The following is a 72089-nucleotide window of genomic DNA, read 5'->3' as shown; positions in this document are numbered from 1 at the left end:
TCTCCTCTATCATATAGCCAAATTTTCCGCTTAAAAGTTTTTTGACGACATTTTGGAAAGTTCAAAAGACTAATTATAGGGCAGTGAAAGCGTATTTGGTCTAATAAAGGTGGCCCGACTCCACAGTAAGTTATTATGTGAGCATCGTTTGTTATAAAAAGGTCTAACAATGATGACGACGATTCAGTAAAGTGAGTAGGTTCATCTATCAATTGAGTAAGACTAAATTGGCTTAACAAAGGTGTAATTTTTGAATTAACAGGGGCTAGTTGGTTATCGTTAAAATCGCCTGTGGCCATTATGTAATTAATAGTATTATCATTAGACGCCATATCAAGAGAATATTCAATTTTTTCCCAGATATCTGGTCCACTATTGGGAGGTATATAAAAGGTTCCGAGCAAAGCCTTTTTATCTTTAAATTTAATTTCTAACCATATTGCTTCCAAGCTTTCGCTTTCGAGGTCAATTCGACGTTGAGCATGTATATCATTTTTTACATACACAATTACCCCCCCTCCAACCTTGTGTGGACCTCTGTCGCGACGGAAGGGGTGCTGGTAATTTATGATTTCAATTGATTCGTCTGTATGATTATTGTTTAACCAGGTTTCACTAAACGCTAAAATGTCGAAATCAGAATATTCAGCTTGAATCAGATCTATTTTCGGGGCTAGACTTTGTACGTTTAAGTGAAGAATTGAGACTGATTTTGAAAAAAGTTCACCGAAATCCGACATGTCAGTTGAGTTGATTGAACTTTGAGAAGAATCGATATCGTCACTGGGACCTGGATTTACCTCTATTCCTGCTAAGATTAGCAAAATTTGAATAACAAATAGTAAAAATAAAATAATAAATAGTCTAAGATTAACATTTACACTTGTTATTTTTTGTACATTTGAGTCTACATGTTTCATCTCTAAAGGTTTAAGGCACACGCCTAGTTGATGCGTCAACGTGAAGATTAAAATTGATAACACCAGTGCCTGCGAGACACTTTTACAAGCGAGAAATAAGTTGATACAGATAAAATCAATATAATTTAGTCTATGTTTGATGTTTTTGCCTGGTGAGTATTGGCCAACTCTCATACGATATAACTCAATTCCTACTCCCATGAGTTATGTTACATCTGGCTGAAATTGGTCAAACTGAGAGCGGCCGTATACAAAGATAAATAACCCATAGCATTTCATCTGTTCTGTGAAAAAAGTGTAAGTAAAAAATATGAAAAAATTGTGAGAACAAAAATTGGATAACAGTATGTTGTATGCATGAAGCATAAGAAAAAGTATGCACATGTACATGGATGTAACAAGTAGTTTGGAGGATTGGTTTGGAGGATTGATTATACACATGACATTGTATAAATGATTGGTGAATGATACAACTTTATATATACGTAGTTATTCAGTACAACTGTTAATACCAGCCGTGTCAAGTCATCTCGATTTTGTTTTGATTACCTAATTGATTATTTGATCGCTGAATTGACAAGATCTGTCCATACAATTTACATCTTTTAAAAAAAAAATGTTTTAGAAGCTTGAAATTAGCCATGAAAATGTCCTTACCGTGGAATTTAACATCATGTAAAACAACCGTTATAGTTTTACCATTTTCACACATGAGTAATTGATTTTACTATGAGAGTTTGTGTTGTGAACATCAATACGTTAAAGTTTATCACGTGACAAATCAGCGATCAAGGTAAGTATTCCCGTGTAATTAACAGGACAAATTAGATGCATTATGTACAACTATTGTGTAGCATGTAATTATAATAAAATAAACAAATACATAAACAACAGAAACAAAATAGGCAAAAAGTCAATTGCAGATTATTTGACGGATTTTACATCACTATAATTAGTCAGTGTACAGTTGTTTTTGCGAAATTTTGAAACAATACTGTCAATAGTCTAAATACATGTAGAAATATGTACATAAAAAAAAAAACCATGTAAGGGTTTACCTCAAAAGATCAATTAGTACTAATACATGCGGTGTTCTAGGTATTTATATCTGTAATAAGACTGGACAATTACCATTAGTATTTTTTACACTACGCAAATTTATGCGAGATCAGCAAAACATGAAATGAGTCTGAACTAAAAACGGAAACAGGTTGTATATATACACTTCTTAATCATGTTGTATAGATGTACCAAATAAAACTGTTGTTGTAGTCGTACGGTTCAACGTAGTTGCGGATAACAGTATGAAGGTGCTATTATACGCGTATATCACCTTACAATAACGTGGCAATATGGTGTATAAAAAAAAGATATCTATCATGATGGAATTGACAATTTTTGAGATAGACATATTAAATAATCGCTGTACAAGAGATGGGACTTTGTATAATTAATAACTGATGAGATAAGAGACCGTAATAGTAGTAAGAAGGAAATAGTTAACGTACATCCGCATGGTATTAATACTGAGACTATGACTTTTAAAAGTAAAACATGTAAAAGTTAACTATATAAGATACAAATATAAATCATAAAGAACACATGAGTTAAGATTGGCCATTGGCGCCGGAATTTTTTGCGGCTTCAGATTCGGCATATGTTATAAGTTTGTCTTTTGGAGCTTGTCGAGATTCTATTTCAAGCCGCCTATCTCTAGCCTGGAGCTCAAGTCTCCCAAGAAAGTCCATAGTCCCTGGATAGCAGTACAGAGAGCAGAACTCCATAAATGCGGTCATAGTATTGACAACGTGTACTTGATCTTGATTGTCTTTGACTAGAATTTTCCCGTCGACTGACCACGTATCTTTGATCATGCGTTCGATTTTGATTTGCCTGGCTTTATAAGCAATATTATTGCGAGCTTTTGTTAGATCTTCGTTCATATGGATTTTTTGGGTTTCACGCTTTTCCTTCAGATGCCGTTTACATTTGAGTATCCGTTTCTTTATTGCTGGGTCCCTTAATCTGACTATAATTTGTCTTGGTACTGTGTTTTTATTGTTCCATGGATTACTTCGTGGGGTGCCTATTCTATGCGACCGAATTATGTCTCCATCTCGATAGTTACTATCAATTGACCTCACTAGTTCCGTGACAAGCTCAGTAGTCTTCTCTGATGTTTCATCATTGCCACCGTCCGACATACCGTTAATGCGTAGAAGATCCCGGCGACTATACTGTTCTACTGCATCTAAGTCGTCACGCAGTTTTTGGTTTTCTTTTGTAAGATTATCAATTTCTTGTTTGTATTGATTGATTGTAGCCTTGATAGTGTAGTCAATCTCTCCGTGAAGCATATCTTTCAACTGCATCGCAATATGTGTAATGTCTTGTTGCGACAGTGAACATGTGAACGTCTGGGATGTTTCTGATATGGATTGGTGTTCCAGAGAGCTTAAACCGGCTGGCACGGGAGAATGCTGGATTACTGACGGATCAATACGGACAGGTGACGTACATGTGTCGTTGTCTTTTGTTGATGACATAATGTAAATTTTGTTGTGTTCTTGTTGAGGTGGTGTTGGTCTACTGTCTCTTCGTAGTCGTTTTGATTGTTCAGGGGTCTGCATTGACCTGATGTTAATACACCTAATTGTAACTATTGTTGTTGTTGTTGTTTTTGTTATTGTTTATATATCATACACAGGTGTGGGAGATATGTCAGGTGATTATATTGAGTTGGTACAATGTGTTCTTAAACTGAATAGAACTCACATGAAAGAAATATAAGTGTCCAATACACTGAATTCCAACTGTTTATATCATTTTTTAGATATCACTCATCACTAGAATGTCATACTGAGTTCCTAGAAGACTAAAACAGAATCCTCCAATTCAAAGATAAAGTTTACAGTATCATATTTTCATTTTTTTTGCAGGAGCAAAAAAAACCACACTTATTTGATTAGATTTGCTTCCAAAACCAATTGAGAAATTTGTAAGATGTTACCAAAAACAATTTGAATTTAAGCAATGGTCTTAACACTGCTTATTTACATACAATACTACTAAGAAGTAAAATTTAAAAAAAAATACTGAACTCCGAGGAAAATTCAAATCAGAAAGTCCGTTATCAAATGGTTATCAAATGGTATAATCAAATGATAAAACACACCAAACGAATGGATAACAACTGCCATATTTCTGACTCGGTACTGTCATTTTCAAATTTTGAAAATGGTGGATTGAACCTGGTTTTATAGCACTTCACCTCTCACGTGTATGACAGTCTCATCAAATTCTGTCATATTTACAACGATGCGTGAACAAAACAGACATAATAGGTAAAATTGTCAAAATATGAGTACAACAGTCTAATATTAATACTAATCGGTACTAATATTGATATAACAAAAACACCGCTATGATATTTTAAAAGTATCGCATTGTTTATTTATGTATATAAGAAAAACACATCACTTCAAATTTTACACTGACATAAACGTAAGCTTCTAACTAACTTCTGCATGTATATTTGGACTCAATTGTTGTTTATATTTGAACAATAAGTTTTAAAATTAGTATTTTCTTAATTTTTCGTTGCCGAAAACAACATTTTCCGCATGGAATATCTGCATATTTACAATTGATATTAGACAATATCGCTATGTGATATAAGAAAAGTTTTTATCGATACGCTGCTTCCATAGACTGATAAGTACATGTAAATAGAAATCAATAAAATTTTAACACATGGTTTATAACTACTAAAGGAAGGTTAGGATTGATTCTGGGGGTTTTGGTCACAACAGTTTAGGAATTACAGGCCAAAAAGGGGCACAAATAAGCATTTTTCTTGGTTTTCGCACAATAACTGTAGTATAAGTGAATAGGAATCTATGAACTTTAAACACAAGGATTATGACCACAAATGGAAGGTTAGGATTGATTTTGGGAGTTTTGGTCCCAACAGTTTAGTAATTAAGGGCCAAAATGGTCCAAAATTAAACTTTGTTTGATTTCATCAAAAATTGAACTATTGGGTACAAATGTACTTAAATTTTTGAATATTGGCCTAGTTTTCAAGTTGGTCCAAATTGGGGTCCTTAATTAAACTTTGTTTGATTTCAACAAAAAATGAATATATGTGGTTCTTTGATATGCTGAATATAACCATGTACAAATGTATTTAGATTTTTTATATTTGGGCCCCTTTATTAGATTGGTTCACATTGAGTTCTAAGGGGTCCAAAATTGAACTTTATTTGATGGCTCACGCTACCAGGCGACTTGGGCGAAGAAGTCGCTTTCACAACCGTCACTTCGCTTTCCCCGAGCCCCAAAAGCGAAAACAAGTCTCTCTGTTCTTTGTTATACTCGCTTTCAGTCGCTTCCGTCATCGGACATTTTTCAATATTTACCAAGTTGATAAAACATAAATTTTTATACGACCGCAAAAATTTTAATTTTTCGTCGTATATTGCTATCACGTTGGCGTCTCCGTCCTCCTGCGTCGTCGTCGTCCGAATACTTTTAGTTTTCGCACTCTAACTTTAGTAAAAGTGAATAGAAATCTATGAAATTTTAACACAAGGTTTATAACCACAAAAGAAAGGTTTGGGTTGATTTTGGGAGTTTTGGTCCCAAAATTTTAGGAATTAGGGGCCAAAAAGGACCCAAATAAGCATTTTCTTGGTTTTCGCACTATAACTTTAGTTTAAGTAAATAGAAATCTATGAAATTTTGACACAAGGTTTATGACCACAAAAGGAAGGTTAGGATTGATTTTTGGGAGTTTTAGTTCAAACAGTTTAGGAATTAGGGGCCAAATAAGGGCCCAAATAAGCATTATTCTTGGTTTTCGCACAATAACTTTAGTATAAATAAATAGAAATCAACGAAATTTAAACACAAGGATTATGACCACAAAAGGAAGGTTGGGATTAATTTTGGGAGTTGAGGTCTGAACAGTTTAGGGATTAGGGTCCAAAAAGGGGCCCAATTAAGCATTATTCTTGGTTTTCGCACCATAACTTTAGTATAAGTAAGTAGAAATCTTTGAAATTTAAACACAAGGTTTATGACCATAAAAGAAAGGTTGGGTTTGATTTTGGGAGTTTTGGTCACAACAGGTTTTTAGGAATAAGGCCAAAGGGTCCAAAATTGAACTTTGTTTGATTTCATCAAAAATTGAATAATTGGGGTTCTTTGATATGCTGGATCTAACTGTGTATGTAGATTCTTAATTTTTGGTCCCGTTTTCCAATTGGTCTACATTAAGGTCCAAAGGGTCCAAAATTGAACTTAGTTTGATTTTAACAAAAATTGAATCCTTGGGGTTCTTTGATATGCTGAATCTAAAAATGTACTTAGATTTTTGATTATTGGCCCAGTTTTCAAGTTGGTCCAAATCGGGGTCCAAAATTAAACTTTGTTTGATTTCATCCAAAATTGAATAATTGGGGTTCTTTGATATGCCAAATCTAACTGTGTATGTAGATTCTTAATTTTTAGTCCCGTTTTCAAATTGGTCTACATTAAATACCAAAGGGTCCAAAATTAAGCTAAGTTTGATTTTAATAAAAATTGAATTCTTTGGCTTTTTTGATATGCTGAATTTAATCATGTACTTAGATTTTTGATTATGGGCCCAGTTTTCAAGTTGGTTCAAATCAGGATCCAAAATTATTATATTAAGTATTGTGCAATAGCAAGAAATTTTCAATTGCACAGTATTCAGCAATAGCAAGAAATCTTCAATTGCACAGTATTGTGCAATTGCAAAACATGTTCAATTGCACAGTATTGTGCAATAGCAAGAAATCTTCAATTGCACAGTATTGTGCATTAGCAAATATTTTCAATTGCACAGTATTGCGCAATAGCAAGAAATATCTAATTGCACAATATTGTGCAATAGCAAGAAATTTACAATTGATTGGAGTTATCTTTCTTCGTCCAGAAAAGTAGTTGAATCAACTTAAATCATTGTTTTATACAATGCACAATGTATATTCACTTTTACTACCAACTGATAAATTAAAACACTCTTTACCATTCAGTGATAACAAGCACTTTTTGTTACATTTTAATATTTTATGATGTATTTAAATGAGTAGTTATTGTTGCAAACTCCATTAGAAATTTGAATTGAGATCAGTTTTGAAAAAAGGGAAAGGGGGATGTGAAAAAAAAATGGTGGGGGGGGGGTTAATTTTTTTATTTTAGATTTCATAAATAAAAAGAAAATTTCTTCAAACATTTTTTTGAGAGGATTAATATTCAACAGCATAATGCTTGCTCAAAGACAAAAAAAATATTTTAAGTTCATTAAACCACATTCATTCTGTGTCCAAAACCTATGCTGTGTCAACTATTTAATCACAATCCAAATTTAGAGCTGAATCCAGCTTGAATGTTGTGTCCATACTTGCCCCAACCGTTCAGGGTTCAACCTATGCGATCGTATAAAGCTGCGCCCTGTGGAGCATCTGGTTTATTGATAATTAAAGAAATTAGGACATAAACGGTTCATTATCTTAAGAAAAGAGATTGAAGCATTGTCTGTGCAGTGTGTAGCAGGTTATTTACTAAAAATACAACTTATTATCACTTAGTTCACTTCCGCAAGTTCCAGTGCTTGTTACTCGAAAACGTACATCAACCGAACTTTCGGCTGCAAAATAAGTTTGTTACTTCATTTACACATGATAAAAGTTGCCTCCAGTAAATGTTTAATCCATTTATTGCATTAAAAACGTCATGTTCCTTTCCAAATAACTTGTCAAACATCGTTTATTTTTGTAAATTTTCTTGCATTCATCCGCCGTTGACCGATTTCTAATCTACGGATCGAAACTGGACCAGCAAGAGGTGTCAGACCACCAATTAAAAATCCCTATCTGTTCAACCAAATTTTGCAATTTTCACAGCTTTCTAAATATTTTACCTTAAGTTTAACTTCAAGGAAACCAGGTATATCCTGAATTGTACATGTATCACCTTCCTACATGCCAATTTTCAACCAATGTTTAAAGTCTTGTAACAAATTTCTGATTTTGAAAAGACAAGTACTACCAAAATAACTCCCGGTTTTCTGGAAATCTTAAATTAGTGTACTATGTAGCGCATTAATCCTGAATTTTTAATGCAAACTCATAGACAAGTGAATTTTGGCTCAAAATGGTCTAAATATATTTCCCTTTCACCAAAAGTTTCATTTCTGCAAATTTGTTGGTTAGTTTAAGTAAACAATGACATCCAAAGCACTAAATTGGAGGGAGTAATTGGTGGTCTGACACCTTATGATGACCGAAATCCGTATTTTTACAATAATTACTACGGACGCATGGATGGAACAGCTGACAGAAGAATATTGATCCCAAAAGGAAAAATTACGCATTCCACACGCATTAACATACTTTTGGTTACATCTAATTGATTGGTGTATATAATTCCCTTTAATTTATATGGATTGTTTCAAACTATTGATTAAAGTTGCTTATAAACTCTGAGACTATTATACTAATATCAATATATTATGGCCCAGCTTAACTTTATATATCTTTTGATGAGAAACACTGAATTTCATACACAAGATTGTTTTTAATTAAAGTGTAATTGATATTATAATTTCTTTAACTTTTTTAAAATATATTTTTTTTTAGTGCTAGATATTTAGTTGGTTGTTTCTCACAAGAACCTTAGTAAAACTTAAACAACTTTTAATTTGAAATGTTACTTTAATTGTATACTCAGATATGAATTGAACAATATAAAAAGAACATTATTTACATACGACCCTTTATACTATATAGTAAAATCAAAACATTGTAGCGCACCGCGCACATGAGCACTTCTCTTTCAAATCTCACAACTTCTCCCTAGATCAGTTTCAAAAAGAGAAGTCACTTCTCCATATAATTCTGAAGTAGTGTGAGCCCTGGATTTCATAAAAAATTGAACTTTATTTGATTTCAACAAAAGTTGAATTCTTGGGGTTCTTTGATATACAAACACACAAAACAAATATTTTATTTGCCAATCACAGCGCCCAAAATGAGCAAAATAATTACAATATAATTTTCAAACATAATGTTGTGTCCATACTTGCCCCAACTGTTCCGGGTTCGACCTCTGCGGTCGTATCAAGCTGTGCCCTGCGGAGCATCTGGTTGTTGTTTGCATTTAAGATGAAAAATATTTCAGATAAAAAAAGCCAGAAGGGATTAATGAAAATAGCTATTTAGCATGTTTATATACCATGTATACAGAGTCATGTCTAAATGAAAGCATACAATACATTGTAGATACATTTTGTACATGTACCAGAGATTCTGTTAATTTATGAAATGGAAGCTGATTTAGGTAAGTTATGTTTTTTTAATTGATCAATTAATGTACATTTTTGATCCAATCCACCTTATACTGTGGATTCATTAATATTCGTTGGATACCAATTTTTGTGGATTTTGTTGGTACAGGGAAACCAAAAATCTAAATGTACAATGAATTGCAAATTTTCTAAAGGAACGTATGCAGACTTTGCCAAAACCATGAAATTAAATATCCAGGAATATGCAAGTTTTCCTCAAACCACGAAAATTGGTATCCACGAAAAAAAAAAATGAATCCACAGTACATGTACAGAAAGACCAACATGTGCAATTCAAAGTTTTGCCCGGGTAACACGAATGACTGAATAACACTGTTATTATCCGAATAACACATGTAATGACCGAATAACACTTCAAATATCAATATTAACACATTTGAGTGACTTTTAAACATATATGTTATCATATTATTGAATAAAATTATAATAGAAGTGTATTTTATAACCTAAAAATGATTTACAAGTTGCAGGTAAGTTAATATTGATCATTATAAATTTATGGCTATCGGTGTGTACTTCCAAGATGGTGACCAAAGAAATCGTATAGAATGAATAAAAGAAAGATTGCATACGATCCCTCAACGTGTTCATCTTAGACCACCAAAGTGGAGCCCTCACGCCACGTCAAGGCAATGAACAATGTGAGGGTGGGCCTTTTTAAAATAAAATATGGAATAGTAAACTGTTTAAATTCGTTTTTTTAGTAGTTTAGTGGGGCATGTGTGTACTATGGACACATTCTTCTTATTCATTTCCATTAGTTATCTTTACTTTAAGTATTATCAACTCTACAATTTTAATATTTACGACCGCCAAAATTTTTTGCTTTGTATATTGGTATCACATGATCGGTATCGTCATTGTCAGCATCCTCTTCTTACGAAGACACTTTTTTCTGAACAATAACTTTAGTTTAAGTGAATGGATATCTTTGAAATTTAAATACAAGGGTTGAAACCACCAAAGGAAGGTTGGGATTGATTTTTTGGGATAATGGTCCTGACAATTTAGGCCCAGAAGGGGTCAAAATAAGTATTTTTCTAGCTTCCAGACAATAACTTGTGTGTGTAAACCCCATAGAAAATATCAATGGAATTCCAGTGGAATACCAGTTGATTCCACTGGAATTCCACTGGTTTTCAGTGACTCATTTGAATTCCACTGGTAAATCATTTAAAACTAAAAATTCCAGTGGAATTTGATTGGTGATTCCACTGGAATGCCATTTGAAAATTTTACCACTGTAATTCCACTGGAATAATGACATTTGAAAATTTTACCACTGTAATTCTACTGGAATACATTGTTGGGCTGCATGATTTATCATTTAGATACTGATGGCCATTTTTTTTTTGGTAGAAAAAGTACTTATATTATATTCTAATGACTATTCTCAGTACAATTCATTTGTACCTAGTCAAAATAATTATGATGTCTTGAAAGGCAATTTAACTGTTGCTTTGACAACTTCTGCAGCAACGTGCAAAGAAAAAAAAGTAAATTGCCATTCTGTTCAAAAATGTTTTAATGCATCACCCTTATTTGTTTCTGATACATTGAAATTTATCTGAATACAGCCTCTCCCACCATACCGGCCAAATTAAGAAGACCCAGCAGATTTGCATTATATTAAATGGTTATTCCTTGAAATCGGATACCAACCGGTATTGTTGTATTTAAATTATTATATCATTATAACTCATTCTCGAAAAATGGGCCTTGTCATCTGAAATGATTTAAAATTACTAATCCGTACGTTTCATTTGTATAACTGTAACCTACAAATTGTACGGTCAATAAAAATCAATCAGGTCACCTAATAGTCCGAGGCTGTAATATCTGTTCACTTGTCAATTTTGTTTCATAACTCTCCTTTTTTATTGCGTTATGACAAGGTGTAACATTTATAACTTACAGCACACGTGTGAATGTGTGAATGAGTATTGTAGGTACGGTTTCGATCCGTCAGAGTAGAACATTTTACAGAGATGTATCAATTTTGAATGTTGTGTCCATACTGGCCCCAATTGTTCAGGTGTGACCAGGTATCAAGCTGTGACTTGCTGAGCATTTTATTACATGGTAAAATGAAAGGAATTAAAGTAAAGAAGCATCATAAATTCAAATTTTTGTTTCACCTTGACAGACAAACAAACAAGACAAATCTGTGTCTAGAACTTAAAAAAACTGGTGCTGACAGAAGATATCTGTCTTGGATGATCATATTGTACAAGCAGTCAAGGGTTCTTCAGTACAAGTAATTTTTATTTGCTTGAAGAAGTAAATATTAATATACTTCTATAAGTACATTTGTAAGATACTTATACATGTTATAGAAGTGTTACATACTTTGTTTTTTTGTATGTAGGTAAATTATTTTGATAGCTAAGTTTTGTTCCTTAGACATCCAGATTTTAATGTCTTCACGGAAGCAGAGGGGGTATTAAGTTTTACTCTTGTCTGTCTGTAGGTTGTCAGAACATCACAAAGTTGGTTTCTGTTCTCTAACTGTAGTTTGCCTCAACTTAATGTATGAAACTTAAACACAATTGTTTATAATTTAAAACAAACAATTACAAAATACAGATCAAATTTTTGGTGGAGACACTTTTACTGTTCTAGTGTTATGCCCTTTACTAATGAAAAAATGCTTAATTTTTCATTTCCTTTCTCTTAAGTTTTACTTAAGTTTGCCTCAACCAAATGTTGCCAAAAACACAGATCAAGTACACATTTGGGTAGTGATCTTCAGTTATGTTCCTTTATAATGTTAAATGATATACTGGCAGGGCCATTTTCCATTTATTTACTTATACAAGTAAAAAGTCCTACTTTCTTCTTGAATTTCTCAGAACTTTTGCTGAATAGCATTTTAAGTTGCCCATCCTTTGCAGATGACTGATGTCTGTACTAATCATTTGACATACTAGTATTGAAGTGTAATTTCATGGACAATCTCATTTATCTGTAAAACACTGCTGGGTTATAAATCTCTGAGGGGTAATTTTCAAAGGCCTTGCACAATAATATATACTTAGATCTTTGCCTAAGATCAGATCAGGCTATGTATATGAATAGCAATTGATAGATGTTTGTATTTTTTTTTATATAAAAATATGGTTTAATAATTAACAGTAAATAAAGGCAACAGTAGTATACCGCTGTTCAAAACTCATAAATCCATGGACAAAAAACAAAATCGGGATAACAAACTAAAACCGAGGGAAACGCATTAAATATAAGAGGAGAACAACGACATAACACTAAAATGTAACACATATAGACAAAATCCCACGAGAATAACAAATATAACATATATATATAACATCAAAACCAAATACATGAATTTGGGATAGACAAGTACCGTGACACGTCTTATCGCAATGTGAATTTACACTCAAAAATAAGAGAAAACAAACGACACAACGTTATAATGTAATACACACAGAAACGAACTATAATATAACAATGACCATATTCCTGACTTGGTACAGGGCATTTTTAAAGGAAAAAATGGTGGGTTGAACCTGGTTTTGTGGCATGCCAAACCTCGCACTTTTATGGCCATGTGAAATATAACATCAAAATGACAACACAGGACTACAATATAAATAAATCGGAGAACACAATTGACAAAGAATCACACGAACAACAGCCAACAAAAGGCAACAAGTTCAAAATTTTAATACGCCAGAAGTGTATTTTGTCCACACAAGACCTATGTGTGACGCACAGATACAAAAGTTTGAAAGCCGAAACGAGTACAAAGTTGAACAGCATCGAGGACCAAAAGATCAAAAAGGTTGTGCCAAAAACGGCAAGGGTTTTCTGTTAAGTTACCAGAAAATCCCTATAATTTAGAGTAATTTATACTTTTGCAAACAGTAAATTTAATAAAATGAATATCCCCAACATCACTGTTTTAAAATATTAAATGATATTTTTAAATTTTCATTATTTTTAGGTTGTGGTAATAAAAAAAAGATATGGGATATCAAAAGTGATGGTAAGTGTAAGAAATATCTTTAATATGCTTTCTGGCTTATAGTATTTTGATGCTATTAAATTGGGTGAATGAGAGAATGGGAATAAGGGTATCCATTTTGTGTAATCAAAGTTTGACAATAACCTGAGTAAAACTGTTTGAATCTCTATGAAATTGTACCCCAAGGTTCAGATTTACAAAAAGAAAGGTTGGGATTGATTTTTGGTGTGTAATTATCCTTTACTGTTGAAGAATTACTTGTATTTTCAAATGTTTCACTGTTTCTAGACAATAACTTGAGTATTAGTTTATGGATCCCTATGAAATTGTACCACATGGTTCCTTACCAAATCAGAATGGGTGGGGTTGATGTTAGGGGTTATAGCCCTCACCGTCCAGGGGTTCAAATTATCTGTGGTCCGAGGTCCGGGACCGTCCACTTTTGCAGGCAGACTTTGTTTTCGGTTACTAGCAACGCTGGAAGGACCTTTGAATTGAAAAAAAAAAAAAAAGTTTTACTTTGCCAACTATTTTTATAAAATTTTCAAATAAACGATCTCAAAATTTATTTTCATCTTTGTTATTCATGACAGCGATGTTCATTAGCTCACCTGGCCCGAAGGGCCAAGTGAGCTTTTCTCATCACTTGGCGTCTGGTGTCGTCCATTGTCGTTAACTTTTACAAATATCTTCTCCTCTGAAACTACTGGACCAAATTTAACCATACTTGGTCACAATCATCATTCGGGTATTTAGTTTAAAAAAATTTTGCGGTGACCTGTCAAACCAACCAAGATGGCCACCATGGCTAAAAATAGAACATAGGGGTAAAATGTATATTTTGGCTTATAACCTTGAAACCAAAGCATTTAGAGCAACTCTTACAGGGGTTAAATTGTTTATCTAGTCAATATCTATCTACCCTGGAATTTTCAGATGAATTGGACAACTGGTTGTTGGGTTGCTGCCCCCAAATAGGTAATTTTTAAGGAAATTTTGCTGTTTTTGGTTATTATTTTGAATACTATTATAGATCGTGAAAAAACTATAAACAGCAATAATGTTCAGTAAAATAAGATCTACAAATAAGTCAACAAGACCAAAATGGTGAGTTGACCCCTTAAGGAGTTATTGCTCTATATAGTAAATTTTTAACTATTTTCATTAATTTGGTAAATTTTTATAAGTTTTTACAAAATATTTTCCTCTGTAACGAAAGGGCCAAGTTTATTACAGATAGAGAAAATTGTAAGAAGCAAGAATGTTCAGTAAAGTAAGATCTACAAACACATCACCATCACCAAAACACAATTTTGTCATGAATCAATATGTGTCCTTTGTTTAATATGCACATAGACCAAAGTAAGCCACACAGGCTCTTTAGAGCCTCTAGTTTTATAAATTTTAGATTTTACTTTTCCAAGTTTTGGGGTACAATAACTTAAAAATGCTTTGTGTAGTTTTCATTAAACTTTGGTGAATTATTTTTCATTTGGGTTGACCGCAAGGACATTTTGTGCAAGATATCAAATCCACAACCCTCCGGGAAATCAAAAAAGAATGCTTAAAGTAAACCACGAGGATGCAGCAAAAATTGAGAAACTTTACAGTAATAAAAATTGACATGAGCAGAAGATTATAAAATTTTGAAATGTTCGTTACTTGCTTCTGTTTATTAAAGTTTACATGTTGTTTCATTGAATTGTCTATAATATACTCTCATTACTATCAAATTTTAACTTTTAGTAGTTATATTTCATTCTGAAATTGACAAGAAAATGTGTTTCTGTATTTTGTCACTACAGTAACGTACATTTCGTTTTGGTCGAAACACCAGGAAGTCCTTAATTTTAGATATATATCAAGTTTCTATTATAATGTTGCACTTTATCATCGTTTTTCCAACATTTCTCAACACTCTCTCCTTCAGAATACAAAAAAGATTTTATTTAATTTTTTAACCATTTTTAGAAAATGTTCGTTACTTTCATAAGCCTGCGGAAAATATATGGTTTTACTAAACACCGACTTTTTTGAACTGATTAACTTTCATATTTTGTATACTATGTCAATTTGTAGGATGTCATATAACTTTGTCATCACAAAATATCCAGATTATTGACATATTCCGGAATTAAAAGCAACCTTTTAAATAATTTTGCCAGGAGTTTTACTCTGTCAAAAGATATGCAATTTTGAATTAGTGAGAAAAGAGTGAAAAAGTACAACAGTAGGTAATTGTTGAAACGGGAAAGTCATTTACGGCATATGTTAAGCGATCACGCCCATTATTCAAACGAGGATATTCGTAAAATAAAAACACTTGAATATCTATTGGAGTACCTGCAGCGTAACGGACATTTTAAACTAGTTTTAGAACAGTATTTTAGCCTGTAGTTGGCGAATCGTGAAACGAAAACCCTTTGTTATTTGTTCAAATGCTTTTATATCGAGCAAGACAACATATCAAGGAAACAAAATCAGCATGAATTGTTGGGTTTGTTTTCCTTCAAATTTTCGATATTGAAATATCGCAAATGCACCCCCTTATTGAAAATGCGTGCCAAATCTATAATAAATTGACTGTTCCACACTAGGTTTCAAAGGGTACATTATATAATAATAAATGCAATTCTTGATGTTCTTGGATATGCCGAATTGAAACTTTGACCCCAGAGTATTAAAAGAATTTGGATATTTGACCATTATAGGGAAAAGTGACATTTAAAAAAAAATTCAGTTCTTTGACCACATTGATTCTGTGTCACAAACCTATGTCAAATGTATGTTGTGTCAAATATTTTATCAAAGTCCAAATTCAGAGCTGTATCAAACTTGAATGTTCATGTATTGTCCATACTTGCTCCAGCTGTTCATGGTTCCACCTCTATGGCCAGAGTATTTTATTTGGTTTTATTATTCTGAATTATGAGTTAAAAAGTGTTCTTCAAATTATGATCACTAGTCATTCTGCCTTCCTTAAATTGGTACCAAAATTACCTAAACATTCTACTCATTTTGAAAGTTATACCCATAAATACAATGGAATAGGAACTGTTTTGTGTATAATATGCCTGACTTTCTGATATATGTGCTTTCTGACCGGCCTGAAATAGTGGTGTTACACTATAAGCAAGATAAGAGCAGATAGAATTAAGACTGAAGTTTATATATATATAATGCATTTGAAAATATTTGGATTAGAAAATAAGTGAATTATTTGACTATTATTGACTGTATCTATTAAATTTCAGGAGAAGTATTTTTGCATCAGTCAACCCTTGATAATGCAGATTGCATGGTAATTACTAAATATTGTATGATATTAACAACAGCAATATATATGTGTGTATATGCCAAATTGTTTTAGGGAAAAATATTCTTTTTTTAAGTCAAAAATTAGATCACAAAGTATCAAGCTTAAATATTGTGTCCAAACTGTTCACGGTTTGACTTCTCGGGCTATATGAGGCTGGGCTCGGTGAAACGTTTTATTTCACATGTTTGCATATTACCTTGAATACATGTTTGCATGTAGATATGTAGAAAGCTAGAAAAGGAAAATTTATCAGCCGGATATGACCTACAAATATGAAAACCTGACTGAAATTGTCAGTTTCACTTTAAAATCGTTATTCCCCAGTCATTTTTATTAAAAATAAGAGGGCATTTTTGAAGATTCAGATTAGAAACACAGGCTTCTTAGGTCATTTATTTTGATATACTTTTTGGCTATTTTCTTGAAAACTATCAGTTTATTATTTTAGGTTAATGTCTGCTGAGTTTTACCGACAATTAATTAAGTACAAAATTATTTTCATAATATTATAGATATCATGGATATGGAAACAGTATTAATTGATCCCATAATACTATTTTACTGCAGTTTAGTGGTTTATTTCTGTTTGAAGGTATACAAACCAACTCCAAGTATAGAGAAACTAGAAGAAGTAGAAAATGTACCTGTTTTGTATTTTCTGTTTTATATGATCTATCATACATGTTCTTTTTGTAACAGTTTTTAAATTGAATTTTATTGAGAAAATATATTATTTTAGATAATATGAAAATTATGAAATAATTGTATGACAAATTTAAGATGTGTTGCTGGTTAATAGTTACTCTGCTTATTACTGAAAGACACAGATCAAGTTGAATTTTGATGGCCTCACTTTAACAGTTCTAGAGTTATTCCCTTTTACAAAGAGAAAAATTACTGAATTTTTTCATTTCCTCTCTCCAACTTTTATGCAATTCTTATTACCACAAAACTAAGATAAAAAAAGACAAGTAAAAATGGGGGTAGTGTCACTTTTACCGTGTTCAGTTATGTCCCTTTATAACTTTATATGATATGCATGCAGGGGCTTTATCTGTGTCCCATATGGACACATTCATATGGGACACATTCCCATTTCTTTTAATTAGTATCATTATGTGATCAACTTGTATCTCTGTAATTGACATTATTCATATTTCACCTTCGGACATTTTAATCAATGTTTATCTCAGTTATCTCAATTTATAAATGTCTGTCATTTTATGAGTAATTTTCAGCATTCACCTTTAAAAAAGAGGTCGAAAAGTAATTAGTGGGTAATTTGTTTAGTCTAGTCTAGTCTAGTCTGTGTCATCCAGCAAAGAAGTGCTTCTAAAGCCAACCAGGCTGAGCTAATCAGGAAAAACACAACTAAAAAGACTCAATTCAACACAACTTTCAAGCCAGATAACATTAACTTGGAATGTATATTTGGAACATTATTAGATTAGTGAAATAAGAGACTTTCTTATTTGAAACATTTGGTCTTTACTTATTTGTAAAGATTGTATTTTTCAAAGATGGAAGAAACTTGTTTTTCAATTAAGATGAGACTTAATTTTGTTTGTACATTTTACTACTTTCAAAAACTTAGAAGGAGACTTGAGTTTAACAGTGTTAACAGATAACAGTGTTGTCAAATGTTTGGAGCCGAATTGCAACGATAAATTACTTAATTTTAGAAATTTATTTGTCTGCTTAAAGTTATTAATTTGAAATTTGGTATATAGTTTAATCATGACCAGTTAAAGATAAGGTATGAATTTGTTCCGGTGTGATGATTTTGTGCAGAGTTATGGTCCTTATATAATCTGTTTTCCACACATTTTTTTTTGTTAAGCTTGAAGATATTGATTTTATATAAATTAGTATATGGTTTTGTCATGACAAGTTACAGATCAAGTTCGAATTTTGTTCTGTTTTGACGATTTTTTGCACAGTCATGGTCCTTTGACTTAGAATATTCACTCAAATAATCAGTTTTCCATTCTTTTTTTCCTCATGCTTGAAAATATTGACTTACTATTATTTACACCATGCAACTTATATATCAAGTTAGAAATTTGTTCCAGGACAATGAATTCTTAACTGGTAGTGGACTATGTATTGCCATGCAATACTCTCAGAATGCTTATTATCCTAGTTTCTCCAATTCTGAGATCTCAAAAACAATTTTCTGATGTAACAGTTAAAATTTATGACTATTCATTATTATTATGTTTAGCATTGATTGAAGAAACTTGTTCTTCAATTATTGAGATGAATCTTAATCTTGGTCAATATATTACTTTCAGAAAATTTGGACGTGACTAAGTTTAGAAAATATTCCAATGTTGTCAAATGTTTGGAGGCGATTTGTAACGGTAATATACTTAATTTTGGTAATTTATCATTCATATTTTAGCAGTGTACTCCATTATTTAATTTTATTTGCATAAATCCATTAGACCTTATTTGCAATGAGCACACCAGCAGGGGTGTGGAAATATTTGTTGTGAGCACTTGTCCCCGGGCAAGTGAAACCTAAAATTTTACTTGTCCAGAAAAACATTTACTTGCCCTGATGATCCCAATAAATATTGAAGTATTTCTTGTTAGCTAATATATGATTCTTACTTAGCACTGTTGTGCATCACAAACAAATGAAATTTATATGTTTATATGTGTAAAAAATTAGGAAAGTAGGAAATGGGTTGACATCAATGGGACAGAAACCTAACAGCAAACCAACCAATGAAATGACATGTAAACATGGTAAAGGACAATTTTGCAGCAGTTTTTGAATAAAAATTGTAGCCAGTAGGTACATATACTAAATTTGAGGACAGTGATTGAAGAAATGTAAACTAAATATTAGATAAACTATTGATTTTGTGGTGTTTCTCTCAACTGACACACTTGTTTTTTTCTTGATATTTATTATTGTCTTGATGGGCAATTAAAGCGTCCCTTTTATTTTCCACTTTGACAACAAATAATGTTGACCTTTCATCTATAAATAAGACAAAAACTTAATTTATTTTCCGAATTTCCATAGATAGCTAGGGGCAATCTGATATCTACGATGTCTGAAATTCTTGCTTCCGTTTTTTTTTTAAGTACTCTGTGTCCTCCATTTGCATTTAAGGTTTTCTACTCGACTCATGAGTCTTTTTGTCTTGCTTGCCCACCTTTTTATTAAGTATTTATCAATCTGAATCTCGATACAAAATTTAAAGAAATGACACTTCCGGTAAATGATGGATAAAACCTAATCGACGATCCCGGGTCAATGGACAAAGCCAATGCAATGTTACACGACACGGGTTCGCATACTTATTTTTATTTATTTTGGTAATCGATCTATTTCCGGTATCATGTAATATTTATCGTCATGAACATTGATGTTTTTACTTGCTGAACATTGGTTTCTTTTAAATAAATTAAACATCTTTTTACGTTTTTTTTTTACTTGTCTACGGGCAACCAAGACAAAAATAATTACTTATCCGGTTGTTCAAATGTACGAGTCGGGCGAGTCAGGCATAGCATTTCCACACCCCTGACCAGGTTACTAAATGGACAGATATAACTACAAAAGTCTAATCTCTTGATTCGACTTTGGGTTTGAAATGTTTTGAGGTACTGGATATATAGATTTAATATGTTGTTGGTTGATATTTTCAATAAGTATACCATTTGTTTGTCTATGTTAAATACATATTGACTTATTCAAAACAAAAACAATATTGAATTTATGAAAGTCAAAAAAGGTAAACACTTAACAGTTTTAGTTTTTGATGCATCTGTTGCCCATTTATACAATTATATTGGTTAAAAAAATGCAAAAAGAAAATTTTAAATAAACATTCACATCACATCAACATGATCAAGGAATTTAAACTATGCATAAGGGAGAGTATTTTTAAGCCACTAAATTTGTCAAGTTTAAAATTACTTCTTTAGGTTAAACGAATTTCAAGATATGTGTTTATATTAATGTATATCAATGTAACTATCAGTGTCTAATCCAGTTCTAGTTGAACCCTAGATATTCATTTTGACAGTTTATAACTGGACATTGGTGATGAAGGTCTGATCATTTAGGAATAAATCAAACTATGGAAGCAGAACTGGTGTCACTTCAACACTGCACATTTATTAGACTGATGCCAAAGTACCTAATTTTTCAACCAGGTTTCTGTTTAACTTGAACTGATATAAAAGTTCAATCATTTATATAATTTAAATTCTTTATGGTTAAATTTTTCATGGATGGAAGAAACTTTTTTCAATTAAGATGAGTCCTAATCTTGTTTGTGTATTATATTACTTGCAGAAAATTTGGACGTGACCAAGTTTGGAACAGATACTAATGTTGTCAACTGTTTGGAGCCAAATTGCAACGGTAAGATACTGAGTTTTTGGAAAATGACGCAGTCATTGTTCCATTACTGGCGACCTGAACTTCATTACATTTCTCTGCCTACCGCGCTTGGTTTCGTATTTACTATTTTCTATACAAACTGGAATCTGCTTGTGTTATCATTAATTATGCATGAGAGGTCATTGTGTAGTAATCAGCCAGGAACCAGTTTACAAACAAACTGGTTTCTGCTTGTATTCCACTACACTCGGACAAAGTGTTGTAGTTTGAGGGGAACCAGTTTAGAATTTGTAAACTACAAAACGTAATCGGTTATTGTTCATTCCGTTTTGGTGTTTCATACCGACTTTTATGGTTTGAATAAGCTTAAGACCCTTCAAACATTAATGTGATAGGTATATTAAAGACTGTTTTACAAAAGGATGGAACTGTTTTGCTTTCAAAGTCGTACTATAGTGATATCTGTTATGTACGGATTTCCACTCTCACCGGTTAATTTCTTTTTTTTCACGTGCTTTTGAAACTTCCTGTTTATACATCGCAAGTTTTAAAATTGTTTTTTGAGTGAATTTAACTTATTTTAACAATCATGAAGCGTTCCAGAATCATTTTCAAGCAGTTTCTTCTTCTCTTTGATGATGGAAAATAGGTTTTTCTCAAGAAAATACCGCAAACGATCGCAGAGGAATTGAAACGTACAAGTCAAGTCGGCACCTGGTTAAATTGGCATCTAGTCAAATCGGCACCTATTTGACGTCAATTCGGCATCCAATAATATTTGTTATAATATTTTCTATTCAATTAATTAATAACTGTTACCAAGAACATAGTGAATATGTTGTTGTGTATTTAGGTAAACAACGAAACCAAAGTGAAATTATGTTGTTGTGTATAAAGGTAAACAACAAAGCCCTTACCCAAGCTGTTGTTTTAACAATTAGACAATTATTAAAAAAAAATGGAAAACTATGAGTCCCTTTCAATAAATCAAACTTTCATGCCAAATAATAAGGTGTTTTTTTTTCAGTAAAGTTTAAAAAGCATTAAACAAACAATCCTGTAAAATGCTCAACTGGTTTAAATAATAGAATTTATGTAATATACATAAATTCGGTTATTCTAGTGGAAAGTTTTAATATCGTCCGTTGCAGTGCTCTCCTTTATAAATGCATATATAGTCGATAAGCTGTATAGTGGTGACGTCAATTTGACGTTAGCGTTCTTTTCAACTTTGAGCTGCAAGTGAACAAACGTGTAATTACAATACAGAGAGAAGTATTTTGAAAATATCAAGTTGAATTACTATAGTGGATATTAAAGTTGGTATTTTATATATGTATAATAGGCAAAGAGATATAATGGATAATACAAAAAATTGTTTTAATTAAAATATTGTAAAATAGTTAAAAATTGTTGAATTTCGAAACGGCGTGGCCGCCACGTGGTGCCGAATATGAAATAAAAGAAAAAATATTTAATCACAATACGACTTAAGTTAAAGAAATGATATTTTTGTGGTGACTTTATATTTGGTGAATAATTCACCCAGTGATTCTGCTGCGGAAGTAATTATTTCGTAGAACACGACATACTATCATTATCAATTCAACAAAAACGATAATACATCGTTTGAACGGCTACAGCTTTAAGATATATTGTCATTGATTTAAGACTTTTTGTTACACACACAAACAAAACGAATAAATTTGAAATAAGTAAATAAATATGGGCGTCAAGTTGGTTACCTATTCCCTATTCCCTATTCGTTACCTATTCCCTATTCCCTATTCGTTGCCTATTCGTTACCTATTCCCTATTCCCTATTCGTTACCTATTCGTTAGCTATTCCCTATTCCCTATTCGTTACCTATTCGTTACCTATTCCCTATTCCCTATTCGTTGCCTATTCGTTACCTATTCCCTATTCCCTATTCGTTACCTATTCGTTACCTATTCCCTATTCCCTATTCGTTACCTATTCGTTACTTATTTGATTTTTAATATCCTTCCCCCTTTTTAATTATGGCATGGAATAGTTTAATATGGCTGCCGTTACCATGGAAACGGCACAATTGTGAAAAAAATGAGCTTTTGGTTTTTGGTGAACTGTTTGGATAGGCTTCAACTCAGAATCATCATATTTTAAAACAATGTAGGTGCCCACTATATACAGGTGTTGGATGATTTTGGCGATCATTGGAACTACTATGTTGCCATGGAAACTACACCAAAATTTTCAAAATTCTCAAAATGCTCAAAATTTCATGAAACTTCACAGTAATGATGAGCAACATTGGAGTTGGAATTTCCAAAATAGGTCTTGTTACCATGGAAACAATGCAAAAAGGTCAAAAATTTCAAAAATAAGAATTTTCCGCAAACTGGATGAAACTTTACAGGAATGGGAACTGGCATAGGCAGAGTTGGATTTTGAAGTTAGAATTTTCAAAATGGCCGCCGTAACCATGGAAACAGCAAAAATATCAAAAATTCAAAATGTTCAAACTTAATGAAACTTTGCAAAAATGTTACTAGACATCTGTAGATGCTCTCTTTGACTTTGGAATTGTCAAAATGGCTGTCGCTCACCTGGTAATAGGGGGAAGGGGTGCCTTCCGTTATTGCTAGCAATTACAAATCTAGTTGTTAATAGTCTTACATATGGTAATAGTTCTGAATTGGTTGAGGTAAAATGATCTTTTTATGACCTATTTATATGTGTTTGTGCTCAACCGATCCTTTTACTTCATGTTCGATACGCATTTGTTCCTTACTTGTTTTTTATACGTTCTACCTTTTAACTGCTTTATGTCCGTATGTTTGAAGATGGATCTTCGTTCGACGGGATGAAATCACCGTGTTAGCGCTTGCGTAAAAACGAAGATGTGGTATGATTACCAATGAGACAACACTCCACATTAGACCAAAATGACACAGAAATTATCAACTATAGTTCACTGTACGGCCTTCAACAATGAGCATAGCCCAAACCGTGTAGTCACCTATAAAAGGCCCAGACATGACAACCTCATACAATTCAAACAACAAAACTGACGGCCGTATTTCATATACAAAAAAATAAACGGAAATATGTAACACAAAAACAAACGATAACTACTTAATTTCAGGTTCTTGTCTAGGGACAGGCACATACTTACATAATGTGGTAGAGTTAAACATGTAAGCAGGGTGTACATCGTTTCGGAGCATGCTATTACCTTGTTTAATTCGTTCCATCACTCGCTTATAATTCGCTTATAATACGTGTATCTTACGTTGCACCTTTTAAAACATGATTTTCAATTGTTTTGTTGTCTCTGGTGGAAGATTTGGGCTCTTAGAGGTGATATAACTCTATAAGTGCATTTGTATCCGTTCCAGCGGTCGGATAATACCCTGTTAAATATTCGTTACTAATTCGCTTTTAAAAAGTTTGTTGTACGTTGCACCTTTTAGAAAAGGATTTCCAATTGTGTTCATATCTCTGGTGGTAATAATGTGTTCTTATAGATGAAATACCCCTATAAGCGCATATGTACTCGTTCCAGCGATCGGTTAATACCCTGTTACCTATTTGTTACCTATTCGTTACCTATTCACTTATAGTACGTTTGTTGTACGTTGCACCTTTTAGAAAAGGATTTTCAATTAAATTCATATCTCTGATGGTAACAATGTGTTCTTAGAGATGAAATGACCCCATTAGAGCGCATGTACCCGTTCTAGCGCTCGGTAAATAACCTGTTACCTATTCGTTACTTATTCGCTTTTAATGCGCGGGGTATACGGTGCACCTTGAAATAAATCGTTTTTTAATTGTGTTCAGGTCTCTGGTGGTAAGAATGTGTTCTTAGAGATGAAATGACCCTATTAGCGCGCATGTACCCGTTCCAGCGCTCGGTTAATACCCTGTTACCTATTCGTTACCTATTCGTTACCTATTCGCTTATAATACATTTTTTTATACGTTTCACCTGTTAGAAAAGGATTTTCAATTATGTCCAGGTCTCAGACGGTAACAATGTGTTCTTAGAGATGAAATGACCCCATTAGAGCGCATGTACCCGTTCCAACGCTCGGTAAATAACCTGTTACCTATTCGTTACCTATTCGCTTTTAATGCGCGGGGTATACGGTGCACCTTGAAATAAATCGTTTTTTAATTGTGTTCAGGTCTCTGGTGGTAAGAATGTGTTCTTAGAGATGAAATGACCCTATTAGCGCGCATGTACCCGTTCCAGCGCTCGGTTAATACCCTGTTATCCATTCGTTACCTATTCGTTACCTATTCGCTTATAATACATTTTTTTATACGTTTCACCTGTTAGAAAAGGATTTTCAATTATGTCCATGTCTCAGGTGGTAACAATGTGTTCTTAGAGATGAAATTACCCTATTAGCGCTCATGTACCCGTTCCAGTGCTCGGTAAATAATCTTGTTACCTATTCGTTACCTATTCGCTTTTAATGCGCGGGGTATACGCTGCAACTTGAAATAAATCGTGTTTTAATTGTGTTCATGTCTCAGGTGGTAACAATGTGTTCTTAGAGATGAAATGACCCCATTAGAGCGCATGTACCCGTTCCAGCGCTCGGTAAATAACCTGTTACCTATTCGTTACCTATTCGCTTTTAATGCGCGGGGTATACGGTGCACCTTGAAATAAATCGTTTTTTAATTGTGTTCAGGTCTCTGGTGGTAAGAATGTGTTCTTAGAGATGAAATGACCCTATTAGCGCGCATGTACTCGTTCCAGCGCTCGGTTAATACCCTGTTACCTATTCGTTACCTATTCGCTTATAATACATTTTTTTATACGTTTCACCTGTTAGAAAAGGATTTTCAATTATGTCCATGTCTCAGGTGGTAACAATGTGTTCTAAGAGATGAAATGACCCATTAGAGCGCATGTACCCGTTCCAGCGCTCGGTAAATAACCTGTTACCTATTCGTTACCTATTCGCTTTTAATGCGCGGGGTATACGCTGCACCTTGAAATAAATCGTGTTTTAATTGTGTTCATGTCTGGTGGTAACAATGTGTTCTTAGAGATGAAATGACCCCATTAGAGCGCATGTACCCGTTCCAGCGCTCGGTAAATAACCTGTTACCTATTCGTTACTTATTCGCTTTTAATGCGCGGGGTATACGGTGCACCTTGACATAAATCGTTTTTTAATTGTGTTCAGGTCTCTGGTGGTAAGAATGTGTTCTTAGAGATGAAATGACCCTATTAGCGCGCATGTACCCGTTCCAGCGCTCGGTTAATACCCTGTTACCTATTCGTTACCTATTCGTTACCTATTCGCTTATAATACATTTTTTTATACGTTGCACCTGTTAGAAAAGGATTTTCAATTATGTCCAGGTCTCAGACGGTAACAATGTGTTCTTAGAGATGAAATGACCCCATTAGAGCGCATGTACTCGTTCCAGCGCTCGGTAAATAACCTGTTACCTAGTCGTTACCTATTCGCTTTTAATGCGCGGGGTATACGGTGCACCTTGAAATAAATCGTTTTTTAATTGTGTTCATGTCTGGTGGTAACAATGTGTTCTTAGAGATGAAATTACCCTATTAGCGCGCATGTACCCGTTCCAGCCCTCGGTTAATACCCTGTTACCTATTCGTTACCTATTCGTTACCTATTCGCTTATAATACATTTTTTTATACGTTTCACCTGTTAGAAAAGGATTTTCAATTATGTCCAGGTCTCAGACGGTAACAATGTGTTCTTAGAGATGAAATGACCCCATTAGAGCGCATGTACCCGTTCCAGTGCTCGGTAAATAACCTGTTACCTATTCGTTACCTATTCGCTTTTAATGCGCGGGGTATACGCTGCAACTTGAAATAAATCTTGTTTTAATTGTGTTCATGTCTGGAGGTAACAATGTGTTCTTAGAGATGAAATGACCCTATTAGAGCGCATGTACCGGTTCCAGCGCTCGGTAAATAACCTGTTACCAATTCGTTACCTATTCGCTTTTAATGAGCGGGGTATACGGTGCACCTTGAAATAAATCGTTTTTTTTTAATTGTGTTCAGGTCTCTGGTGGTAAGAATGTGTTCTTAGAGATGAAATGACCCTATTAGCGCGCATGTACCCGTTCCAGCGCTCGGTTAATACCCTGTTACCCATTCGTTACCTATTCGCTTTTAATGCGCGGGGTATACGCTGCAACTTGAAATAAATCGTGTTTTAATTGTGTTCATGTCTCAGGTGGTAACAATGTGTTCTTAGAGATGAAATTACCCTATTAGCGCTCATGTACCCGTTCCAGTGCTCGGTAAATAATCTTGTTACCTATTCGTTACCTATTCGCTTTTAATGCGCAGGGTATACGCTGCAACTTGAAATAAATCGTGTTTAAATTGTGTTCATGTCTCAGGTGGTAACAATGTGTTCTTAGAGATGAAATGACCCCATTAGAGCGCATGTACCCGTTCCAGCGCTCGGTAAATAACCTGTTACCTATTCGTTACCTATTCGCTTTTAATGCGCGGGGTATACGGTGCACCTTGAAATAAATTGTTTTTTAATTGTGTTCATGTCTGGTGGTAACAATGTGTTCTTAGAGATGAAATTACCCTATTAGCGCGCATGTACCCGTTCCAGCGCTCGGTTAATACCCTGTTACCTATTCGTTACCTATTCGTTACCTATTCGCTTAAAATACATTTTTTTATACGTTTCACCTGTTAGAAAAGGATTTTCAATTATGTCCAGGTCTCAGACGGTAACAATGTGTTCTTAGAGATGAAATGACCCCATTAGAGCGCATGTACCCGTTCCAGCGCTCGGTAAATAACCTGTTACCTATTTGTTACCTATTCGTTACCTATTCGCTTTTAATGCGCGGGGTATACGCTGCAACTTGAAATAAATCGTGTTTTAATTGTGTTCATGTCTGGTGGTAATAATGTGTTCTTAGAGATGAAATGACCCCATTAGAGCGCATGTACCCGTTCCAGCGCTCGGTAAACAACCTGTTACCTATTCGTTACTTATTCGCTTTTAATGCGCGGGGTATACGGTGCACCTTGAAATAAATCGTTTTTTAATTGTGTTCAGGTCTCTGGTGGTAAGAATGTGTTCTTAGAGATGAAATGACCCTATTAGCGCCCATGTATCCGTTCCAGCGCTCGGTTAATACCCTGTTACCTATTCGTTACCTATTCGTTACCTATTTGCTTATAATACATTTTTTTATACGTTTCACCTGTTAGAAAAGGATTTTCAATTATTTCCATGTCTCAGGTGGTAACAATGTGTTCTTAGAGATGAAATGACCCCATTAGAGCGCATGTACCCGTTCCAGTGCTCGGTAAATAACCTGTTACCTATTCGTTACCTATTCGCTTTTAATGCGCGGGGTATACGCTGCACCTTGAAATAAATCGTGTTTTAATTGTGTTCATGTCTGGTGGTAACAATGTGTTCTTAGAGATGAAATGACCCCATTAGAGCGCATGTACCCGTTCCAGCGCTCGGTAAATAACCTGTTACCTATTCGTTACTTATTCGCTTTTAATGCGCGGGGTATACGGTGCACCTTGAAATAAATCGTTTTTTAATTGTGTTCAGGTCTCTGGTGGTAAGAATGTATTCTTAGAGATGAAATTACCCTATTAGCGCGCATGTACCCGTTCCAGCGCTCGGTTAATACCCTGTTACCTATTCGTTACCTATTCGTTACCTCTTCGTTACCTATTCGCTTATAATACATTTTTTTATACGTTTCACCTGTTAGAAAAGGATTTTCAATTATGTCCATGTCTCAGGTGGTAACAATGTGTTCTTAGAGATGAAATGACTCCATTAGAGCGCATGTACCCGTTCCAGCGCTCGGTAAATAACCTGTTACCTATTCGTTACCTATTCGCTTTTAATGCGCGGGGTATACGCTGCACCTTGAGATAAATCGTGTTTTAATTGTGTTCATGTCTGGTGGTAACAATGTGTTCTTAGAGACGAAATGACCCCATTAATGCGCATGTACCCGTTCCAGCGCTCGGTAAATAACCTGTTACCTATTCGTTACTTATTCGCTTTTAATGCGCGGGGTATACGGTGCACCTTGAAATAAATCGTGTTTTAATTGTGTTCAGGTCTCTGGTGGTAAGAATGTGTTCTTAGAGATGAAATTACCCTATTAGCGCGCATGTACCCGTTCCAGCGCTCGGTTAATACCCTGTTACCTATTCGTTACCTATTCGCTTTTAATACATTTTTTTATACGTTTTACCTGTTAGAAAAGGATTTTCAATTATGTCCAGGTCTCAGACGGTAACAATGTGTTCTTAGAGATGAAATGACCCCATTAGAGCGCATGTACCCGTTCCAGCGCTCGGTAAATAACCTGTTACCTGTTCGTTACCTATTCGCTTTTAATGCGCGGGGTATACGCTGCAACTTGAAATAAATCGTGTTTTAATTGTGTTCATGTCTGGTGGTAACAATGTGTTCTTAGAGATGAAATGACCCCATTAGAGCGCATGTACCCGTTCCAGCGCTCGGTAAATAACCTGTTACCTATTCGTTACTTATTCGCTTTTAATGCGCGGGGTATACGGTGCACCTTGAAATAAATCGTTTTTTCATTGTGTTCAGGTCTCTGGTGGTAAGAATGTGTTCTTAGAGATGAAATAACCCTATCAGCGCGCATGTACCCGTTCCAGCGCTCGGTTAATACCCTGTTACCTATTCGTTACCTATTCGTTACCTATTCGCTTATAATACATTTTTTTATACGTTTCACCTGTTAGAAAAGGATTTTCAATTATGTCCATGTCTCAGGTGGTAACAATGTGTTCTTAGAGATGAAATGACACCATTAGAGCGCATGTACCCGTTCCAGCGCTCGGTAAATAACCTGTTATCTATTCGTTACCTATTCGCTTTTAATGCGCGGGGTATACGCTGCACCTTGAGATAAATCGTGTTTTAATTGTGTTCATGTCTGGTGGTAACAATGTGTTCTTAGAGATGAAATGACCCCATTAGAGCGCATGTACCCGTTCCAGCGCTCGGTAAATAACCTGTTACCTATTCGTTACTTATTCGCTTTTAATGCGCGGGGTATACGGTGCACCTTGAAATAAATCGTGTTTTAATTGTGTTCAGGTCTCTGGTGGTAAGAATGTGTTCTTAGAGATGAAATTACCCTATTAGCACGCATGTACCCGTTCCAGCGCTCGGTTAATACCCTATTACCTATTCGTTACCTATTCGTTACCTATTCGCTTATAATACATTTTTTTATACGTTTTACCTGTTAGAAAAGTATTTTCAATTATGTCCAGGTCTCAGACGGTAACAATGTGTTCTTAGAGATGAAATGACCCCATTAGAGCGCATGTACCCGTTCCAGCGCTCGGTAAATAACCTGTTACCTATTCGTTACCTATTCGCTTTTAATGCGCGGGGTATACGGTGCACCTTGAAATAAATCGTGTTTTAATTGTGTTCATGTCTGGTGGTAAGAATGTGTTCTTAGAGATGAAATGACCCCATTAGAGCGCATGTACCCGTTCCAGCGCTCGGTAAATAACCTGTTACCTATTCGTTACTTATTCGCTTTTAATGCGCGGGGTATACGGTGCACCTTGAAATAAATCGTTTTTTAATTGTGTTCAGGTCTCTGGTGGTAAGAATGTGTTCTTAGAGATGAAATAACCCTATCAGCGCGCATGTACCCGTTCCAGCGCTCGGTTAATACCCTGTTACCTATTCGTTACCTATTCGTTACCTATTCGCTTATAATACATTTTTTTATACGTTTCACCTGTTAGAAAAGGATTTTCAATTATGTCCATGTCTCAGGTGGTAACAATGTGTTCTTAGAGATGAAATGACACCATTAGAGCGCATGTACCCGTTCCAGCGCTCGGTAAATAACCTGTTACCTATTCGTTACCTATTCGCTTTTAATGCGTGGGGTATACGCTGCACCTTGAGATAAATCGTGTTTTAATTGTGTTCATGTCTGGTGGTAACAATGTGTTCTTAGAGATGAAATGACCCCATTAGAGCGCATGTACCCGTTCCAGCGCTCGGTAAATGACCTGTTACCTATTCGTTACTTATTCGCTTTTAATGCGCGGGGTATACGGTGCACCTTGAAATAAATCGTGTTTTAATTGTGTTCATGTCTGGTGGTAAGAATGTGTTCTTAGAGATGAAATGACCCTATTAGCGCGCATGTACCCGTTCCAGCGCTCGGTTAATACCCTGTTACCTATTCGTTACCTATTCGTTACCTATTCGCATATAATACATTTTTTATACGTTTCAACTGTTAGAAAAGGATTTTCAATTATGTCCATGTCTCAGGTGGTAACAATGTGTTCTTAGAGATGAAATTACCCTATTAGCGCTCATGTACCCGTTCCACCAGAGACATGAACACAATTAAAAAACGATTTATTTCAAGGTGCAACGTATACCTCGTGCATTCAAAGCAAATAAGGAACGAATAAGAAGCAGGGTATTAACTGAGCGCTGGAACGAGTACATATGCGCTAATAGGGGTATTTCATCTAAAAGAACACATTGTTACCACCAGAGATATGAACTGAATTAAAAATCCTTTTCTAAAAGATGCAACGTACAACAAACGTAATATAAGTGAATAGGTAACGAATAGGTAACAGGGTATTTATCGAGCGCTGGAACGGGTACATGCACGCTAATAGGGTCATTTCATCTCTAAGAACACATTGTTACCACCAGAGACATGGAGACAATTAAAAATCCTTTTCTAAAAGGTGCAACATACAACAAAAGTTTTATAAGTGAATAGGTAACGAATAGGTAACAGGGTATTCACCGAGCGCTGGAACGGGTACATGCGCTCTAATAGGGTAATTTCATCTCTAAGAACACATTGTTACCACAAGAGACATGGAGACAATTAAAAATCCTTTTCTAAAAGGTGCAACATACAACAAACGTATTATAAGTGAATAGGTAACGAATAGGTAATAGGGTATTAAACGAGCGCTGGAACGGGTTCATGCGCTCTAATAGGGTCATTTCATCTCTAAGAACACATTGTTACCACCAGAGACATGAACACAATTAAAAAACGATTTATTTCAAGGTGCAACGTATACCTCGTGCATTAAAAGCAAATAAGGAACGAATAAGAAGCAGGGTATTAACTGAGCGCTGGAACGAGTACATACGCGCTAATAGGGGTATTTCATCTAAAAAAAACACATTATTACCACCAGAGATATGAACTGAATTAAAAATCCTTTTCTAAAAGGTGCAACGTACAACAAACGTATTATAAGTGAATAGGTAACGAATAGGTAACGAATAGGTAACAGGGTGTTAACCGAGCGCTGGAACGGTTACATGCGCGCTAATAGGGTAATTTCATCTCTAAGAACACGTTGTTACCACAAAAGACATGGAGACAATTAAAAATCCTTTTCTAAAAGGTGCAACATACAACAAACGTATTATAAGTGAATAGGTAACGAATAGGTAACAGGGTATTAAGCGAGCGCTGGAACGGGTTCATGCGCTCTAATAGGGTCATTTCATCTCTAAGAACACATTGTTACCACCAGAGACATGAACACAATTAAAAAAACGATTTATTTCAAGGTGCAACGTATACCTCGTGCATTAAAAGCAAATAAGGAACGAATAAGTAGCAGGGTATTAACTGAGCGCTGGAACGAGTACATACGCGCTTATAGTGGTATTTCATCTAAAAGAACACATTATTACCACCAGAGATATGAACTGAATTAAAAATCCTTTTCTAAAAGGTGCAACGTACAACAAACGTATTATAAGTGAATAGGTAACGAATAGGTAACAGGGTATTTATCGAGCGCTGGAACGGGTACATACGCGCTAATAGGATCATTTCATCTCTAAGAACACATTGTTACCACCAGAGACACGGACACCATTGAAAATCCTTTTTCTGAAAGGTGCAACGTACAACAAACGTATTATAAGTGAATAGGTAACGAATAGGTAACAGGTATAAAGCGAGCGCTGGAACGGGTACATGCGTGCTAATAGAGTCATTTCATCTCTAAGAACACATTGTTACCACCAGAGACATGGGCACAATTGAAAAACGATTTATTTCAAGGTGCAGCGTATAACCCGCGCATTAAAAGCGAATAGGGAACGAATCAGTAACAGGGTATTATCCGAGCGCTGGAACGAGTGCATACGCGCTAATAGGGGTATTTCATCTAAAAGAACACATTATTACCACCAGAGATATGAACTGAATTAAAAATCCTTTTCTAACAGGTGCAACGTATAAAAAAATGTATTATAAGCGAATAGGTAACGAACAGGGTATTAACCGAGCGCTGGAACAGGTACATGAGCGCTAATAGGGTAATTTCATCTCTAAGAACACATTGTTACCACCTGAGACATGGACATAATTGAAAATCCTTTTCTAACAGGTGAAACGTATAAAAAAATGTATTATAAGCGAATAGGTAACGAATAGGTAACAGGGTATTAACCGAGCGCTGGAACGGGTACATGCGCGCTAATAAGGTCATTTCATCTCTAAGAACACATTCTTACCACCAGAGACCTGAACACAATTAAAAAACGATTTATTTCAAGGTGCACCGTATACCCCGCGCATTAAAAGCGAATAGATAACGAATAGGTAACAGGTTATTTACCGAGCGCTGGAACGGGTACATGCGCTCTAATGGGGTCATTTCATCTCTAAGAACACATTGTTACCACCAGACATGAACACAATTAAAACACGATTTATTTCAAGTTGCAGCGTATACCCCGCGCATTAAAAGCGAATGGGTAACGAATAGGTAACATGTTATTTACCGAGCGCTGGAACGGGTACATGCGCTCTAATGGGGTCATTTCATCTCTAAGAACACATTGTTACCGTCTGAGACCTGGACATAATTGAAAATCCTTTTCTAACAGGTGAAACGTATAAAAAAATGTATTATAAGCGAATAGGTAACGAATAGGTAACGAATAGGTAACAGGGTATTAACCGAGCGCTGGAACGGGTACATGCGCGCTAATAGGGTCATTTCATCTCTAAGAACACATTCTTACCACCAGAGACCTGAACACAATTAAAAAACGATTTATTTCAAGGTGCACCGTATACCCCGCGCATTAAAAGCGAATAAGTAACGAATAGGTAACAGGTTATTTACCGAGCGCTGGAACGGGTACATGCGCTCTAATGGGGTCATTTCATCTCTAAGAACACATTGTTACTACCAGACATGAACACAATTAAAACACGATTTATTTCAAGGTGCAGCGTATACCCCGCGCATTAAAAGCGAATAGGTAACGAATAGGTAACAGGTTATTTACCGAGCGCTGGAACGGGTACATGCGCTCTAATGGGGTCATTTCATCTCTAAGAACACATTGTTACCACCTGCGACATGGACATAATTGAAAATCCTTTTCTAACAGGTGAAACGTATAAAAAAATGTATTATAAGCGAATAGGTAACGAATAGGTAACGAATGGATAACAGGGTATTAACCGAGCGCTGGAACGGGTACATGCGCGCTAATAGGGTCATTTCATCTCTAAGAACACATTCTTACCACCAGAGACCTGAACACAATTAAAAAACGATTTATTTCAAGATGCACCGTATACCCCGCGCATTAAAAGCGAATAGGTAACGAATAGGTAACAGGTTATTTACCGAGCGCTGGAACGGGTACATGCGCTCTAATGGGGTCATTTTATCTCTAAGAACACATTGTTACCGTCTGAGACCTGGACATAATTGAAAATCCTTTTTCTAACAGGTGAAACGTATAAAAAAATGTATTATAAGCGAATAGGTAACGAATAGGTAACGAATAGGTAACAGGGTATTAACCGAGCGCTGGAACGGGTACATGCGCGCTAATAGGGTCATTTCATCTCTAAGAACACATTGTTACCACAAGAGACATGGAGACAATTAAAAATCCTTTTCTAAAAGGTGCAACATACAACAAACGTATTATAAGTGAATAGGTAACGAATAGGTAACGAATAGGTAATAGGGTATTAAACGAGCGCTGGAACGGGTTCATGCGCTCTAATAGGGTCATTTCATCTCTAAGAACACATTGTTACCACCAGAGACATGAACACAATTAAAAAACGATTTATTTCAAGGTGCAACGTATACCTCGTGCATTAAAAGCAAATAAGGAACGAATAAGAAGCAGGGTATTAACTGAGCGCTGGAACGAGTACATACGCGCTAATAGGGGTATTTCATCTAAAAAAAACACATTATTACCACCAGAGATATGAACTGAATTAAAAATCCTTTTTTAAAAGGTGCAACGTACAACAAACGTATTATAAGTGAATAGGTAACGAATAGGTAACATGGTATTTATCGAGCGCTGGAACGGGTACATGCGCGCTAATAGGGTCATTTCATCTCTAAGAACACATTGTTACCACCAGAGACACGGACACCATTGAAAATCCTTTTCTGAAAGGTGCAACGTACAACAAACGTATTATAAGTGAATAGGTAACGAATAGGTAACAGGGTATTTACCGAGCGCTGGAACGGTTACATGCGCGCTAATAGGATAATTTCATCTCTAAGAACACATTGTTACCACAAAAGACATGGAGACAATTAAAAATCCTTTTCTAAAAGGTGCAACATACAACAAACGTATTATAAGTGAATAGGTAACGAATAGGTAACAGGGTATTAAACGAGCGCTGGAACGGGTACATGCGCCCGAATGGGGTCATTTTATCTCTAAGAACACATTGTTACCGTCTGAGACCTGGACATAATTGAAAATCCTTTTCTAACAGGTGCAACGTATAAAAAAATGTATTATAAGCGAATAGGTAACGAATAGGTAACGAATAGGTAACAGGGTATTAACCGAGCGCTGGAACGGGTACATGCGCGCTAATAGGGTAATTTCATCTCTAAGAACACATTCTTACCACCAGAGACCTGAACACAATTAAAAAACGATTTATTTAAAGGTGCACCGTATACCCCGCGCATTAAAAGCGAATAAGTAACGAATAGGTAACAGGTTATTTACCGAGCGCTGAAACGGGTACATGCGCTCTAATGGGGTCATTTCATCTCTAAGAACACATTGTTACCACCAGACATGAACACAATTAAAACACGATTTATTTCAAGTTGCAGCGTATACCCCGCGCATTAAAAGCGAATAGGTAACGAATAGGTAACAAGATTATTTACCGAGCACTGGAACGGGTACATGAGCGCTAATAGGGTAATTTCATCTCTAAGAACACATTGTTACCACCTGAGACATGGACATAATTGAAAGTCCTTTTCTAACAGGTGAAACGTATAAAAAAATGTATTATAAGCGAATAGGTAACGAATAGGTAACGAATAGGTAACAGGGTATTAACCGAGCGCTGGAACGGGTACATGCGCGCTAATAGGGTCATTTCATCTCTAAGAACACATTCTTACCACCAGAGATGTGAACACAATTAAAAAACGATTTATTTCAAGGTGCACCGTATACCCCGCGCATTAAAAGCGAATAAGTAACGAATAGGTAACAGGTTATTTACCGAGCGCTGGAACGGGTACATGCGCTCAAATGGGAAATTTCATCTCTAAGAACACATTGTTACCACCAGACATGAACACAATTAAAACACGATTTATTTCAAGTTGCAGCGTATACCCCGCGCATTAAAAGCGAATAGGTAACGAATAGGTAACAAGATTGTTTACCGAGCACTGGAACGGGTACATGAGCGCTAATAGGGTAATTTCATCTCTAAGAACACATTGTTACCACCTGAGACATGGACATAATTGACAATCCTTTTCTAACAGGTGAAACGTATAAAAAAATGTATTATAAGCGAATAGGTAACGAATAGGTAACGAATAGGTAACAGGGTATTAACCGAGCGCTGGAACGTGTACATGCGCGCTAAAAGGGTAATTTCATCTCTAAGAACACATTCTTACCACCAGAGACCTGAACACAATTAAAAAACGATTTATTTAAAGGTGCACCGTATACCCCGCGCATTAAAAGCGAATAAGTAACGAATAGGTAACAGGTTATTTTCCGAGCGCTGGAACGGGTACATGCGCTCTAATGGGGTCATTCATCTCTAAGAACACATTGTTACCACCAGACATGAACACAATTAAAACACGATTTATTTCAAGTTGCAGCGTATACCCCGCGCATTAAAAGCGAATAGGTAACGAATAGGTAACAAGATTATTTACCGAGCACTGGAACGGGTACATGAGCGCTAATAGGGTAATTTCATCTCTAAGAACACATTGTTACCACCTGAGACATGGACATAATTGACAATCCTTTTCTAACAGGTGAAACGTATAAAAAAATGTATTATAAGCGAATAGGTAACGAATAGGTAACGAATAGGTAACAGGGTATTAACCGAGCGCTGGAACGTGTACATGCGCGCTAAAAGGGTAATTTCATCTCTAAGAACACATTCTTACCACCAGAGACCTGAACACAATTAAAACACGATTTATTTCAAGGTGCACCGTATACCCCGCGCATTAAAAGCGAATAGGTAACGAATAGGTAACAGGTTTTTTACCGAGCGCTGGAACGGGTATATGCGCTCTAATGGGGTCATTTCATCTCTAAGAACACATTGTTACCGTCTGAGACCTGGACATAATTGAAAATCCTTTTCTAACAGGTGCAACGTATAAAAAAATGTATTATAAGCGAATAGGTAACGAATATGTAACAGGGTATTAACCGAGCGCTGGAACGGGTACATGCGCGCTAATAGGGTAATTTCATCTCTAAGAACACATTCTTACCACCAGAGACCTGAACACAATTAAAAAACGATTTATTTAAAGGTGCACCGTATACCCCGCGCATTAAAAGCGAATAAGTAACGAATAGGTAACAGGTTATTTACCGAGCGCTGAAACGGGTACATGCGCTCTAATGGGGTCATTTCATCTCTAAGAACACATTGTTACCACCAGACATGAACACAATTAAAAAACGATTTATTTAAAGGTGCACCGTATACCCCGCGCATTAAAAGCGAATAAGTAACGAATAGGTAACAGGTTATTTACCGAGCGCTGGAACGGGTACATGCGCTCTAATGGGGTCATTTCATCTCTAAGAACACATTGTTACCACCAGAGATATGAATTTAATTGAAAATCCTTTTCTAAAAGGTGCAACGTACAACAAACGTACTATAAGTGAATAGGTAACGAATAGGTAACGAATATGTAACAGGGTATTAACCGATCGCTGGAACGAGTACATATGCGCTTATAGGGGTATTTCATCTATAAGAACACATTATTACCACCAGAGATATGAACACAATTGGAAATCCTTTTCTAAAAGGTGCAACGTACAACAAACTTTTTAAAAGCGAATTAGTAACGAATATTTAACAGGGTATTATCCGACCGCTGGAACGGATACAAATGCACTTATAGAGTTATATCACCTCTAAGAGCCCAAATCTTCCACCAGAGACAACAAAACAATTGAAAATTATGTTTTAAAAGGTGCAACGTAAGATACACGTATTATAAGCGAATTATAAGCGAGTGATGGAACGAATTAAACAAGGTAATAGCATGCTCCGAAACGATGTACACCCTGCTTACATGTTTAACTCTACCACATTATGTAAGTATGTGCCTGTCCCTAGACAAGAGCCTGAAATTAAGTAGTTATCGTTTGTTTTTGTGTTACATATTTCCGTTTATTTTTTTGTATATGAAATACGGCCGTCAGTTTTGTTGTTTGAATTGTATGAGGTTGTCATGTCTGGGCCTTTTATAGGTGACTACACGGTTTGGGCTATGCTCATTGTTGAAGGCCGTACAGTGAACTATAGTTGATAATTTCTGTGTCATTTTGGTCTAATGTGGAGTGTTGTCTCATTGGCAATCATACCACATCTTCGTTTTTTAGCAAGCGCTAACACGGTGATTTCATCCCGTCGAACCAAGCTCCAACTTCAAACATACGGACATAAAGCAGTTAAAAGGTAGAACGTATAAAAAAAGAAGTAAGGAACAAATGCGTATCGAACATGAAGTAAAAGGATCGGTTGAGCACAAACACATATAAATAAGTCATAAAAAGATCATTTTACCTCAACCAATTCAGAACTATTACCATATGTAAGACTATTAACAACTAGATTTGTAATTGCTAGCAATAACGGAAGGCACCCCTTCCCCCTATTACCAGGTGAGCGGCAGCCATTTTGACAATTCCAAAGTCAAAGAGAGCATCTACAGATGTCTAGTAACATTTTTGCAAAGTTTCATTAAGTTTAAACATTTTGAATTTTTGATATTTTTGCTGTTTCCATGATTACGGCGGCCATTTTGAAAATTCTAACTTCAAAATCCAACTCTGCCTATGCCAGTTACCATTCCTGTAAAGTTTCATCCAGTTTGCGGAAAATTCTTATTTTTGAAATTTTTGACCTTTTTGCATTGTTTCCATGGTAACAAGACCTATTTTGGAAATTCCAACTCCAATGTTGCTCATCATTACTGTGAAGTTTCATGAAATTTTGAGCATTTTGAGAATTTTGAAAATTTTGGTGTAGTTTCCATGGCAACATAGTAGTTCCAATGATCGCCAAAATCATCCAACACCTGTATATAGTGGGCACCTACATTGTTTTAAAATATGATGATTCTGAGTTGAAGCATATCCAAACAGTTCACCAAAAACCAAAAGCTCATTTTTTTCACAATTGTGCCGTTTCCATGGTAACGGCAGCCATATTAAACTATTCCATGCCATAATTAAAAAGGGGGAAGGATATTAAAAATCAAATAAGTAACGAATAGGTAACGAATAGGGAATAGGGAATAGGTAACGAATAGGTAACGAATAGGGAATAGGGAATAGGTAACGAATAGGCAACGAATAGGGAATAGGGAATAGGTAACGAATAGGTAACGAATAGGGAATAGGGAATAGGTAACGAATAGGCAACGAATAGGGAATAGGGAATAGGTAACGAATAGGGAATAGGGAATAGGTAACCAACTTGACGCCCATTAAATAAATAAAATTAATAAAAATAAATGAATAAATAAATATAATTGTGAGTTTCAGTGTGTTGAGAAGAGGTACCAGGAAGCGTACAGCATCAGCGAGAGCTGGAGTAAGAAGGACCCCGGTGGTGTCGAAGGGAGTTTCGTCACGGGCGTCAGTACAATCATCTATGACGGTTACAAGGCCTGAGGCTATCTATTCAACTTCGGGACATGACGGCGCTGTCATACCAACAACTGCAACATTATCAACGACAAGAATGTTGATGCCAACATTTTCCAGTAATCAGGACAACTCCGTCCACATTCCGGACATGTTATCATGGCAACCAAGACCAGCAATAGACCCCCAGCCAACTGTTGATAACACGCAGTTTGTGTCACAAACAGGTAATGTGACCAATAATAATTATGTACAAATTCCCAATAGAATTGAAAGTGTTCATGAGAACCTAGGCATAAATGTAACACAGTCAATTAAAGAAAAAATATTGAAAGGGGAATTCATAGATTTAGCTTGTCTATTAAATAATTCAGTCAACACGGGTTCTGACAAACAAAAGTTGACATGGGCTCAAGGGGAATTCATTTTACAACCCATTTCTCAACAATCAAAAATTACAAATATTGAAAAGTGGACAGATGCTTTCATCATTTTTATTTATATTTATTGTGCTGTGCACGTAAACCGATTTAAGGAATTGTTAAAATACATGCACACAATACGCCTTGGGGCTCAAAGAAACCAAGGTATGGGTTGGAAAAATTACGATGAGCAATATAGACTAAGAAAAGCTCATGAACCATCCAGTTTATGGAGTAATATAGACAATGAGCTATGGTTGTTATATATGCAACCAGTGAATACTATCTCAAATGTGTCCTTAAATGTATCTAATAGTAATATTCAAGACAGTAGTGGTCATGGGAACAAATGCTATAGTTATAACTATGAGGGAAGCTGTTGGAAAACACCTTGCTTTTATAGCCATTTGTGTTTAAGGTGTAATGGTTCACATCCAGTTATAAACTGTCAAAGACAACTGGGAAATGTGAGACCACATGTTGGTAATACACAATATAACACAGGCTCTCAGTTTCAGTTTCGGGCACCCGGGGCTCAGTATAGAGCAGGGCCCCAGTTTCAATTTCGCCCAAGGAGCGCCGAGTCAAGAGTCAGATTTTCCCCAAGAAATGCCACACAGTTCACACAAGCAAGATCTAGACCAAATATCAGAACTATGGCGACTTGGTAGAACCCCTATTAAGATTGGTGTTTTGAAAAATATGCTGAGGGCATATCCGCATGCAGGTGTAGCAAAAGAATTATATGAAGGATTTTTATGTGGTTTTCGTTTGAAATATTCAGGTCCGAGAATTTCTTTTATTTCCAAAAATTTACAGTCGGCAAATTGTCATAAAGGTGAAACGTTGGATAAGTTAGATCAGGAGGTAAAAGCGGGTAGGATGGCTGGTCCTTTTTTAGAAAAGCCGATTTGGACCTGTAACATCTTTGAAATTTTTAGGATTGGTCATTGACACTGTTGAAATGGTTGTCAGAATACCACAAGACAAATTGTTAAAGCTAAAGTCTTTACTTGAACCGATTTTGTTGAATAAAAAGATTACACACAAGGACTTAGAATCAGTAGTGGGTTTGATGGCTTTCTGTTCAAGGGCGATTACTTCGTCTAGGGCTTTCCGTCGCAGGTTTTATGATGTCATAGGGTCTATAAAAAATAAAAAGCCTTTTTATTCAATTAGAATAAATAATGATCTCAGAGAAGATGCAAAAATTTGGCTGATTTTTCTGGAACATTTTAACGGAGATTGTTATCTATCAGAAAACACTTGGATAACAAATGAAACGTTGCATTTGTACACTGACAGCTGTGGTAACTCAGATTTAGGTTGTGGTGCATATTTTGATGGTAAATGGGCACAATATAAATGGCCGGAAGCATGGTCAAATATGCCAATCATGAGGGACATTACTTTTTAAGAGTTAGTTCCAATTGTTTTAGCTATGTTTATATGGGCATCAAATTTCCAAAATCGAAAGATTTTATTTCGAATTGACAATATGGCATTAGTTAGCATTATCAATAAAAGAACTGCCAAGTCGAAGCGTGTGATGGCATTTATTCGCCCCCTTGTTCTTTTTACAATGCATCACAATATTCAGTTTAAAGCACAACATATTGATGGTTGTAAAAATGAAATTGCAGACTCGATTTCTCGTTTTCAGTTGAAGAGATTCCGGGAACTAGCACCCGGGGCCGAGTCGGTTCCAGAAAACAACCCAGAAGAGTTCAGAGATTTGATATTGAGTTTGAAACAAACAGATTAATTAATTGTTCGCTTGCTCCTAATACAATTCAAGCTTATCAACGAGCTTTAAATGCTTTGGCTAAATTTAGGGATAGTTTTGATTTAGATCATAGTTTTCCAATACCATTGAACCACATTACTCAGTTCATTGCATACATGTCTTGCTTGGACATGGCCTCATCTACGGTGAAATGTTATATTTCAGCCATCAGTTTTTATAATAAGATTAATAATTACGAAGATATGTCTCAATTATTTGTTGTAAGAAAAATGATTGATGGAATGGCAAGGTCAAAGTTAAAGAGACCTGACAGTAGATTACCTATTACTATAGATCTGTTAAAAAATATTATAAAAATTTTGCCAGCATTTTGTAGCTCCAGATATGAAGCGGTCTGATTTTCTAGTGCTTTTTCAATGGGATTTTTTGCATTTCTGCGAGTTGGTGAAATGACAACTGCATGTGGCAGGGAAGGGTCTAATCATGCCATTAAAATTGAAAATGTGGAGGTTACTAATCATAATATAAAAATATACTTGGCGTCTTCAAAAACAGACCAGCTAGGTCGAGGGACTTCAATTTTTGTGGCCCGACAATCAGATGTTGGAATTTGTCCGGTAAAATTACTGCAAGAATATTTAAAGATTCGACCTCGAATTAGTGGTCAATTATATTGCCACTTTAATGGCTCTCCAATGACTCGATATCAGTTTTCAGGAATTCTAAAACAAGCCCTGGGGTATATTGGTTTTGATCAATCAAAGTATGGGACGCACTCATTTAGAATCGGTAGTGCTACTTCAGCAACTATGCTTGGTTTTTCTGACGAGCAAATTAAAGTAATGGGTCGTTGGAGTTCTGATACTTTCAAAAGTTATATACGAATACCACAATTTTGAATAAATTTCGTTGAATTTGATGGTCAATTTAGTATATTTCATGTCAATACATACATGTATTAAATTGTAGGCCAAGAAGTGTCAGTATGGATAGTAGGCTCATCTTTGATAAGAAATGCATTTGTACACGCAAGAAGTAGAACAGGTGGTGTAAATTTAGGTCTCCATAGAATAGGAGTCAAAATTTGGTGGCAAGGGTATGGTGGCATGGGTTTAAAAGATTTGGAATCGACAATAAAAAGACTGATGAAATATGAAAAAGCGCCGAAATATCTTGTCCTTCATATTGCTGGAAATGATTTGGGGAAGACAAAATTAGGATTTTTAAGGAATGAAATCAAGGCCACCTTGGAGAAGGTACAAAGTTATCTACCGAACAGTTCGATTGTATGGTCTCAGATTTTACCCAGAACAAATTGGCGTCATTCAAAAAGTCAGGATAGCATGATGGCATGCAGAATAAGAATAAATAGTGCCATTGCTTCATTCGTGTTAAAGAATGGGCGACATTATATAAAGTATCCAGATATTCTTCCTAATAGTATTTTTTTAAAGGAAGATGGTGTTCATTTGACTGATCTAGGAAATGACATATTTCTAAATAATTTGCAAGGTGCGCTTGAAATGTTTATTTGTTCTGGTTCTTATACATATCCAGATACATTTGGTACTAGTATGAGTATATCTTAGATAATTTTAAAACAGTATTGGCCACAGTCCTATCGCAGCTTCATCCCCACTTTAGTGGCGGTTGATCCGGTACGGTTGAGTTTGACATATACCGTACCTAATCAATTTGGCAACTTCGCTGCGTGTGATAAACTACAGTTACAGTTGTCTATATTTTAGTGACATTAAAAGTACATTTTGTGGATCGCTGTATCCCAGGATCCAACAGCTAAGTTAGTTGATCGCTGTATCCCAGGATCATACATCTATCTATCTATATATATCTATCTAGTATCTGTAGGTTGCCAGAGGTAACCAAAAAATGATCTATACATCTATGAATCTATACATCTATGAATCTATCTAGTTGAACAATTTATATCGTTGAATCTATATGTGTACATATTTAAATTTGTGTTAATAATAAAAAGCTGTGGTCAATACTGCCAATAAATCTTAGTTTTACAAGCCATCTCGAATAATAGAATTTATGTAATATACATAAATTCGGTTATTCTAGTGGAAAGTTTTAATATCGTCCGTTGCAGTGCTCTACTTTATAAATGCATATATAGTCGATAAGCTGTATAGTGGTGACGTCAATTTGACGTTAGCGTTCTTTTCAACTTTGAGCTGCAAGTGAACAAACGTGTAATTACAATACAGAGAGAAGTATTTTGAAAATACCCACCCTCCCTCCACCATATATAGTTAAACCATGTAGTTTTGTTTGGGTACTGCTCTTTTGTTCTTTTTATTTTCAGGTACATGTATATACGAGTAGTTAGAGTTCCAGTATGAAAAATTCTCCTCCATTGATGATTTGCCATGTGATGTCAAAAATTGCAGTAGTCAGTTAGATGTTGGTTGTATAGAAACATTTGATCGTTAAAAAGTGAAAAATGTGTTTGGCAACTTCGCTGCGTGTGATAAACTACAGTTACAGTTGTCTATATTTTAGTGACATTAAAAGTACATTTTGTGGATCGCTGTATCCCAGGATCCAACAGCTAAGTTAGTTGATCGCTGTATCCCAGGATCATACATCTATCTAGTATCTGTAGGTTGCCAGAGGTAACCAAAAAATGATCTATACATCTATGAATCTATACATCTATGAATCTATCTAGTTGAACAATTTATATCGTTGAATCTATATGTGTACATATTTAAATTTGTGTTAATAATAAAAAGCTGTGGTCAATACTGCCAATAAATCTTAGTTTTACAAGCCATCTCGAATAATGCATAAAAATATCCAATATCTCATGTATTAGTCCAAATAATTATGACGTCTGGCAAGGCTATTTTATTTTTTTTCTGTGACGTCTTCCTACGAAGTTTGTAGGAAGGCTTTCTTAGGAAGGCGTACCAGAAAAAAATTAACATAGCCTTGCGGTCATAGGAAGGTGTCCCAGAATAAAATTAAAAAAGCCTTGCCAGACGTAATAATTATTTTGACTACTCATATATATATCATTAAAAATACACCAAAAATGTCATTTAGTTGAGAAAAATAAATATATACAAAATGTACAATGAACACCCAAAAATGTGAAAGTTAGTATTTAACTCTTTTTTAAATACTGAAAAAAATTCTGGCAGCCCCTTACTTATTTTTACTCTTTTTGCTTAAAATACTGTTAAAATATATATTTAACATGGGTGACGAATTGACTATATCAGGTGTCGATTTAACCAGGTGTCGATTTGTCCAGGTGCCAATTTAACCAGGTGCCGGTTTGACTAGAATTCTTTGACAAATGTTTGAAATTACCTGAGTTTCATTAGACCTTTGATAACAGTAACAAAAAGATTATTTACTTAATATTTTGTGGTATCAGGTCTGTTCGCGCCCAATACACTTTCGCACCTTGCAGGTTCGCACCTCGCACGTTCGCACCCAAGGTCCGTTCGCACTCTACTCATTCGCGCTCAATTTTAATTCAAATTCAAGTTGAATAATTGGAAAATCATGATTGTTGTTTTAAATTGCTTTGGTGTAAATACTGAATGTATTTATAGCTTGGTATGAGTAAAACATTGAAGATTTTAAAGGAAAAACACAAAAGATAATTGTTTTTAACAGCTTGGTCCCTTTGATCTGAAACAACGAAACAATAAAATATAGGAACCAAAATATAGCAATCCACTATTATAACCAAAACATGATAAAATCTATTCAACACACAGAAAAAAACATAGTCAGAATCTCACTTCATTTTGAAAGAAGTCAATGAAACAAAGTTATAGCAATACACTAACCAAAACATGATTAAGAGTTATTCAACACAAAATAAAACGTTGACAAAATACCACTTTAATTAGAAAGGATTATTATTATTTTTAACAATACGCTATCCAAAACATGATTAAGATTTATTCAACACAAATAAAAATGCTGTCTCACTTTATTTTGAGACAATGACAACAATTATACTTATAAGAAAACACTTGCTTACAGAGTTATTCAACACAAAACCAATTAAGATTGGGTGCGAACATTTAGGGTGTGAAAGTGAAAGGGGGCGAACGGACCCGGATTCAAACTATGTACCAGTGAGAAATATACAAGCCTTTCTACGGTATTTATTTGTACAATTCAGGTAGTCTTGACCTATTCATTTGTCTTAAAAAAACAGCCAGTTGTCACCTTCACTTCACACACACACATATATACGAATATCAATTATATGCTTACGAGACATGTTGCATTGTTAAACTAATTACGGTATGTGAAAATCAAGACTTGCATAAAAACTATCCCAATATTAGAGACAGTGGCGTCATTTGTCTTCAGAGCTTTCAGCTCTTTGATTGTAATTTATCATTCATTCCTTAGCAGTGTACTTTTTTATTTTATTTTATTTGTGTAACTCCATCAGAACTTGTTTCCAATGGGCATACCAGGTTATTAAATGGACAGATATAACTGCAAAAGTCTATTCTCTTGATTCAACTTGGTTTTGAACTTCTTTAAGTTTCTTGAAGTAAAGCTTTGATATTTTGTGAGGTGTTTGTTTTATTTGTTTTTACAGGCTCAATTAGGTTGAATTATATTTGTCTATGTTCATGACATATTGACTTATTCTAAACAAAACAATAAATAATTTTATATGAAAGTCAAATTTTGTTTACAGTTTTAGTTTTTGATGCATCTGTTGTCCATTTATACAATTATATTGGTTGAAAAAATGCAAAAGAAAAGTTTTAATAAACACTCACATCACGTCAAGGAATTTAAACTATGCATGAGGGAGAGTATTTTTAAGCCACTAAATTTGTCAAGTTCAAAATTACTTCTTTAGGTTAAACGAATTTCGAGATATGTTTTTATATTTTCATCATTTCATATTAATATTTCTATCAGTGTCTTATCCAATTTTAGTGGAACCCTAGATATTTATTTTGACAATTGATAACTGGACATTGGTAAAGAAAGTCTGATCATTTAGGAATAAATGAAATTATGAAAGCAGAACTGGTGTCACTTCATCACTGCAAATTTCTTCAACTGATGTCAAAGTACCTACCTTTTCAACCAGGTTTCTGTTAAACTTGAACCGATATAAAAGTTCAATCATTTATATTTATTCTTTATGGTTATATTTTTCATGGATGGAAGAAACTTGTTTTTATGGCTCCGCAACGAAGTATTTGGTGCCATATAGTTTTACCCTTGTCCAAAATTCCGAAATTCTGTCCTTCCCTAATTCTGTCATTCCGTCATTCTGCAACAAACCCTTATACAGAGTTTTTCTCTAAATGCCTTCAGATATTGGACTGATTTTTGGTATGTGAGTTGACCATGATGAGTTACAGATCAAGTGTAAGTTTCGTTCCGCTCCACTAATTAAGTCTCCCAAACAAAGTTTGGAGACTTATTGTTTTTGCTCAGTTCTTATTATTTTTATTATTCTTCTTCTTTTTCTTTTTCTTCCGCCACTTTAAAAAAAATGAACTTGTCCGCAGCGTTTCTCAAAAACCACTTGTCAGATTTACTTAGGGTTTCATAAAATGTTAGACTTATATGTCTAGGGGAGCCATCAGTCGTTCGTTTGTGCATTGGGGTCTATTAAGGGGTATTTTGGGGGGCCGAAAGAAGGGAGGGGTTTACTATAGAACCCTATGGGATTTTATTTTCGAAAATTTTCAAATGAATATAACTTGAAAACTTTAAGTGATAAACACACACAGTCTTCAGAAATGATCATAGGACAATAAAACAAATCACATGAAATAAAGGGGGAATCCCTGGGGGGTCATCCCACCCCCTTAAATTTGAGAATATACTATTATCTTGTAAATGGTCCAAATCCCCACCCCTAAACCATATATATTCTTGAATGGGACGATAAAACAAATTTAATATTGTAAAAGGGAAGTCCCTGGGGGTCACCCCCACCCCGTTCAATTTGAGAATGTGCTATTATCTTGTAAACGTTCCAGATCCCCACCCCAAAACCATATAAATTCTTGTAGGGGACAATAAAACAAATCAAATGAAATTTAAGGGAAGTCCCTGGGGGTCACCCCACCCCATTAAATTTGAGAATGTGCTATTTACTTGTAAACTGTCCAGATCCCAACTCCTAAACCATATATATTCTTGTATAACAAATTAAATGGAAAAAAAAAGGAAGTCCTTAGGAGGTCACCCCACCCCCTCTTGTTTGAAAACTTGTAAACGGTCAAGATCTTCACCCCTTAACCATATTTATTGTTGTATTGGACAATTAAACAAATCAAATGAATATGGGAGCTTTGTTTGGGAGACTTCGTAACAGCATCCTGTTACAATTACTTCTTGTTTTTGCTGAAATTAGGGGCTTTTGACTTTGAGAAATTGTTGAAAATCACAGTTATATGGACTTTTTTCTAAACCCCTTCAGATATTGGGCTGATTTTTGGTATGTGAGTTAACCATGATGAGTTATGGGTCACGCTTAAGTTTGGTTCCTCTCTGCTTATTTTCCCTGAAATAACAGGCTTTGGACTTTGATAAATTATTGAAAATTACAGTTATACCAATTTCTGATGTCAAAGTACCTACCTTTTCAACCAGGTTTCTGTTAAACATTAACTGATATAAAAGTTCATTCATTTATATATATTCTTTATGGTTCAATTTTTCATGGATGGAAGAAACTTGTTTTTATGGCTCCAGAACGAAGTTGTCAGTGCCATATAGTTTAACCCTTGTATGAAATTCGGTAATTTGTCTTTCCGTCTTTCTGTCTTTCCCTAATTCTGTCATTCCATCATTCCGCAACAAACCTTTAGAATGCCTTCAGATATTGGGCTGATTTTTGGTATGTGAGATAACCATGATGAGTTACAGATCAAGTTCAAGTTTTGTTCTGCTCCACCAATTTTTGCCGAAATTAGGGGCTTTTGACTTTAAGAAATTGTTGAAAATCACAGTTATATGGACTTTTTTCTAAACGCCTTCAGATATTGGGCTGATTTTTGGTATGTGAGTTAACCATGATGAGTTATAGGTCAAGCTTAAGTTTCGTTCCTCTCCGCTTATTTTCCCTGATATTACAGGCTTTGGACTTTGATAAATTATTGAAATTTACAGTTATACGGATTTTTTCTTTATTCCCCTCCAGATTTTGAGCTGATTTTTGATATATGAGACTACCATCATGTTTGAGTCCACATGTGTTTACATTGAAATTGCAGATTTTTCAACTTTTTGGGACGGGGCCATTCGTGTGGCTTTGCCACATCTAGTTTCAATTAAGATGAGTTTTAATCTTGTTTGTGTGTTATATTACTTTCAGAAAATTTGGACGTGACCAAGTTTGGAACAGATTCCAATGTTGTCAACTGTTTGGAGCCAAATTGCAAAGGTAAGATACTGAGTTTTTGTAATTTATCATTCTTTCCTTATCTGTGTACTTTTTAATTTAATTTTATTTGTGTAACTCCATCAGAACTTGTTTCCAATGGGCATACCAGGTTATTAAATGGACAGATATAACTGCAAAAGTCTATTCTCTTGATTCAACTTGGTTTTGAACTTCTATGAGTTTCTTGAAGTAAAGCTTTGATATTTTGTTAGATGTTTGTTTTATTTGGTTTTAATTTATACAATTATATTGGTTGAAAAAATGCAAAAGAAAATTTTAAATAAACATTCACATCACATCAAGTTATTTATACTATGCATATAAAGGGAGATTATTTTTAAGCCACTAAATTTGTCAAGTTCAAAATTTCTTCTTTGGGTTAAACGAATTTCAAGATATGTTTATATTTTCATCATTGCATATTAATGTAACTATCAGTGTCTAATCCAGTTCCAGTGAAACCCTAGATATTCATTTTGACAATTTATAACTGGACATTGGTAAAGAAGATCTAATCATTAAGGAATAAATCAAATTATGAAAGCAAAACAGGTATCACTTCATCACTGCAAATTTCTTAAACTGATGTCAAAATACTTACCTTTTCAACCAGGTTTCTGTTAAACTTATACTGATTTAAAAGTTCAATCATTTATAAATATTCTTTATGGTTAAATTTTTCATGGATGGAAGAAACTTGTTTTTATGCCCACGATAGTATAGGGGCATTATGTTTTCTGGTCTGTGGCTCCGTTCGTTCGTTCGTCCGTTCATTCGTTCGTTCGTTCGTCCTGCTTCAGGTTAAAGTTTTTGGTCAAGGTAGTTTTTGATGAAGCTGAAGTCCAATCAACTTATAACTTGGTACACTTGTTGCTTATGATATGATCTTTCTATTTTTAAAGCCAAATTATACTTTTGACCCCAATTTCACAGTCCATTGGACATAGAAAATGAAAGAGGGAGTTTCATGTTAAAGTTTTTGGTCAAGGTAGTTTTTGATGAAGCTGAAGTCCAATCAACTTATAACTTGGTACACTTGTTGCTTATGATATGATCTTTCTAATTTTAAAGCCAAATTATACTTTTGACCCCAATTTCACAGTCCATTGGACATAGAAAATGAAAGAGGGAGTTTCATGTTAAAGTTTTTGGTCAAGGTAGTTTTTGATGAAGCTGAAGTCCAATCAACTTATAACTTGGTACACTTGTTGCTTATGATATGATCTTTCTAATTTTAAACCCAAATTGTGAAAATGGAAGTTTCAGGTTAAAGTTTTTGGTCAAGGCAGTTTTTGATGAAATTGAAGTCAAATCAACTTGAAACTTGGTACACATGTTCCCTATAGTATAATCCTTCTAATTTTAACATAGAAAATGAAAATGGAAGTTTCAGGTTAAAGTTTTTGGTCAAGGTAGTTTTTGATGAAATTGAAGTCAAATCAACTTGATACTTAGTACACATGTTCCCTATAGTATAATCCTTCTAATTTTAATGCCAAATTAGATTTTTACCCTATTTCACGGTCCATGGACAATGATTGAGTGGGGCATCCGTGTACTTTGCACATATTCTTGTTTCAATTAACATGATTAAGATTGGTTTTAATCTTGTTTGTGTATTATATTACTTTCAGAAAATTTGGATGTGACCAAGTTTGGAACAGACACCAATGTTGTCAACTGTTTGGAGCCAAATTGCAAAGGTAAGATACTGAGTTTTTGTAATTTATCATTCATTCCTTAGCCGTGTACTTAATTATTTTATTTTATTTGTTTTAATCCCTGAGAACTTGTTTGCAATGGGCATACCAGGTTATTAATGGAAAGATATAACTGCAAAAGTCTATTTTCTTGATTCAACTTGGTTTTGAACTTCTTTGAGTTACTTGAAGTATACATTTCATATGTTGTTAGGGTTGTTCATGTTCAATTGGGGTGAATTATATTTGTCGTTGATCATAACATATTGACTTATTCCAAACAAAAACAATATATAATTTTATATGAATTTCAAAAAAGTTTTTATAGTTTTAGTTTTTGATGCATCTATCTTTAAATAAACATACAAATCACATCATGGAATATAAACTATGCATAAGGGAGATTATTTTTAAGCCACTAAATTTGTCATGTTCAAAATTACTTCTTTAGGTTAAACGAATTTCAAGATATGTTTATATTTTCATCATTGCATATTAATGTTACTATCAGTGTCTTATCCAGTTCCAGTGGAACCATAGATATTCATTTTGACAATTTATAACTGGACATTGGTAATGAAGGTCTGATCATCTAGGAATAAATCAAATTATGGAAGCAAAACTGGTGTAACTTCAACATTACAAATTTCTTCAACTGATGTCAAAGTAACTACCTTTTCAATCAGGTTTCTGTTAAACTTGAACTTTGTTTTTCAATCAAGATAAGTCTTAATCTTGTTTGTGTATTATATTACTTTCAGAAAATTTGGACGTGACCAAGTTTGGAACAGATACCAATGTTGTCAAATGTTTGGAGCCAAATTGCAAAGGTGAGATACTGAGTATTTGTAATTTATCATTCATTCCTTAGCTGTGTACTTTATTATTTTATTTTATTTGTGTAACTCCATCAGAACTTGTTTGCAATGGGCATACCAGGTTATTAAATGGACAGATATAACTGCAAAAGTCTATTCTCTTAATTCAACTTTGGTTTTGAACTTCTATGAGTTACTTGAAGTATACAGGGATCTCCATGACCTGTTTAATGATGGCGCCCCGCCATTGTCAAATATCTTCCGCCATCGTCAAATGACCCGCGCCATCTTTAAAATGTCTTGCGCCATTGTTAAATGTCTTGCGCCATCGTTCAAATTTATTTCGCCCGACGCCATTTTTTTTAGCGATTATAATCAAATGCATGTAATTGCATAACCCTTAGGCTGTTATATATAATCCAATACAGTTCTTACGCCTGAGGGATATCCGGATTAAGATAGTTAATCACTTGTACCTGACCTTGTACAGGTAGATCGACTAACCTGACAGGAGAACACTTTCTGAAGATAGACGATTAATTTATCGAATTATTAAACTAAGTTTCAGCAAATGCTAATGATGATTTAGACTAAATAAATAAATTAATAATCCAGTTACAAAGAAAACACAAGTTGAACACATGCTTTTATATTGACTTACGCAATCAGCACCCCCCTTTTTTAAGAAGTACAAAATAAGACATAAAACATTAACATTATTTCATCGCAAATAATTCGAGCTATGCTGTAACTATAATATAGAATTACTTTAAAAGTTCAAAAGTAAAAACTTTTAAAAATATTTACTGTTCACCCAAAGAAATAACGTATCGTAATTCCGAATTCATTTCGTAGTTTACAATCAAATTGATACATCCGCGTTTCCAGTTTACATTCAGACTCGAAAGATGCATGTTGCATCATAGCATCAACTTGCTAGATAAAGTCATTAAAAACCTTTTCATTTGTCAATTTTTGCCCTTAAAATCTCTTCAACCTTTTACATAACCCGTACGAATCGTTTTGTTGTTGCTGCAAATCAGCAATACCGGTAATGGGTTCATCATCATGACTTCTGAATTTGACAGTGTCCCTGAAAAATAAGCTCCACATAATTTTTAACCCCCATAACAATTACCAAAAATAGCAAGAAAACTACATGGGAACCTTCATGACAGTTTTTGGTCATTCTTGACTAAGGGGGACCATGAAGGCTTGGCATTTGAATGGTTACAAATGGCAATTAATGAAAATATTGATACTTGTATAATGAAATAATTTAAATAAGCAATGTATCAGTCTGTTTACCATTCCTTATATGCATTCCTTACAGGGAGGGATGAAATACTTTCGATCACGCTACACTGTACGGCGCAGAGACGGTTTGTGATGGTGAAAGTTCCTCCATGGTTCAATTTTCATCCATGGAGATCCCTGAGTATAGCTTTGATATGTTGTTAGGTGTTTGTTTTATTTGGTTTTACAGGCTCAATTAGGTTGAATTATATTTGTCTATGTTCATAACATATTGACTTATTCTAAACAAAAACAACATATAATTTTATATGAAAGTAAAAAAAGTTTAACAGTTTTAGTTTTTGATGCATATTTTGTCCATTTATACAATTATATTGGTTGAAAAAATGCATAAGAAAATTTTAAATAAACATTCACATCACATCAAGTTATTTAAACTATGCATAAGGGAGAGTATTTTTGGGACACTAAATTTGTCAAGGTCAAAATTACTTATTTAGGTTAAACAATTTCAAGATGTGTTTATATTTTCATCATTTCATATTAATGTTACTATCAGTGTCTAATCCAGTTCTAGTGGAACCCTAGATATTCATTTTGACAATTTATAACTGGACATCAGTAATGAAGGTCTGATCATTTAGGAATAAATCAAATTATGGAAGCAAAACTGGTGTAACTTCAACATTACAAATTTCTTCAACTGATGTCAAAGTAACTACCTTTTCAATCAGGTTTCTGTTAAACTTGAACTGATATAAAAGTTCAATCATTTATATATCTTCTTCATGGTTAAATTTTTCATGGATGGAAGAAACTTGTTTTTAGCTCACCTGGCCTAAATGGCCATGTGAGCTTTTCTCATCACTTGGCGTCCGTCGTCGTCGTCGTCGTCGTTAACAATTTTTCAAACATCTTCTCCTCTGAAACTTCTGAATGGATTTGAATGAAACTTAAAATGATTGTTCCTTAGATTATCCTGCACAAAGTGTGTGCTTCGATTTTTGATCCGTCAAAAAACATGGCCGCCGTTACTTAAAATAGAACATAGGGGTCAAATGCAGTTTTTGGCTTATATCTCAAAAACGAAAGCATTTAGAGCAAATCTGACATGGGGTAAAAATGTTCATTAGGTCAAGATCTATCAGCCCAGACATTTTCAGATGAATCAAACAAACCATTGTTGGGTTGCTGCCACTTAATTGGTAATTTTAAGGAAATTTTGCAGTTTTTGGTCATTATCTTGAATATCATTATAGATAAAGATAAACTGTAAACAGCAAAAATGATCAGCAAAGTAAGATCTACAAATAGGTTAATATGACCAAAATTGTCAATTGACCCCTTAAGGGGTAAATGTCCTTTAATGACAATTTTTCACAATTTGTTCATCATATTTGCTAACTTTAAAAAATCTTCTCCTCTGAAACTACTAAATGGATTAGGATGAAACTTAGCATGATAGTTCCTTAGATTATCCTGCACAAAGTGTGGGCTTCGATTTTTGATCCGTCAAAAAACATGGCCGCTCTTACGTTAAATAGAACATAGGGGTCAAATGCAGTTTTTGGCTTATATCTCAAAAACGAAAGCATTTAGAGCAAATCTGACATGGGGTAAAAATGTTCATTAGGTCAAGATCTATCAGCCCTGAAATTTTCAGACGAATCAAACAAACCATTGTTGGGTTGCTGCCACTTAATTGGTAATTTTAAGGAAATTTTGCAGTTTTTGGTCATTATCTTGAATATCATTATAGATAAAGATAAACTGTAAACAGCAAAAATGATCAGCAAAGTAAGATCTACAAATGAGTTAAATATGACCAAAATTGACTATTGACCCCTTAAGGGGTTATTGTCCTTTAATGACATGGCATGGTTCAATATGTTCAATAAGGCATTGTTTACCAGGTGAGCGATTCAGGCTCTTGAGAGCCTCTTGTTTCAATTAAGATGAGTTTTAATCTTGTTTGTGTATTATATTACTTTCAGAAAATTTGGATGTGACCGAGTTTGGAACAGATACCAATGTTGTCAAATGTTTGGAACCAAATTGCAATGGTAAGAGACTGAGTTTTTGAAATTTATCATTCATTCCTTAGCAGTGTACTTTTTTATTTTATTTTATTTGTGTAACTCCATCAGAACTTGTTTCCAATGGGCATACCAGGTTATTAAATGGACAGATATAACTGCAAAAGTCTATTCTCTTGATTCAACTTGGTTTTGAACTTCTTTAAGTTTCTTGAAGTAAAGCTTTGATATTTTGTGAGTAGTTTGTTTTATTTGTTTTTACAGGCTCAATTAGGTTGAATTATATTTGTCTATGTTCATGACATATTGACTTATTCTAAACAAAACAATAAATAATTTTATATGAAAGTCAAATTTTTTTACAGTTTTAGTTTTTGATGCATCTGTTGCCCATTTATACAATTATATTGGTTGAAAAAATGTAAAAGAAAATTTCAAATAAACAGTCACATTACATCAAGTAATTTAAACTATGCATAAGGGAGATTATTTTTAAGCCACTAAATTTGTCAAGTTCAAAATTACTTCTTTAGGTTAAACGAATTTCAAGATATGTGTTTATATTTTCATCATTTCATATTAATCGATCTATCAGTGTCTAATCCAGTTCTAGTGGAACCCTAGATATTCATTTTGACAATTTATAACTGGAAATTGGTAAGGAAGGTCTGATCGTTTAGGAATAAATCAAACTATGGAAGCAAAACTGGTGTCACTTCAACACTGCAAATGGGTAGGTCCTGTAAGGGTCGATTTTGGCCTCAAATTTTAGGTTCATCTAACAAAAGATTTTGGACACTTTTTAAACACTTAAGTGTCTATTTCAATTGATTTGATTAGTTTTTGTGAAACATTTTAACTGATTTAGTCATTAAAAACGCTCCGATTCAAGCTTAAATATTAAAAGTATCTCAAATATGCCAAAATGTCACTTTTCAGATGGTTTTTGTAAATAATTAACATGGCCCCATCTGTGTTCATCCTCAACCTTTATGTATGTAATGTATTATCATAAAATACAACTTATATTTCAATATGACGGAAAACGTCTAAAATTTAACTATAATGCTAAAATTCTGAAGATTTCAGTAATTTAGCATGACTTAATGATGCTAGTACCCGATATATGTACGTTTTATTGTCAAAAACAGCCTATATTTATGTAGCAGAAGCATTCTACTTTCCAATAAATAGCTAAAAGATTATAATTTCACAATTTTGTAAAACTGCTATATTTTGGGGCCAAAAGGAGGTCTTACTGAACCTACTCCTTTCTTAAACTGATGTCAAAGTACCTTCCTTTTCAACCAGGTTTCTGTTAAACTTGAACTGATATAAAAGTTCAATCATTTATATATATTCTTTATGATTAATTTTTTCATGGATGGAAGAAACTTGTTTTTTCAATTAAAATGAGTCTTAATCTTGTTTGTGTATTATATTACTTTCAGAAAATTTGGACAAGACCAACTTTGGAACAGACACCAATGTTGTCAAATGTTTGGAGCCAAATTGCAACGGTAAGTTTTTGTAATTTATCATTCATTCCTTAGCAGTGTAATTTTTTATTTTATTTTATTTGTGTTTATTTCAACAATTATATTTGTCTATGATCATACCATATTGACTTTTTCCAAACAAAAACAACATATAATTTTAATGAAAGTCAAAAAAGTTTTTACAGTTTCAGTCTTTGATGCATCTGTTGCCCATTTATACAATTATATTGGTTAAAAAATGTAAAAGAAATTCTTAATAAACATTCAAATCAAACCAAGGACTTTAAACTATGCATAAGGGAGAGTATTTTTGGGAATCCAGTTCTAGTGGAACCCTAGATATTCATTTTGACAATTTATAACTGGACATCGGTAATGAAGGTCTGATCATTTAGGAATAAATCAAACTATGGAGGCAAAACTGGTGTAACTCCAACATTACAAATTTCTTCAACTGATGTCAAAGTACCTACCTTTTCAATCAGATTTCTGTTAAACTTGAACTGATATAAAAGTTCAACATTTATATATATTCTTTATGATTAAATTGTTTTTATACGACCGCAAAATTTGAAAATTTTTTCGTCGTATATTGCTATCACGTTGGCGTCGTCGTCTGCGTCGTCGTCGTCGTCCGAATACTTTTAGTTTTCGCACTCTAACTTTAGTAAAAGTGAATGGAAATCTATGAAATTTTAACACAAGGTTTATGACCACAAAAGGAAGGTTGGTATTGATTTTGGGAGTTTTGGTCCCAACATTTTAGGAATTAGGGGCGAAAAAGGGCCCAAATAAGCATTTTCTTGGTTTTCGCACTATAACTTTAGTTTAAGTTAATAGAAATCTATGAAATTTTGACACAAGGTTTATGACCACAAAAGAACGGTTGGGATTGATTTGGGAGTTTTGGTTTCAACAGTTTAGGAATTAGAGGCCAAAAAAGGGCCCAAATAAGCATTATTCTTGGTTTTCGCACAATAACTTTAGTTTAAGTAAATAGAAATCAATGAAATTTAAACACAATGTTAATGACTACAAAAGGAAGGTTGGTATTGATTTTGGGAGTTTAGGTCCCAACAGTTTAGGAATTAGGGGCCAAAAAGGGACCCAAATAAGCATTTTTCTTGGTTTTCGCACCATAACGTTAGTATAAGTAAATAGAAATCTATGAAATTTAAACACAAGGTTTATGACCATAAAAGGAAGGTTGGTTTTGATTTTGGGAGTTTTGGTTCCAACAGAATAAGGGGCCCAAAGGGTCCAAAATTAAACTTTGTTTGATTTCATCAAAATTGAATAATTGGGGTTCTTTGATATGCCGAATCTAACTGTCATGACTGTGTATGTAGATTCTTAACTTTTGGTCCCGTTTTCAAATTGGTCTACATTAAGGTCCAAAGGGTCCAAAATTAAACTTAGTTTGATTTTGACAAAAAATGAATCAGTTAGGTTCTTTGATATGCTGAATCTAAAAATGTACTTAGATTCTTGATTATTGGCCCAGTTTTCAAGTTGGTCCAAATCGGGGTCCAAAATTAAACTTTGTTTGATTTCATCAAAAATTGAATAAATGGGGTTCTTTGATATACCAAATCTAACTGTGTATGTAGATTCTTCATTTTTGGTCCTGTTTTCAAATTGGTCTACACTAAAGTCCAACATAGCCAGAAATTAGTAGTGGTTTTGCTAATTAATATTCATAATATGTAAATGAGAATTGTACCACGTGATAGTACTTTGAACTGGACTGGCTTGATAGGCTTGATATCATTAAAATCTTTAAAACACGGATATTATAAGTTGCCCGTCACAGAGTCCTTATTTACAATCACTTTGATATTTCCGTAAAGTTGTCAGGCGGTCAAAATCAAAACAATGAACGCGAATTTAGTGAATTTTTCGTGCTTTCGTGGGTTTATTCTTCTTGAAATAGTGACATTTTAATTTTACGTGGGAACCTAGAGTTCAACGACTACACATACAAGGTTTTTCCGAGTGTCCGAGATATTTCAAAAGGAGCAACTCACCCCCATTGGGAAAGAGGGAGAATTTCAGTTACTAGTGCCGGTCATTCAAATAATTTTGATCATTACAAAACATAATATTATGTTTGATGTATTTAACACTCAACTATATGCTTCTCCGGTTAGTCCGAGTAAGACATGATATTAAAGTATAAATTGCGTCAATATTATCAATAAAGGGCATGCAAAAATCCAATAGAGAAAATTACATGGAGAATTTTACATATTGACCATTTGTTATATGATCGTCCTTTTTTTAGGATCACTGTATTTGTCAAAGTTGAAACATGATACATTTTATAAATATATACATAAGTGTGTCTTTCTTTTCTCTTCGTTGTTGTAATCATTGATTTAATTGTATTCAAATCAGACTTGGGGTAATTGTAATTGTAATCGTTAATCAGCTGTAATTGATTACAATTTTTCAAGTAATCAGTGTAATCATTAATCAGCCAAAAATCTTATTACATGTAATTTAATTTAATCAATTACTTTTCAAAATACCCTGTAATCATGATTACTTTTTGATTACATTCTGATTACAATGAAAAAAATCTAAAATTGAGTTTTGGTCATTAAATGAACCTTTTTGTTATTCATATTTGATAAATTTTTAACATACTAAAATGGTTTGGTTACTTTAAGCATGTCTACTTCAGTAAAAAATAAACTGTTACAGTATTGAAAAGTCATCATTAGCCTAAGCAGAGACATATAATATAATTATAAACCTTTTATCTTGGTAAAAGATATTGTACATACATGTATATTCATCGTTTTATAATAATCTTCATATTAATATTTGATAATAACTGTTATATATTCAAGTAATGTGCTAATGCGGCGTAAAGCAACCAACAATCAATCAATTCAAGTAATACTTTTCTTTAACCCTGAATTATAATCTTTTGTTAATTTTTGTGATTTTTGTCAACTTTGAATTGACAGGTAGGAGACTAATTAAGGTTTGTTTTTATTGCAATTACCAATTGAGTATAACTGTAGGGAAATATATATGATAAAAGATAAATCAGACATGAACATTTATCTAGTTAGCACAAACTAAATTATAAAGTTGGACAAATATGTTGTTTAAATTTTTTTTGTATTTGGACTGGACATGTAAAATGCACTTACACATGTTACATATTGTTTACAATTTTGATTAAACATTTCTATTAACATTTAACATAGTTTTAACTGGTAACTTTATTTCATCCATATTTAAACTTCCATAAACTGCAACTTGGAATACATATAAATTATGAAAGAGGTCAGAAGACAAACAAAAAACACTTGATTATGATATATCTTTATTATACCCCCGCTTTAAAAAAAAGGGGGGGGGTATACTGTTTTACCTCTGTCTGTCAGTCCGTCCGTCCGTCAGTCAATCCGTCCCATGAAACTTTCGTCACATTTTTCTCAGGAACTACACATCCACCCTTTCTGTCATTTGGTATCAACATTTATATATGTCAGCCATACCGTGTGATGCGTTTTCAGATTCATCACTTGACAACTTCCTGTTTACCGAAAAAACTTGTATGATTTTACACATGATATCCAAGTTGAAAATTTTCGTCACATTTTTCTCAGGAACTACAATACAAGGATTTCAGAAATTTGGTTTCAGGATTTATATAAGTCAGCTATACCGTGTGATGCGTTTTCAGATTCATCACTCGACAACTTCCTGTTTACCGAACACTTGCATATTTTTACACTATCAATATTATCCATTTGGGGCGGGGGTATCATCAGTGAGCAGTAGCTCGCAGTTTCACTTGTTTTGTTTAGTTTTATTTGTTACCTTATCTGACTTCGGACTCGGACTTCTTTTAAGCTGAGTTTTACTATGCGTAATTTATGTTGTTCTTTATTCTAAGCATTGGCTAGAGGTAAAGGGGGAGGGTTGAGATCTCTCAAAACTTATTTAACCGCAACGCATTTTTGCGCCTGTCTCAAGTATATTGAGGGGGATTCCCTGTCCGTTCATCTTTCGTCCCATTATGGGTATATAGTTATTCCACATAACTCCTCATACAGTTTAAATCCTAGGAAGTTTTTACTTGGCTGTCTGTTTGTACATATATCAAAGGTGTGCATGTGGTCAGGGTTTTGATTTTTATTAATATTTGCTCTTTTGGGAGATAGTTGAACTTGTCATTATTGGAGCATATGCTTAAATAAAAGATGCATTTCATTTCCGGATGGATAACTCCTCCAACAGTTTGAATGCTAGGAAGTATTCACTTTTATGACTTTTCAAACATATATACTGAAGGTGTGCATGTGGAATAGTAGATAATAGGGACATACTATATATAGATGTACATATCGACATGAAATTATGATTCAGGTTATTTTCTAGGAGTTACGCCCCTTTGAACTTATTTGCCTCAATATACTACTGCAACAGTTTGTCACCAACAACAGAATTTCATGAAACCTTTTAGATTATAAGGACATACTATGTAGATGTGCATATCGACAGGATATTACGATTTATGTTTTTTTCTTATACAATTTTTAAGGTGTTTTAATTTAAAAATAAATTTACATCTGCGGGGGCACAACAATATTTCAAATAAAGTCTCATATTTACTTCTTTATAATACAGTTACCTCAGAATATAGTGTGTGTGTGTTGGGGGGGGGGGGGCGTCACTTTGTCTAGATTAATTTTTAGAGTTTAGTGTGACGTCCATTTTCACTGGAATAGTACATAATTTTATTTAGGGGTCAGCTGAATCCTGCCTCCAGGTGCTGGAATTTCTCGCTGCGTTGAAGACCCGGCATTGGTGGCCTTCAGCTGTTTTATGTTTTTCGGTCAGCCGGGTCAGCATGTTGTCTCTTTGACATTTTTCCCATTTCCATTCTGAGACAAACAAACGATGTAGTGACATTATGTGATCTCATGTGATCTCATGTGTTTGATATTAATTATTTGCTGTTTTTTTCGTATTTTTCTGCTGAAATTTGAACAAGTTGAATAAATATATAGGAGAGGTGTTTATAACTTTTGAAGGGTTTAAAAGAATATATTGTTATTTTAGAGTAGATATGAATTTGCTGAACGTCTACTTGCAAACACTTCATGCATACATATAACCGACAGCAATAAAGAGAATGTATTTCAAACAAGAAGCTGCACTTTTTGCCGAAAAAAAAATAGAAACATAAACATAATTCATAGTTTTTTTATTCATAGTAAGCAGACATCTTTGTTGGTTAGTTGTTGCACAATCTCATCCAAAGGAATAAGAGACCACACAAAAGGGACAAAATAAGCATCTGCTTCTTGTATATATGCAATTGGCTTTCGTTTGTTGCTATATGAATTACAACTTTGACGGACTGTGTACTTACACAATTGAATATTTATAATTGTCCATCTGTATCTCCTTATGTGGTAGTAACTACAGTCGATCTCTGAGTTCTGTTATATTGCGATCTACACCATCCGTAAAAATTATCTTAAATGTTAACTTGGCATGCCATACTTGATGAAATGCGGACGTGAAAGAAAGTACTCTTCGTCTACACGTCAAAGGAGATTTTATTCCCAATGATTTCGTCATTTAGCATGTGAAGAAGGTTCTACTAAATCAACAACATAACAGACAGGTTTTTAAAAGAATCATCATGATCTGGATATGTGAAAAACCAGGGTAAAACATAAAAATCATGGCCCATTAATGAGGCATTCTTATTGAGGATTGAAGACAATCATGCACTGACATTGCTTCTGAGTAAGAACAACAACATGCTGCATGATAAAAGTATTCAAGTGAAATGCAAATTTTGATTATAACAAAATGTACCCTAAACCATTTCATGGTAAACAGGGACCAAACAAATTGGCATATTCTCAGGGTTTTACTTTTCACTGAAATTATTTTTCCATTAAAAGAACATTTTATTATGAACTGGAAACAAAACTAAAATATGAATATGTTTAACATGTTATAAGATATTTTTTCAATAAATATTGGCACTCCTCAACTGTTTAAAAGAAGAATGTTATAATTTAATGCAAAAAGGGAAGTTATATAGGCCCTGATTTACAATGCATTGTGGGAAACACTTGCTAACTACCCAAACTTAAACATATGATTAAAAATTATTGGCATGATTAGTAGATACAATGATTAAAATAAGTTGAAATTTAATCATTGTATTTACTAATCATGCAATTAACTTTTAACGACTGATCAAAATTAATCATATGATTAGTTTAATCACAAGTTGAACAACAGACCCCAGGTTATTAAATGGACAGATATAACTGCAAAAGTCTATTTTCTTGATTCAACTTTGGTTTTGAACTTCTGTGAGTTAATTGGAGTATAGCTTTGATATGTTGTTAGGTGTTTGTTTTATTTGGTTGTACAGGCTCAATTAGGTTGAATTATATTTGTTTATGTTTATAACATATTGACTTATTCCAAACAAAATCTATATTGATATTGGCCCTGAATTATTTGAGGTCTATTATGTTGTTGAGTGGGGGTTGTTGAAGATGCACTTAGATTTATGTCAGAAGTGTAGATATTGGAACACTATTTTGTTCATCTGAGTGACTGTTCATGTCTTCTAAAGATTGAATTTTTAATATTTGATTTTTATTCATTTGCAGGCATTATTAGAATGATTATAAGTTATGTGTGCTTATATATAGAAAGGCTGATTACAACCCTATCCACATCTTGCAAAGGTAATTTTGAAATACTCAGAAAATGTATATCAGGTTTTTGTATTGAGTTATAAGATAATAAAAATGTGTATTTTAATTCAGTCATGTAATAAAGCATTATTTTAACTCAAGTTTTTAATTTGGTCAAGGCAAGATAATGTTCTCAGTTGTTTTTCCTTATCACAATCAATGTCAAATATATAGATTTCACCTCTGCAATAAGTGTGTAACGATATTTCTCCACTCAAGAGAGTTAAATTTTAATATATAAAGCGTGATGCTTGCTTTGAAATACTTTAAATATAACAGTTGAGAGTGGAGAAATATCATAAAACAATAGTTATAGTGGTGAAATCTGTTTCTCTTATGATTATTATCCTTCCTTTTCACAGATTTGTGAATTTTTTTCTCTAAATATGTGACGTCATCAGACATGGTCGCCATTTTTCATGACGGCACAATAAGAAAATTCAGGAGAAACCAAGAAAATTTGACGTCATAATTAAATTTTGACTAATTATTTTTGAGAACAAATTTTTCACAAACTTGTCAAGAAATGTAAAAATAGCACAAAAATAAGAGAATATTACTTCTACCATAAGTTGACTTAAAGAACTATTATTTTAACAACCTTATGGCTATTGCCTATTTCTTGAAAACTGTCACAGACAAAAACAGTAAATTGAATAAATTGTACAAAGATAAAAAAAAAATTATAGGTATCTTTTACTTGTGATATACATAGTCAGTGTTATTTTCTTGTTCTGATTGAAGCATCAAAATATAGTAATTTTGTGTTAATGAGCTTGAATGGAGATTTCTATGAAATTCAATTTAATTTTGGCAAAATCTTAATTAGACTAATTGAGTAACTGAACAGAAAAAAAAGTTTAGCAGTTCATGCAAGATCTGCTAAAAGATATTGGCTCTGAATAGTTTTGAGGTCTTTTATGTTGTTGAGTAGCCATTGTTAAAGATGCACTTAGATTTATGTAAATAGTATATATATTGGAACACTATTTTGTTCATCTGAATGACTGTACATGTCTTCTAAAGGTGTAACACCACTAATTCGGGCCCGACCAGAAAGCACATACCAGAAAGTAGTACATATTTAACACAAAATAATTCCTACGCATGAGTGTTACTTTCAAAATATGTAGTATATTAAGGTATTTTTGGTATCAAATGAAAGTTGAAGGACTGGTGATCATTGTAGAACACTTTTGGACTTTTAATTTGGAATATTAAAAAAACTGCACCAAATTTTAAAAAGAGGGTACATTTTGTCTGTTTGTCAGATCTGAAGTACCTGTTTTTGTACATCCGAAGTTCTAGGAACCAGCTCTTTCTTATATGCCATTAAAGGTATGTTGATTTTTTCAGTACAAGACACCATAAAGTGTTGCTTTGAAATACAATGATTGCCACTTTATTTGAACTTAAAACAAAAGAGGTGTGCCTGCTTGAAATGGAGGAATTTAACATAGAAAGCAATGGGACCAAGAATTAGTGGTGTACTTCCTAAAGATTGAATTTTTAATATTTGATTTTTATTCATTTGCAGGCATTATTACCATGATGATAAGTTATGTGTGCTTATATATAGAAAGGCTGATTACAACCCTATCCACATCTTGCATAGGTAATTTTGAAATACTCAGAAAATGTATATCCGGTTTTTGTATTGAGTAATAAGATAATCAAAATGTGTATTTTAATTCAGACATGTAATCAGAGATATATAATACAAGAGATTGGCAACTCGGCGAAATCCCGTAATATCACACGGCCACATTTAAACCTTGCGAGATCTCTTTGGGTAATAGAGTCTTTATCAAAGTATTAAAAGTACTCGAAGTAAGGGTGAATGTTTAAGCATACATTAACTGTTTCAGTGTTAAATTTAACGTAATTAATTAAATAATTTGAGTTCATGCATAAATATTTATTTCAATGTCATTTTAATTTTGATTTGAATTATTGAAAAAGAGACATAATTTGATATTGAATTGAAAAAAAAACGATATTAAGTAGTTGACACTTAATAAATTGTATCAGAGTTCATTTTATTTGATAGTTTCATAATGGGTTTCTATTTAATATACACCTGTGTCGGAGACATAATTTCACAGTGTGACATGTATGTTAGGCTTGAATTATTCGATGGTCAGGTAAATCACAACCTGTTTAACAGAGTTTTAATTGACAACTGGTACACAAGAAGTTGTTACACCACAGGTGTACACAATCTTTCCAAAAATACAAAATATAAAATTAATTAATGAGTAGAAAAAAAACTTAATTTGTTTGTTTATTTTCCGTTAATCATGATCAACTTTGTCTTATATTCATAATTTTTACAGATCATTAAAAAATTATTACTTTTTGTGTTCATTATTAATTGGGCATGTATTGAGTTGGTTTTTTTTGGGATTGTCGGTAAATTGTTTTCTAATTGTGTTTTTCGAAATTTACATTATGAGCTTGCATTGAGTTTTTTTATGATTGTCGGTTAAATTTATGGTTTCTCCTTTTCACGGATTGTGTATTTAGGACTTACATTTAATGATCATTTAATAGAAAATGGCAATATAAGTCTCACTTTTCACCTCGAATGTAAAGAGATTAAACCATAGTTTAAGTGTAAGGAACTGCTAAATATACGATAAAAACTCACTTGACTTGATTTGTTAGTTAATACCTTTTTATTTTACTTTATACAAACTGCACGAAAATGTGTCTACCTTTATTGTTGATCAGGCTGATTTAATTGATGGTTGCCTAACGTCCAGTTGCAAATATTTCATATTTTTTACATATTGATGTGCAAGTGTATGAAATTTCTTTTCTGTACAGTATATGCAATATAATATTTAACTCTCCACAAGAAACCAAATTACACAGACATTAACAACTTTAGGTAACCATAAGGCTCTTAATTTATGTACAAAATAATACCAAAAAAATCCAAATATTGTATACAGTAACAAAACAAAGTGAATTACAGGCTCTTTACTTTGGAAATGCAAAAACATAATAAAGGCATGATGCTCTTTACTTTGAAAAGGCACAAACATAATAAAGGCTGATAATAGATTTCACAAGCCATACAATTTTTTGTTCCTATTTGTTTTTTTTTGTTATGTTTTTTTCCCTATCAACCAAATAACATCTGTAAAAAAAACATGACATACATCCCAGTATTCTGAAATGAAAAGGACCAGTCAGACCGGTGATCAGAACAATATATCTGGACTATCACTACATATGATCCATCCCTTTTCAATAATTAAACCAAGATATAAGAAAACAAAAATCATTCCAGGTATAAATAATATTTTTTTAACCCCTTTTGTTAACTTACTACATCTTTTCCTCTTTGGCATTCTAAATTAAAAAAAAAAAAATATTTTAGAGTTGAAAAGAAATTTGAAGCCTATTATACAACATCTATTTGTCTTACTTTTAAACGTCACTTCCTACATGTATGTCATATAACATTCTGCAGGTTTTTATTATGCTAAATCTATTTTAAATTTCTTTTGTCATGTATAGACCTTTCAAGCTTGCTATTAGGTACAAATATTTGATATGTTTATCAATTGTTAAACGTCATGCAGTGAACATACAATGTAAGTTGCTGACATAAACTGTATTTAGTCTCTGCTTCTATATACTTTGTAGATCTCATGAGGGTATTGAAGGGGTTTACAATGAGGGTCTGGAAGCAGGGGCGGATCCACCCATTTTAAAAAGGGGGTTTTCCACTCAAGATAAAGGGGGTTCCAACCACATGTACCCATTTAAATGCATTGGTCGTCCAAGAAAAGGGGGGTTCCAACCCCTGGAACCCCCCCCCCCCCTGGATCCGCCAATGGGAAGGTGTTTACAAAAGGTAAACGAACAGAAAGTCACAGGACATAAAGTCACAAATTTGGTAGGACAAAATGTCACAATTTTTTTTATTAATAATCTGTTGACAATTGCTTGTATATATAAGCATATGACAAGAGAAATATCTTTAAATATTTACTTTTTAAATCATGTATTCATATTAAAGTTTAAGAAATGTGTCATTATATTTGAAAAATGAAGATTTATTTAATTTTAATCATGCAAAAGAAAGATTTCTTGGCACCATGAAGCCATTTAAGTGCCAAACCAGTTTGACATTTTTTTTTTTTTTTAACAATTATTTGATCATCTTTGATATGTTTTTTGATAATTTTATTTGGACTAGGTTTTTGGTATCAATATGAAAATATTAGTCACCTTTGCTGAAATTTTTAGAAACCACTATAGGATCGATCTTTACGAAACTGGTCTTATTTTAACAAGATAACATTTGGAAGTAATATAAGATTATTAAATTGCATATTTATTCGTTAATTTCTAAGTTTTATGAGAAAAAAAATGGTAGTTCATAGCTGGATTTGGGTATCAATGCGAAAAAAAATCCCCTTTGATGGTATTTTATGAAAACACTATTTGACCAAACTATACGAAAATAGTCTCATTTTAACGGGATAACAATCGGGAGTAGAAAATCACTACAAAAATCTATATACATGTTTAAATTTCTACGTTTTACGAAAAAAAAAATGATGGACCAGACCGGTTCTACAGCAATAAAGAGGGGAAGCTGAATGGACCGACTTTAAATTAGTCTGCATTTGATTATTATCATCATCTCAGCACATTATAGTATAAACAAATTGGTAGAATTAGTAAACTGTATCTTTTGAATATACTTTAGCTGTGAAAACAATGGACATAAACGATAAAAAAAATCTTTAAGCGTATCTTCTCGCTTTACAACAATGGCGGAATTTGCTCATCTTCGTCCCAGGTCACATCATCATCCCAACCACTTCCGGTAGCCAAGTGATTTCATTGGCCGTTATATAGACTCTACTAGAGTTGCCAATCTCTTGTATTATATGTCTCTGATGTAATTAAGCATTATTTTAGCTCAAGTTTTCAATTTGGTCCAGGCAAGATAATGTTCTCAGTTGTTTTTCCTTATCACAATCAATGTCAAATATATAGATTTCACCTCTGCAATAAGTGTGTTACGATATTTCTCCACTCAAGAGAGTTAAATTTTAATATATAAAGCGTGAGGCTTGCTTTGAAATACTTTAAATATAACAGTTGAGAGTGGAGAAATATCATAAAACAATAGTTATAGTGGTAAAATCTGTTTCTCTCATGATTATTATCCTTCCTTTTCACAGATTATTTAAAAATTTCTTCTCTAAATATGTGACGTCATTAGACATGGTCGCCATTTTTCATGACGGCACAATAGGAAAATTCCGAAGAAACCAAGAAAATTTGACTACTTATTTTTGAGAACAAATTTTTCACTAGTGAGGAGAAATATTTTTCTCAAACCTGTCAAGAAATGTAAAAATAGCACAAAAATAAGAGAATATTACTTCTACCATAAGTTGACTTAAAGAACTATTATTTTAACAACCTTATGACTATTGCATATTTCTTAAAAACTGTCACAGACTAAAACAGTAAATTGAATACATTGGACAAAGGCAAGATCAAAAAAAATTATAGGTATCTTTTACTTGTGATATACATAGTCAGTGTTATTTTCTTGTTCTGATTGAAGCATCAACATATAGTAATCTTGTGTTAACGAGCTTGAATGAAGATTTCTATGAAATTCAATTTAATTGTGGCAAAATCTTAATTAGACTAATTGAGAAACTTAACAGAAAAAAAAGTTTAGCAGTTCATGCAAGATCTGCTAAAAGATATTGACTCTGAATAATTTTGAGGTCTTTTATGTTGTTGAGTAGCCATTGTTAAAGATGCACTTAGATTTATGTAAATAGTATATATATTGGAACACTATTTTGTTCATCTGAATGACTGTACATGCAGAGCTCCAGATAAGAATTCACAAATTGGGGTTTTTACCCACCATTTTTTTTATGTAATTAGGTGAAAGAGTTTTTTAATTGCATTATCAATTCCAATTCACCCAATCAAGCAAGTTTCAAATTGGGTTTTTCACCATCAAGCTCCTTAATGTATTGGGTTTTTTCATTAACACAATATTGAGTATTTAGACATGTTATAATCACATCATCTTACATGTGTTTCTTTCTTTGTATATGTGGTAGCTGTTTTATTTGGTTTATTCACTGACGAGCAATTGTACGTTTAATTTGTGTCCCGTTTTAAACGTTCTGTCAGTTTTGTATTTTCTCACAACTTATATAAACTGAAGCTTATGTCACTAGTTGGACAGTAACTATAATTGCCTTTCTAGATCCCATATGATCACCCTACTGTTTAGTTGGGGTAGGTGTGGCTAAGTGTTCAGTTTTTATGTAATATATATGTGAAAGTTAGGTGCTGTAAGAAAGTCCTTTATCCTATTTGCTAGATCTACTTTTTAATAAAAATAATATTAAAGTAGTTCCCAGATTTAAGATATACTCCCAAAACCTTGAAGTTTATAGGGTTGTTTAATGACGAAGACAACATTCAACTTAAATTAACAAATAATTCTGCAACATCGAGTAAATAAATGACAATGGTGCAGGGCTCACACTACTTCAGAATTATAGGGAGTTTTGAAACTGATGGGGAGAAGTGGTGAGATTTGAAAGAGAAGTGCTCATTCGCGTGGTGCGCTACAATGTTTGGATTTTACAATAGTATAAAGGGCCATATGTAAATAATGTTCTTTTTATATTGTTCAATTCATATCTGAGTAAAAAAAATACAATTAAAGTAACATTTGAAATTAAAAGTTGTTTAAGTTTTACTAAGGTTCTTGTGAGAAACTACCAACTAAAAATTTAGCACAAAAAAAACCAGATGCTCCGCAGGGCGTAGCTTTATACGACCGCAGAGGTTGAACCCTGAACGGTTGGGGCAAGTATGGACACAACATTCAAGCTAGATTCAGCTCTAAATTTGGATTGTGATTAAATAGTTGACACAGCATAGGTTTCTGACACAGAATGAATGTGTTCTAATGAACTTAAAATTTTTGTTTTCTTTTAGAGCAATTCACTATGCTGTTGAATATTAATCCTCTCAAAAAAATGTTTGAAGAAATTTTCTTTTTTATTTATGAAATTTCAAATGAGAAAAATTGAACCCAATTTTTTTAATCACATCCCCCTTTCCCTTATTCCAAAACTAATCTCAATTAAAATTTCTAATGGAGTTTGCAACAATAACTACTCATTTAAATACATCATAAAATATTAAGATGTAAAAAAACTGCTTGTTATCACTGAATGATAAAGATTATTTTAATTTATCAGTTGGTAGTAAAAAGTGAATATACATTGTATATTGTATATAACAAAGATTTAAGTTGATTCTGGACAAAGAAAAATAACTCCAATTAAAAAAAAATCTTGCTATTGCACAATATTTTGCAATTAGATATTTCTTGCTTACTATTCTGGACAAAGAAAGATAACTCTAATTAAAAAAAAATTTGCTATTTTACAATATTGTGCAATTAGATATTTCTTGCCATTGCGCAATACTGTGCAATTGAAAAGACTTGCTATTGCACAATACTTAATATAATAATTTTAGATCCTGATTTGGACCAACTTGAAAACTGGGCCCATAATAAAAAAAATCTAAGTACATTTTTGGATTCAGCATATCAAAGAACCCCAAGATTTCAATTTTTGTTAAAATCAGACTAAGTTTAATTTTGGACCCTTTGGACTTTAGTGTAGACCAATTTGAAAACAAGGACCAAAAATGAAGAATCTACATACACAGTTAGATTTGGTATATCAAAGAACCCCATTTATTAAATTTTTGATGAAATCAAACAAAGTTTAATTTTGGACCCCGATTTGGACCAACTTGAAAACTGGGCCAATAATCAAGAATCTAAGTACATTTTTAGATTCAGCATATCAAAGAACCTAACTGATTCATTTTTTGTCAAAATCAAACTAAGTTTAATTTTGGACCCTTTGGACCTTAATGTAGACCAATTTGAAAACGGGACCAAAAGTTAAGAATCAACATACACAGTCATGACAGTTAGATTCGGCATATCAAAGAACCCCAATTATTCAATTTTGATGAAATCAAACAAAGTTTAATTTTGGACCCTTTGGGCCCCTTATTATGTTGGGACCAAAACTCCCAAAATCAATACCAACCTTCCTTTTATGGTCATAAACCTTGTGTTTAAATTTCAT

The 72089-nt window shown here is 33.8% G+C and overlaps 1 protein-coding gene across 1 annotated transcript; it reads left to right on the top strand.

Moving 5' to 3' along the window:
* Positions 1-40150: 40150 nt before the first annotated feature.
* On the top strand, positions 40151-45225 carry LOC139523181 (uncharacterized). Its single transcript, XM_071316995.1, has 2 exons — positions 40151-40470; positions 43382-45225. The coding sequence occupies exons 1-2, from the start codon at positions 40251-40253 to the stop codon at positions 43999-44001; spliced, it is 840 nt and encodes a 279-aa protein (XP_071173096.1). The 5' UTR covers positions 40151-40250; the 3' UTR covers positions 44002-45225.
* Positions 45226-72089: the final 26864 nt, after the last annotated feature.

This window comes from Mytilus edulis, chromosome 5 (assembly GCF_963676685.1).
Source record: "Mytilus edulis chromosome 5, xbMytEdul2.2, whole genome shotgun sequence".
Lineage (NCBI taxonomy): Eukaryota > Metazoa > Mollusca > Bivalvia > Mytilida > Mytilidae > Mytilus > Mytilus edulis.
This window is presented reverse-complemented; position numbering and strand designations above follow the sequence as displayed.

What these genes read in the sequence shown, in the direction of transcription:
- LOC139523181 (XM_071316995.1), top strand. Translation starts at nt 40,251, where the DNA reads ATGACGGTTACAAGGCCTGAGGCTATCTATTCAACTTCGGGACATGAC. An exon ending in GCAGTTTGTGTCACAAACAG is followed by an intron (nt 40,471 to 43,381) that starts GTAATGTGACCA and finishes ATTAAATTGTAG; the next exon opens with GCCAAGAAGTGTCAGTATGG.